The sequence below is a fragment of the Arvicola amphibius genome, chromosome 14 (assembly GCF_903992535.2).
Source record: "Arvicola amphibius chromosome 14, mArvAmp1.2, whole genome shotgun sequence".
Classification (NCBI taxonomy): Eukaryota; Metazoa; Chordata; class Mammalia; order Rodentia; family Cricetidae; genus Arvicola; species Arvicola amphibius.
Genome location: NC_052060.1, coordinates 36098790 through 36170878, shown reverse-complemented (window position 1 = coordinate 36170878; position 72089 = coordinate 36098790).

The following is a 72089-nucleotide window of genomic DNA, read 5'->3' as shown; positions in this document are numbered from 1 at the left end:
GTCAGCTGGGGTTGAAGCCAGCCCTCCGAGACCCCATCATCTACTTCAAGAAAAGCCTGCATTCATCCACTCTCGGAGTGGAATGCTGGGTTCGGCTCCCCCTCTCCTATTAGTTCCAGCTCAGGACCATTATAAATGATGTATTAAAACAGAAAGAGGGCCACAGAGCAATCTGAGGGAGGAGGCAGCTAGACGCCAATCCTCAATACTGACATGTGAGCTGAGTTCATTGTCTGTTCTAGGTATACCTCATGTCCTAAGTATTTAATTGTGCCTTTTCTTTACAGACATGCACACTGAAAAAATTGACTATAGGCTAACGTAGAAAGAAGAAAACCTTGGACCTGAATCTGGCTTCCAACTGGAGCTAACACTTAATAAAATTTCCCAAGCAGGAAATGTGTTGCTTGATAAAAGATATCATTATTTCCCTACCAATTATGAAACATTCAAATTAAGAATAGTTTCAGTTACTTCTCGATAGCCAACTTACCTTTGTTATTGATTTTAACCTCTTAACAACTATTAGAGTTTTTTTTTCTCACTTTCTAGCTGATGATTATCTTTCTAAACCAAGTTCAAAAGATGTGGTGGGCAGAAGTTAAAGATAGCTATAAGATTTCTGAAATATACATAGAATAAAACAAAAACTTGGTTTTTTGAACAAACAAATAAAACTTATAAATCCTTAGCAAAGTAGCCAAAAGGAAACCTTAAATTTAATAAACCTAGAGATGAAAAAGGGAGCTGTTATCACAGATTCCAATGAATTCTAGAGGTTTGTTGAAATCTTTGAAATTTACAAAAGGAGGATATAGAAGAAATGAATAAATTCCTAGACACATTGGATCTCCTGAAATTAAACCAAGGGTATGTAAACAATATTAACAAATTTATAGCAACCAAGATTGAAGCAGTAATAAAAAGTCCCTAACCAAAAAAAAAAAAAAAAAAAAAAAAAAAAAAAAAAAAAAAAAAGCCTGGAATTGGATGGATTCTCTTTGTGAGAACATTACATAGCTGGGGGTGGGCACCAGACTTACTCTCTAAAAGCCAATGTCATCCTGACATTATATAAGCGCACAGCAAAGAAAGAAAACCAGAGACCAATTTCTTTAGCAATAGACGCAAAAATTACAAAGACATTCCAGCAAAGAATATTCTGGAACACATAAAGATTATCATGCAACATTACCAAGTTGGTTTCATTTAGGGATGGAACATATGCAAATCAGTAAGTGTAATATGGAACACAGTAGCAATAAGGACAGAAATCTATTATCTCAATTGACACAGAAAAGGCCTCTGACAATGTCATTATCCTTCAAGATAAAAATACCTGAAGAATCTAAGTATAGAAAGAAAATACAACATCCCAAGGTCTTAGTTTGATTTTTATTGCTGTCATAGAATTCTGACCAAGACTAACTTTAGTGGAAAAGGGTTTATTTGGCTTACATATCCCAGCTCATAGTCCATTTCTGAAGGAAGTCAGGACAGGAACCTGAAGACGGGAACTGAAGCAGAAACATAGAGAAAAACTGCCTGCCAATTTGCTATCCACAGCTTGTTCAGTTTGCTTCTTATATCCCCAGGACCACCTGCCCGGTGGTAACACCCACAATGGACTGACCCCTCACAAATTAAACATTCATCACGAAAATATCTACTCCCCAGATTTGCCTACAGGCCAATATGATGGAGGCAATTTCTCAATCAAGGTTTCTACTTCCCAGATGACACAAGTTTACGTCAGTTTGACAAAAAATAAAAATGAAAACTACAGCACATCTATGTATGATTAACCTACAAACCAATAGCCAACACTATACCAAACAGCAAAAGGCTGAGAGCTTTTCCTCTAAAATCTAGAAGAAGACAAGACTGTAACCACTCTTGTTCAGTAGAGGGATGGAAGTCTTCTACCAGTGAGACACGAGAAGGAAGTAAAAGGGATGCAAACAGGAAAAAAAGTAGAATCATTCCTACTTGCAGATGACAGTATCCTATACTTAAAAAACACTAAAGACTTCACCGGAAAACTCTGGATTTCATAAGCACATCCAGTAAAGTATTAGGATACATATACAAAATTAATATACAAAAATAGCTTTTAATATGTCAATAATCAACTTTTTGAGGAAGTAATCAAAGTATCTAAAAAATATTCATAATAGCTTTACAAAAGTAAGTTGTTGACTCTCACTAAAAACAAATAAAGAAATAAACTAACCATAAGTGAATGACCTCTGCAATGGCAACCTTAAGACTCTGAGTAAAGAACATGGAGAAGCACCATGTGGGAAGACTTCCCACACTGTGAATTGACATAGTTAGTATTTAAGGCTTTGTTAGCAAAAGTAAACTACACATGCAACTCAATCCCTATCAATAACTCTCTTCAGGGAACTAGAAAAGCAACCCTAAAATTAATGTGGAAGTCTAACGATGCTTAATAGCTAAGGCAGTCTTTAGAAGAAAGAGCTCTACTGGGGTTATTACAATACAGGGTCTCCAATTATACTACAAGAGTGTTTTAAAATTAGACATGAAATCCAATGCAATAGAAAAGAAGATCCAGAAGTCAGCCAGTGGAGCTATAGTCACCCAACTGTTGACAAAAACAGATAGACAATTCTAAAAAAGAAGAAATAGAAATAGCCAAAAAAAAAAACCTTTAAAAAGTGCCCAACATTTTCAGTCATCCTGTAGTTGCAAATTAAAACTAATCTGATAGTCTGACTTAACCCCAGTCAAAACAGATACTATCAAAATATTAAAAGTGACCAATTCCAACCGGGATGTTATGATAACAAACCTTTACTCATTGTTCTTAGGAATGAAGACTTATGAAGCCACTGGAATTCCTTATGGTGGCGTCTCAAAAAACTAAGCACAAAACAACACTGCACAGCTATACCACTGTATATACCCCATGTCAGAGTTACCTTCAGCTGTCAACTTGACATAAACCTAGAGTCACCAGGGAAAAGGGAACCTCGATTAAAGAATTGCCTCCATTATATTGGCCTCTGAATATGTCTATGCTGATTTTTTTTTATTGTTAATTGTTGTAGGAAGGACAAGCGCACTAAGAAGGGGGGCCTGGACTGTATAAGAAATATAGTTGGACATAAACCTGAAAGGAAGCCAGGAAGCAGGGCACGTCTATGATTTCTGCTCCACGCTGTTGCCTTGAGTTCCTGTCTTGAATTCTCTCAGTAAAGGAACCTGTCAGTCAAATAAACCCTTCCCCCACCAGGTTGCTTTTGATCATGCTGTTTATCGCAGTAACAGCAATAACAAATTCAGAATAGGACATTCACAGAGCTCTAAGTCAATATACAGAGTAGATGTACACCCACTTATCTCCCTAATAGGATCGATCATATGTGAAAGGCTTTGTCTCCAGCTGATAGAACAATCACTGAAAAGGGATTGGGTCACAAGGACCCTGACCTCTGCTGTGGATTCAACCACTGTAGATTTCCAACGTGCTGGCATTGTTGGGAAGTGATGTCGTCCCCTTGGAGGAAGTGGGTCACTCAGTTGTAGGAGGCCACAACTTATTCCGGGTCCTTTTCCATTTTTCTCTCTTCCTGGCAGCTGCCATGAGGTAAGAAACTGAGGTTCACCTAATGCTTGACTTCACTGTAGTCCAGAGCCCTGAGGCCAAATGACCATGGAATATAACCTCTGAAATCAGGATTCAAAATAAATCCTTCCCTTTTTAATTGTGTGGGGTATTTTGTCATAGCAACGAGCAATGTCACCCATTCAATCACCTTGGCAGTCAGCTACGCCAAAAGATCAAGACTCAACTTATACTCAAGCAGGAGAAATAAATTCAAACTAAAAATCCAACATAGAACAATTAAGAACAGGACTGACTCTTTGAAACACTGAAAAGGGAGCCCAATAGTAAAACAGACATAAAACTTAACCAACAAATACAATACGTAACAGAAAGTTTTTTATGGAAAGGGGGATTGAACACTGGCGTGTTCCCCTCCTCAACTTCATATGCCACCCTTCCTAATTTGGTGTCTTCAAGACATCTTACACCAGTTTCTGCTAGTAAATACTCATCTGCACCCTTCAGGAAGACCATATCTGGCCCTACTGATCTAAAAACAGAAAATAGATTAGAAGAAAAAGAAAATGAAATTTTGCAAGGAATCTGCTTATGAGGTTGTTTCCTTGATACACTAGGAAACTTGTTCTCTATCAAGTAGAAGGCTCATAGAACCACCTGGGGTTCTCGAGAGCATCTATCCAAGCGCCTCCTTCCCGATCTTTTTACTTTAGTGTAGAAAATTAGTATAGCTATGGAGTCAGTTTCTTCTACAGTTCAGTTGGTCTTCTAATCAATTTCCAGGCCTAAGTTTCAGCCCAGTTGACCGTCTGTGATTTCTTTCCGTGCTGATCCCTAAGCTTTCTCGTTTTTTCACAGTGCATTCTAAATTGGTAGCTGATACCAGTCTATTTTTTTTATCCCTTGGAAGCTACAACGATGCATAACAAAAGGGAGCCACTCCATATCTGGTAAAGGGAAATTTGCTTCCCACACATTTCACACACTGGTTGCATAAACCAATGCTTCTTTTCTCTTGATTGGGCGCTCCTTACCATTCCATTATCAACAACATGAAAGTTCTGCTGTGTGCAGTAACACAAAGGGAATTTGCCAGTGCGTATAAATATCAGAGGCATACCACAGAAAACATTCAAAGCCTGAGTCTTTTCGTGACATCCCTGAGATCTCCCACAATCTGCTCATCTATTTTTTAAAATCTGCCATTGACCATTACTGACCCATTCCTCTACTTTGTCTCGCAGCCCTAGTCTCTTATGGGACCGATTCTATCGGTGAAACTTTCCACTGAGGCTTTCTTTGGCTTGAATCTTTACTTCCCAGCACCATTGGGTTTTCTTTCTTTCTTTTTTTAAAAAAATATTTATTTATTTATTTTGTATACAATACTCTGTCTGTGTATATGCTTGCAGGGCAGAAGAGGGCACCAGACTCCATTACAGATGGCTGTGAGCCACCATGTGGTTGGTTGCTGGGAATTGAACTCAGGACCTTTGGAAGAATAGACAGTGCTCTTAACCTCTGAGCCATATCTCCAGCCCCCAACCATTGGGTTTTCTTTGGCAATTCTTATCTCTAAGTTTTAACTTATCTAGTTTCCTATCCTGGGTTGACTTCCCTATTTCATTCGTGTTTTTGGTTTTGGTTTTTTGGAGTATATCCATGTCATCTTTGGGTTACTTAAACATGGTCAGAATCATTCTCTTGAAATCTTTTTATAGAAGTTCCTCCAGGTCATTACATTAAGTGTCATTATCATGGGACTAGTGGTTTGTGGAACAGACATGGTATCTTGCTTTATCCATGTTATTCCTATTCCGATGCTTCGGACTGTACATCTGGAGTAGTTTGTTTGTTTAACTTCTTTCTGTCTGTCTGTCTCCTTTTTTTTCGAATTTTACAGTGTTCAAATTTTACAGAGGGCAAAGTCTTCATTGATTGAGATGCCCATTTTCCATTGAGAAGCTCCAGAACAATGTAGCTGGCCCTAAGCAAGGTGAGGCTCCGGTTTGCCAAGGAAAGCACTACAGACTGAGCTCCTTCAGCAAAGCTCTCAGGGGCTATAGGTCCAGAATAATGGTAGAGAGTGTATAAATCATAGCTCCTGGCAGTGTAGTTGAGCCTAAGCCTGGGTCCCCTACTTGCTGGGGAGGTGAGGGTTGCTTCCTGGCAGAAATGCGAGGCTCTCCATTCAGTCCTCAGTCTGCAAAGGTGGGGATGAGGCTGATGTGCAGGACTCACAACTTGGGAATTATACTGTGGATGAACAGATTCAGTTGGCCCACTATTTTCAAATGCCATCCATGAAAATAAATTTAATTTAAAAAAGAAACCAGAAGTAAATTGGCAACTATTTGACTTATCTCGAAGCAGAAAAGAGCTGTATAGATATAGAGCAAATAGAGTATATGTGATCAGAAAATGTTAAAGTTACCTATGTGAAACGTGAAACCTGCAGGATGCAAAACTTCAGAATGCTGTACCCCAATTCAAAAAATGAAGCTGAGAATGCTGTGGTCACCAACATGCAGTCAACACTTACTTTATAAAAAAAACCCTCAAAATCATGAAAAGGACATAAAAACTTAGAAGTAAATTCTAATAGGCTGCTCACAGAAAACAGCTTACAACGGTTAATGGATTAGAAAGTAAACTATCAACACAAAATAGATATACTTATTAAGACAAAGAACAATGCATTGTCCAACTTGACCCTTTGTAAGGAATAATCCTGGAAGAGTGTATCAGGAAAACTCTCTCCATGTTCACAGTGGGAAACATAAACTGCTATAGAGGTCCCAGAAAACTCTGAGTGTGCTGCTTCACCTAAAGGAAATAGACATCAGAAGGAGGATTTATATTGGAAAACAATTGTCATAGGTAAAAGCAGATATTAAAAGCCGTCCTAACTCTGAATACTAGAAAAAAAATGGTCGTTTAAATACAATGTCTAAGATGTTTCAATAACAAAATAAATAAATAAAATAAATGTTTAAATAATGTTTCAGGAGAATGCAATGGCATGGTTATTGTTACAGTGCAAAATGAGATGGAAAAGTATCATATGTTTAATATGTATCAACTTCCAAAAATGTGCAATCACATAAAAAGAAAAAGGATCAAAACAATAAAATAAAATCATCTGTTATATTTAGGTAGTACAATCTTAAAAATTTCACTGTCTTTTAGAATGGTTTGGATATTTTTTAGATTTTATAATACATATGCCCAAATAATGCTTCCTAAAGTATTGTTTGTGCTTAACTGTATTTTGTTAACAGCTTGGAAATCTCTGTCTAATAAAAACACTCAAATTCTTGTTTTACATCTCAGAGTTCAACTCTTAAGCAGCTATTGCAAGTTGAACTATCAGAGATTGGCTATGAATCTTCTTGACCCCAAGAATTACCTAGGCTAGGGAATAGATAGGTATGAGCATTTGCTCTTCAAATACATGGTGCTAAATACCAAACCAGATAGTCAAGTACAAGGACAGTTGAAAGCCCGTGAATTCAGCCTCAAGGCAGATGACTAGAAAATCTTCCAAAGGGAAAGAAGTCTCGGGTTCCATTCATTCTTCCATTCTTCCTTATCTCGATGTATTTGTGATCAAGGAGGCACAGTAAATAATAAAGGGTTAAAAACAGCTAGTAAACGGGTTGTTTACTTTGACTCCCTATTCTAGGAACTCTGAAAATCTACTAGACCTAGCTCTGCTCCAGCTTTCCAGACATAGCCTTCCTCTTGGCAGCTGTGAAGAATATGAGAGAGGAGACATGTGCTTCCCTGTTCTAGTACCTACTTAGTCTTGCTCTTCAGACTGCAATTTCCAGAGACCATAGAACAGGCAATAGCTTGAGCACACGTGAGCTTCATTTAAGAGCCCTGCATTTTCAGCATGCTGTGTTCCCAGATGATACCAATTTCTGTGATATGGCTTTTCCCAAATCAAAACTTCCAGATGTCTCTGCAGCATAGGTAGCCATCTATTCAGAGATCCCTTCTTGCCTGTGATGTAAGTTTGCCTTTCAGACATGTCACAGTCATTTAACCACAACACACAATCACTTTGTGTGGACACCTTCACCAAATTGGTTTTATTTACCAAGTCTGGAAGCTAGGCTAGTTCCTCGTGGCCTTTGCTTCAGAGCTGTCTGCCACTTAATGGCAAGATAATTAAGTACACGAGTTAATTTTGTTTCTAGTGTCACAAGGACTAAAGTGCTCAAGTAGTTTACAACATGTCCTCCTAAATCAGTATTTACCAGTGAGATGCCCAGGCTGTCCTTGGTTGGTACTGCAGGTATAGATGCCTGTAAACATGGTAATGATTCAGTTGGATTTAGGCAGAGAACTGCTTGCTGGCAGAGTTTTGGTTTTTCTGCATCTCCCTGCAGTGTACAGAGGGAGACTTCCAACTTGCATCATGACGCTGCAGTCCGATCTTTTCTGAAAGCAGAATGCAATGCATTGCTTCAGTGAGTGGGCTCAGCTCAAGAAATGTAACTGAAAGGGAAAAACAGAACAAGACATCATTATTTGTATTAAAGTTCTTCCTGCAGTAAAGCGCCCAGGAATGTCTGTCCACCATCAGTGGGTTTCTCTCATCCAGGTTCACATGGATATTTCCAGGATCCTCAAATAATCAGATCCACCAATGACCCAGCAGCGACTTCACATATGACCAATGGCTGATCTGCAACTCCACAGTTCTTTCCTGGAGGTGATCAATTAACTTCTTTGACACTAGTGAAAGTTTTATGCCTGTATGTGTTTGTTACAAAATGACTTAAAATGCCAAGAATTAAGGTATATTTTCTACCTAAGAAGTTTTACAGCTTATTTTTTAGCTTCCACTAAGATTACCCAACTAAGAAGAATGAAAAAGAAGAATAAAAGAAGGAAGGAAAAATGCTTTAGAAAAGCTTAATAAAATGTCCAAAATGGGGTGGCTGAGATGGTTCATCAGGTGAAAGCACTTACTTCCAAGACTGCTGACCTGCTGTGGAGCCCCAAAACCCACACAGTAGGAGACAACTTAACTCCTGCAGGTTGTCCTCTGATCCCCCAAAACACACACACACACACACACACACACACACACACACACACACACACTGAAATACAAATTGTATTGATGAAAAAAAGTGGAAATGTGAACACCACACCGCTCTGCCTTCTCTTTTCCCCCCGTTCTCTGTTCTCGTCTGTCCTCAGGACACTGCACCGACTGATGTACCGGCACCTGATCTTGTTTCTGTGAACATGATTTTTTAATTATCCTGCTACAAATGTACCTTCAGTGTTTATCCGTGGCCTCAACTGATCTGGAGGTGCAAATATTTTTAAAACAATAATAATTTCATCAAAACACGCAAACAAATAAGGGAAGAGCCTAACTATCTGGGGAAGTCACAACACTGGTAGATTATTCAATGTGTTCCCTAGCAACATGATAGCTGGCTGGACACCTGTGTGCTGTCACTGAGCAAAATCAGAAGGAAATTGAAGTGGGCGGGCTAATAGTCAAAGTTTATATAAAATTATCCTCATTAAGTTAAGAATAGATGAGCATTCTGAGATAATTTGGTTTTCCTTTCTCATTTTCTCAACTCCAGAACAAGCAAGAGAGCAAGAAGGGCACAGAAGGCAGAAGCCACAGCCTTTTGGTAACCTACCCTCAAACATTCCTCCTGCTATGATGTTGAACTGACTCACTACTTGCAGCCATGCCCGAGAACAAGGATATATAAGAGTATAAAACAGCATCCCCTTCCCCCACTGTTTTATGCTCCATTGCTAGCAGTCAGTGGAGGTCCGAAAATATTTACTGGGAAGTTCCAAGAAAACAATAATGCAATCTCAGGGTTCACAGTGTGATCAAATATCCTGCAACATCTCAGACTTCAAAATATTGTGTACACAGTGCAGGATAAATGCTCAATCCTTCCCCTCACTTCATCTCAGCACACAGGCCTTACGTCTCTCATCACGGTGAGAAGAAAGGGGTTTATTGTAGTATAGATTTTTCACACACACACAGAAAGAGAGAAAAACAGTTACTGATTTTTTCTTATAGTATGTCATTCTTTTCTATAATTATTATTATTCTCTTATTATACCTAAATTTTAAAAGATGGCATATACAAGATGTAGTACTGCCTGCAGTTTCTGACCTCCATGGAATGGCCTGTCATGTGTCCTCACAGGTAAAGGGAGACTTCTGTGCTAGAAACTTGAGAGCAGTGGCTGTGTGTCACGTGATTTGTGTCAAATGTCAAATGAATCAGCTTGAACGACCTCTGACTGAATGAGTCACTTAAGACAATCTGACCACCAATACGAATAACAAAGTTTTTAACATCTTTAGAACTTCTGTATGTATATATGCATTCACGTGCCTATCTGCCACCTGCATGTGGCTACCTGTGGAGGTCAGAAAGAGGCCATCAAACCTCCTAGAGCTGTAGTTATAGGTGGTTGTGAGCCATCTGATGTGGTTACTGAGAATGCAAATGAAGCCCTCTGGAAGTGCTCTTAACCACTGAGTTGCCTCTCTAGCCCCAACTTTCGAAGCCAATCCATACTGCTAAAATAACTGAGAATACAGAGTGATTTTAGTCTTATTTATAACAGACTTCATGGCAACAAATATAAAAAAGACAACTGAATTGAAAATTTCATTTTTTTCTAAGTCCCTAAACCAGTAAATGTTTGAAGGGAATACTAACCTCTAAGAGCCTGGCCAGTGCTCCAGTACAGAAGACCCTTCTTTGTTGATAGGAGTTTATGAAATTGCAAGGCATAAACGGGACAAGAATGCTGTACTCAGCTAAGAAGGGAAACTAAGAAGACGTCCCCAGGCTGAGGAAAGAGTTCCTTGAGAAACAGGAAACTGTGAGGACTCCCTGGCTGCCAATGACCTTCTAGTCAATGGAGCCAACGTAGACTCACTGAGAAATTCTTTGCTCTAATATTGGCAAGAGCTGCCAACACCATTAGCTGGAGAAACTGCAGATGAATTAGTTGGCACAGTGTTGATTTACTGTACATTTCTTGAAGGTGTGAACATGGTTTTGTGAATGTACGACAGAAAGCCTTCCTCTTCTTGAATAGAAACTCCTGAAGCATCCAGTGTTGATTGACATGACTGTCCAGGGGATGTGGAGAAACAAACAGAGATAGAGAAGAAACTGTGGCAAATGTTAGCAGGTCCAGGATCTGGGTGCAGGGCAGGTGGAAACATTGGGCTCTTATTTAAATTTCTTTGCAGTTTTGAATTTAACAAAATAAATAGTTAGAGAAGATGAGGTCCGTACTGATTAGTTTTGTGCCAACTTGACACAATCCAGACTCATTTAGAAAGACAGAACTTCACCTGAGGAAATGCCTGCCCAGGTTTGCCTTTGCACCAGCCTGTGGTATGTTTTCTTGATGAGAAGCTGACCGGGAGGATCCAGTAAGCTTTGCAGATCCTGGGCTAGTCATCCTGGTTGCTGTAAGAAAGTAGTTTAAGCAAGTCATTGAGATAAAGACTATAATCAGACTTCCTCTTAGCCTCTGCATCAGTTCCTGCTTCCAACTTCCTGCCTGGAGTTCCTGCCCTGAATTCCCTGGATCATCAATGGACTGGCTGTAAGCTATAAAAAGAAGTAAACGCTCTCTTCCTTGACTTGTTTTTGGTATTTTATTGCAGCAATAAAATCCCTAACAACTAGTTAAAAATATACTTTGTACTTCTTTCTATTTTTTTAATAAAAAAACAAAACAAAACAAACAAAAAAAAAAACGTCGTACTTTGGACTCTCTGAGAGTGAGCTGCAAAAAGTTGACCTTGGAAAGTCAAATGAAATTCTGGAGGACAAGTTTGTTCCTGGAACACTAATGGAGGATCTGAGCTGCAACAGGGTCATGGGAAGAGACTGTGCAGGTTGATTTGCACCTGTCCTTGTGTCTAACTGAAGGCTTATATGTTCTTCATACTGAACATTTTATTCCTCTGTCAGTCAATCTGACCCAGCAAAATTTCAAGCAAACACTGCCACCGCTTGAAAACAGCTCCCTTAATTATAATAATGTGTGTTGCTTGATAAAGTGTCCCTTGCTCCTCTGCAAACCGTTGTTCATTAAGCTAAACCTTCTTGTTGAATATCATTAGGAAAAGGAAAGATGCTTTCCTTGCTGGATGCATTCTGGCTTCCTCTCAGCTTCTCAGTTATCTGTGATTAAGAAAGAATTTATTGTTTTCCTTAGCTTCTCTACCCTGTCCACCTTCTCACTTTTATCCTTGAAATATTTGCTTAAGTTGAATATTTGAGCTGAAGAAGAAGTTAAGCATTTTGTTCCTCTTATTCTCTCTCCAGTGTTCACAAGCGATTCCCAGCTAGCTCTAAGTCAATAGATAACACTCAACCCTGAAACCAGACAAAAAAGGCTCATTAGAACCAAATATAGCCATGCTTGGTGCATGGAAAGGTACATTAGATACCCAAGGAAGATACCTCCATTTATTTCTTGTCTGTGAGAACTTCAAACACCCGAAAAGACTGAGTGGAAAGTGAAATCTGAAACTTCAGGTCAATGCAGTGTGATAGGCAGAGAGCCACACGGCAAAAGCTGACGTGCACAGAATATGAATGTGAACTACTCTCCCACATCACTCTCAATCCAGCACAGAACTTAAATTGTGTTAATACGCATCAACGTCAACCTTTAGATTAAATGGTATGAAGATAAAATAAGAACCGTTTTCTGAAATTAAGAGAATAAATGTTGGTATCAGGTCCCTTTTGATATTAATAGTGTGAGCTGAAGTTCACATTAATGAATGCATGCCTACATTAGCCTTTCCAATCTCTAAATTGTCTACGAATGCCATTGTATTATTGTGGGAAAAAATTAAATCATGAAGTGCTTGATACATCACAAACGTTAACAAATTACAATTTTCGTCCAATTTATTTCTTCAACATAATCCACCAATGAAATATCTTTATTTACAAAAAAATCTTTGTTTTTTTTAATAACTGTGAAAATTTGCCAACCACTTCTGTAATTCATTTGGCTAAGTGCGAAATCAAATATTCTCTGTCTAACTGTTTTGAATCCAGAAAGATAAAGAGGTTTAATTGAGATCATCTTTTAGGTTTTCAAATTTTAATTCTATTAATTTTTGAAAGTTTATTTTTCTAAATATCGTATGCATTAATGTAGAGTTAATCTAAAGTTTATACAGCATGAATATAATTAGAACACCAGAATTTATTATCCTTCACAGACATCAAGAGCATACAACTTAAGAGCATACAACTGAATCGGGAAGGAAGCAAAATTACAAACTCCAAACTTCGTAGTGGGAAAGTAAGATACTCGAAGAGTCTAATCAAATGATAACTATTCCTCACTATGAGTCCCCAGACTGCCTAAGGAGCCCCCGGTCTTTGGTGTTTGCATTGTGTCAATTAAAGTCTGACGTCATTGGGTTCACAACCACTCAAATCTTGTATCCAGCATCTCTTAGTATAAATGACCCCATCCCATAGGCAAAGACCCTTAGAGGGAATCACAGACCCTTGGGGGAAATGCCTTTCCTTGTGTGATTTCATCACTGCTCTGTTGGCACCACTGGGCTCAAACAACACATGCACAACACAGACACCTCAGCTGATGTGGCTACCCATGGCTGCGTATTGATTTCTACTGCTCATCTTTCTACTTCCCTTACGACCAATAATCTGTGAGCTTTGGGATTCAAGGTTGTTCTTAGAGAATGGAGCTAAAAGTAAGTCCAATTTGGAGACTCCCAGGAGATGAAAAATAAAAAGAAGTTTAAAATATGCTATTTAGTGCTGTCTGTCTTGTCTTCCTGGAGAAGTTAAGAGCTCTCCAACTACAGCATAAGTCCCAAATACAAAAGACACACGAATTTCGGGTTTTAACCATCTTGCAGATCTCATTTTCAGAGGTTCATGCGAAAGGAAGAAAGGCAAGCTGGACTGTGAAAGCCTGCACGCCTCCTTCAAACACAGTGCCCTTTGCAACATTTTTTTGCACCCTCTAAAGACAGATACAGAGAAAGTCAAAGAAAATGATTCTCTCAAATTTAAATCCAAGAACTTGCCAACTTGAATTGCTGTTTTCCATCTGAGAGCATTTAGCAATTTTCTTTTCGTATTGGCCAGAGCTAGGTATGACCTCAGCTTCCTTAAAGGGCACACTGCTCAGACTGGCAAGCATGGTTATGTGGCTCCCCTCAGTGGCCGTCGAGAACATCAGCACCATTCAGAAAAGGTTTGGCCATATAAAGCAGTAGGCAGCTGCAAAGCTCACTGACCCCTTGGCCTCACCTCCAGCTAACAGCTGGGGTACACATAAAGATGAGATGAAAAATGGATACAGGTAGAATCTGGGGAGACTTTCATTGTGAAGAAAATATTTCAAGTAATAGAAGTGCCTAGAGAGTTTCCAAAAACTTTCAGAGCTATAGAGAGGTAAAGAAGCAGTAACCACAAGGGAGCCAGAAGCCGAGCCTCATCTGCAGGCCAGTTTGTTGGTAGCTACAGGTGTAGAAAAGTGGGGTAAATATCATAACACTCAGGAAAAACTAATTCCAGAACATTCCAAACCTGACAAGTAATTTGCAATGGGAGTTGACATGATATAAAATGTTAATGTACAGGATATATTCCAGTTGATGGTTTCTTTCAGCATAGGTAACCCTTGAAGGTTCCCAGCAGGTCCTGGGGCATTTCATAGCACCAGGATTTCTGGGCCTTAGCCCAGGTTTCAGCCATGTTTCCCCAACAATGCTTCCATTTTCTGAGACTGAGTCTTTCATGGAGGCTTCTAATTTGAAAAACAAGTTATAAGAATGGAAAATGCTTTACCCATTCAAAAAAATATTGGAAGATCTATCTGCTTCTGAATTTATAGCCTTCTGCATTTATCAATACCAGAAAGAACCCAAGACTCCAGACAATAACACACAAGCATTCGTGTCCACTTGAGTAAGAGCTGGGAGGGAGGTAATGGCCAGCCTCACTCAACCCAAGGCTAACTCGCCAATTCTGATAACCCACCCAGCTCACAAATGTGTCTTCCTGATAGGCATGGTGGCTTGTGCCTCTCCTCCAAACACTCAGGAGCTGAAGGCAAGAGGACTGTTTTGAGTTCAAGGTCAGCCTAGGCTATATATTGAGTTCAAATCAACCTCAACTACAGAGTGTGACCCTGTCTCCCAAACCAAAACAAAGTAGAAGAGGTCTAGGCACGACCTCTTCCTTCCCTCTGCTCTTGTTTGTGTTGCCTTCTTCCTCCACCTTTAATCTTCTTCTGGTCTCTTCCTAGTATGGCTGCCTCTTCCAATCGATAGTTTCCTACTTCCAGATACTGCATCTTTCTAGGGTAAGAACTTGACTCCATTAGCTGGAGAGCTGGCTCAGGGATTAAGAGCACTTGTTACCCTTGCAAATGACCTGAATTCGATCACAGCTCCCACAGCTCACAACCGCCTGTCCCTCCTGTTCCAGGGAATCTGATGCCCCCTTCTACCTCCACTGGTGCCAGGCACGCACTTGGCACATACTTGGCACCAACACATACATTCACACAGACCAAACACCCACATACAAAAATAATAAAATAAATAAATCTGGAGAGAAAAAAAAGGACTTGACTTCACTCTCCTCACGTACTCCGATAATCTCCTAATGGGCTTTCCTTGGCTTCCCGTTGTTACGACCATATTAAGCAGAGTGTGTTAAAGGATAAGTTACTAAAGTCGTTCCACGACCATACATAATGGAGTTGCAGAGCTTCAAGTCCCAGAGGGTCTCAACACACAGCAGAGCATTCAGCTGGCAGTCGGCGGAGTCTCCGGCTCCCTCAGATAGTGGAATTGAGTCTTAGAGCAGGTAGGCGTCTTGCTCACTTAAAATTGCCTGCCATTTGAAGCTTTTCGGGGACTGAGTGTTCACTGCTGCGAGCATGGTCCCTTACAGAAAACATTTTGAGAGCAAAGGTAAGATCTGGCGTGCGCTGAGGACCACAACTTAAAGAGGCCACCTGACAACAGTGTCTTTGAATTCCTGTGTTAGAAACAATCTACTTTCTAATTACGACTATTTTGTCTTTCGCGTTCTTTCTTCTTTTCTCTTCACCTCAGTATGGATAATTAGCCCCCTTTCCGATAAATATCTCTTTCCTGGTTATTGTGTAGTAACACAAGTATGTTCTCATTTCTAAGGGGATCCTTTTTCATCTGCCAACTGTCATTAAAAATCACATGTGTTGTTCCAGTAGGGTTTTTTTTTTTTATGTTTTGTTTGGCAAGGGGAGGCTAATTGTAGCTCTCTCCCATGGCCTTCTCACTGTTGTTAAGTTAACCATGGGTTTGCTATGCTGGGAAAGGTTTAGCTAAGGCTTGGAATCCAAAATAAGGGCAATAATAAATACCAATTATTCCCAGGCCCTTTGCTCCTGCCGTGTTCCTAAAGTCAGCAGGCCTGGCTGTTGATTTCCACAGGCCAGGATCCTCCTAATGCTCTTGACACAGTTGCCTTTGGGATGCTATTTTAGGTCACATGCTGTCCTTACCAAGAGCAGTGGTTGCGTGGTGGGGCTGGTGAGCAGGCTCCCTCCTCCCTGCCTTTGGAAGCATCTTCTCTTAAGCATCCGCAGCCATGAGAGACAGCATGAGTGGCATGTTCATCTGAACCCTGGAGCTTGTCTTGTCACAGCCTAACCTCAGAATTTAATTGTAGGACAAAGATGCAGAGCAGAGAGAAACCATGTGTGCTATTCAGTATCAGCAGAAACACGGAATGTGTCTTTCTCGTTTGTACAGTTCCTTATTAAGATGGGAAGTAGAGCTATCGGCAAGCCGTATGCTGTGAATTTGTCTACCAGGACAGGAAGACCAGGTTCCCTATAAAACACGCAGGTATTGAAGTAAACAGAAAACTGTGGCAATCTCACTAAATGAGGGAAATAGTGCCATAGATCTATAGCACTGTAGAGATACTACATAGTACTGTAGAAGAACACAGTGGCGCAGATGCTGGTTACAGTGACCTCTGGTGTTCTCTACGGTTCCAAGAGCAAATGCTTTTCCTTTTCACTGTGTTTGGCAAACACCAAGTGTAAGTGTGATGTTTGGAAAGGGGCTCTGAGGATCATCATGACACATAAGCAGAGTCAAAGAGTCTGCCATCGTTACCATCTCGCCATCCTTGCGAAATCCCTCTCTAGCCACTTTCTAGCCACTGCTCACAGAATTGCACAGTAGCATAACCTCCATCACGGATATCTGTCCCATACAGTACGGCCACCACTTCCCCATGATTTTAGGCAAAGGCCTTATTTTCTTGCCTTTCCCCTGGGAAATCACAAATTATAATCAGAGGCACTGTAGGGTCATTGCTGGAAAAGGGTTGGACACTGACGTACAGGCTCCTTTGTGGAATAAATTCTGCTCTAGTTTCAAATTTAAATCCCACCATTCTCAAAGAAGATGAGTAAGAATAGGAAACAGTTGATTGGTCATATTAAAGACAAAAACAGCTAATGGAAGTTTTTCTGTTCGTTAAGTTGACCTAACCTGCAGCATCTCCAGCCTCTCTGCCTGCAGAAGTGAAGACCTATATAACACAGACTGTGCTGCGCCCTGAGGTAAACCTGGGCTGGAGAGGAGGAATGGACCCTGCTGCATTCCAAGCTGAACCTGGGCTGGGGAGCAGGAATGGACCCTGCTGCATCCCAAGCTGAACCTGGGCTGGGGAGCAGGAATGGGTTAACCTAGAGAGTACTGTTGTTGACATCACACAGGTCTGTTTTACAAAGCAGAACCAATCAAGCAAAATCTCTGGCTTCTAAAATCTATTTATTTTTAAACAACAAAACCAATTTTGTTTAAAAGAAAATGTTTGGTACTGTCAGGTTCTACCTACAAAATTAATAAGTAAAAGCTTAGACTACAGGACATGAGGTTAGTGTTTCTCATCTCTTATCCTGCACAAAGAACCAGTTATTGAAAACAAATATTTCTAGGATGTTTTATTTGCTCTTGTCTCTCCTATCCATTTTCTCCACTGAGCACATCCCAGTGCTTTCAGGGCAGGTAAGTAAGTGAAAAGGCTCTTGCCAAAGGAGGCAGTGCTATACATAGCTCATCGTTTCAGAAGAATTCCAAAATTATCAGTTATCAGCCTATGGTTTTATACAATTATTTCAGTGTTTCTTGACTCTGTGTTTTCAACCTCGTTCAACTACTATGAAGGTAGACTTATACCCAAGAAAGATAAAAAGATTAGAAATTACTGACCTTTAAACTAAAATGGGGACAAGTCTTTACACGCAATTATTTACAATTGTCTCTCAATTAGCAATGGAGTCATCGAATCAAATTTGACTTTTATGATTGACATTTGAAGGAAGTAATATAAAGGAACAAAGGGGGAGGAATTTGTGTTTTCTAGGAAGAGAGCTTTTAAAATAACCACAAGTTGAAGGTGAATTGACTACTCTAGTAAAAGAGCATACAAGTGGAAACACTGGTTACATACCACCAAATATTAAAATGTGGAGGAAAGATTAGATGCCATCTATTTGTTTACATAAGTAAAGGCAAAGTAAGTAAATTAGAGAGTAATGTGGTACCAAGCAAAATAACTGTGGGTAGTTTCAGAAGAACATTCTTATGAGGGATTCCTCATAGGGAACTCACGGACCTATGAGCGGAGCCCAGAGAAGCAGAACACCCATCTCGTGAGGGCACCAGAAATGCCAGACAGGAAGCTGGACCAATGATGGTCCCCAGATTCTCCGCTCCCTGGAGTGGAGGGGAGGGGGGCAATCAAGCATTGTAATGCAGAAGCCTCTGTTATCTCATACCTTGATGCTTATTTCATGAAACTTCCTTCAAAAAAATGATAACAATAACTGAAGAAATATAAAGGTTAGAAAAATATATACCATTTCAGCAGTTTCTCTCTAGAATACAGCTCAGTAAAATCTGTACTAATGCAATTTCTGAGTTGAAAAATCTAAGTCCTTTGTAAGTTTTGTGAAGAATAACAATTTTATGCAGTTCTGTCTTTTTTTGCAAAAGGTATGAAATCCTCAAGATATTTTAAATTAACTTGCAATTATATTTGTAAGCTTCATATTCCATTTATGTATACCCGGCCATTTAAATTAACATGTAAAAATACAACAAGTGTTCTACATTCTATCCTGGAAAATATTAGTCAAACTAAGTAAAAAAAATTATTTAAATACTTTACAATAGTATTACTCTAATAATTAGATATGGATTTAATTAAGAATATAAATGACTTGTTCTACCTGTATCATCAACCTTACTCCTATTGACTGGAAAAAATGGAATAATGTTCTATATATTATCAGACCTTACATGCTATAAATATAGATTATGTCTTAAAGGTTCTCCACAGAAATAATCGTCTTATCTTTGAAATGTATTGTCCTTTAACTTTTTTTTGTATGGGGTTACGAAGATGGCTCAGCAGTTAGGAGTCCTAGTGCTGTTGTCGGGGACCCAAGTTCAGTTCTTAGCACCCATGGCAGAGAGTTCACAACAGCATTTAACTCCAGTTCCAGAGGATAATGTGCCTCTGGTCTCCATGGACACACACATATGCTTAGTTGATTGGTTGGTTGATTGGGTGGTTGGTTGACTGGTTGGTTGGTTGTTTGGGTGGGTGGGTGGGTGGTTGGTTGGTTGATTGGTTGGTTGGTTGGTTGGGTGGGTGGGTGGGTGGGTGGTTGACTGGTTGGTTGGTTGGTTGGGTGGGTGGTTGGTTGGTTGGTTGGTTGGCTGGTTGGTCGGTTGACTATGGTTGGCTGGTTGGTTTTGAGGGAGGATCTTGGTGTAATAATCAGTGTGGCCTCAAACTCACATCTCTTGCCTCAGTATCTTAACTAGCAGGTATTCCAGGAATGCACCACTATATCCAACTTGAAACATATAATTAAATCAAAGTTAATATTCTCTTCACAGAGTTATTTTGGTTGTTATTTGAGTTGATCATTGTTACTATTGTCAATACTACAAATTGAGCCTAGGGCCTCAAACAATTAAGGCAAACACGTTTTACTAAGTTACAACCTCAGCCCTGTAAGAGAATACTCACATACACTTTGCATAATTTCTAACACACGATAAGCATATAATGAAAGACATTTGCCTATTTTCTTGGACATTCAGGAATGAACATAGCTGTTTGTTTGTAAACATTCGTGTGGCATCTATTGAAACCAGAGTTTCTTAAGTGTAATTTCATTGTATAATCTCACTGTTGCTTTGATTTTGTATTTTCCTAGTGACAAATATGTGTTAAGCATCTTTCATGTGTATGTTATCTGCTCATATATCCTCTTTTGAAATGCCTATTTTAAATCTTTTGTCAAAAATTTAAAGCCTTACTTCAGGTTTTAAAATTATCTAATTCCCTAATAGCTGGGGCAAAGCCTGTGTAAGCATCGGCTTTGATGCTGATTTCAGGATGAGAAGCAACGTTGTCAACTATGGCTAACATACCTGAGGTAACTGGTGTGGCACCATGGAGTGGAGTGCAGAAGAGTAAAGCAATAGGAGAGAATCGGCACTGAAGAGTAACGAGAACTGAGCTTTGAACCACAGTCGTGGAGACTATGTCAGAACAGAGACTGGACCGCAATTCAGGTTGTTTTTCCATGATACACCAACTGGTTTTAATGCAAGTCAAAGAAAGAAGCAGGACACTACCACCCTTACAGCCTTCCATGTCCTTCTTATTCTGAGGTTAGCCCCTAGTGTCATTGACTTCTTATCCCAACCAAGAAAGCAGTCTCTGGAAATGTGGTCATCACTTTTCCTGTTTTGTTGTTCACCAAGAGCTCCAGCTCGGTGGGAGACTCTGTCTTAAGGGAATAAGGTACCCAAGGACCTTCTCTAACCTGCACACACACACACACACACACACATACAAACACACATACACACTTGCAGACACACGTTCGCATGCATACATGAGCCCCACACATACATGCATACTCACAATATCTGAGAGAAACAATGTGAAGAAAGAACACTGTATTTGGCTCCTAATAGCAGAGGTTTGAATCCATGGCCAACTATCTACCTGCATGATGTGTGTTTGTCTTAATTCAGAGCGTCATGGTAAGAAGTCTGTTGTAAAGGGGGCAATCACCTCATTGCCAATAGGAAGCCAAGAGAAAGGGGAGAAAGGTTCAGAGGACAAGACGTCCTTCAAAAACATCCCCAGTGATCCACTTTTTCAATCAGGCTCCACCACTTAATGGTCCATTCAGCTACGAATTTATCAATGGGTTCACCCATTGATAACATTTAATCCTATGTGATGGAATCAGGTATAAGCTGGAAGCACATGAGCCCCTTTTGTCACCCTCAAACCACAGCCTTGTTTTTATGTTGCTTGTGTTTTACCTAAGGAACTTAAATGGAAAAGAAACAAATGGCTTAGACCCCTCACGCAACAGATGCTCGTGAAATGAAAAAAAAAGCAAAGCATGGAAGAAAGATCAAATGCTCGTAGAGAGGGAAGAACAGGACTTAGTGCTCTAAATCAGATAAATAAAGACTCTTCGGTAAAGTGCCATCTCATAGAGGCATAAAGGAGCAAAGAAAGCTTCGTATTATCTGATGAAGGAAAGAGCTAGACATAAAATTGTAGTTGGAGCAAACATCCAGAGAGACAGCTTAGCAGGCTGATGGAACAGGAAGTGGTTGTCAGTATAGAGCTCACCAGTGGATGTTGAGCAAAGGAATGGACATAGTCTCATTTGCATTTTGAAAGGAGAGACGTTCACAATAACCTTAGCTTGAGATGGCACTCTCACGATAACCTTAGCTTGAGATGGCAGTCTCACAGGCAAGAACATGACACCATGGTCTGAAGTAGCACAACAGGCCATGTGAGCGAAACCAGAATATTACGTGAGGATTGACCTACTACAGCAGGAGCATCAGCTGCGTAGGCCTAGAAGAGGAGTGGTCAGGAACACACTCTCCATCTTAGGGCATGCGTAGGACGCTTCCATGTTGATGTGTTAGGGTGCAGTTTCTTAAGTAGACATCATCATTAAGAGCTGGCTTTCAACACAAGATGTGTGGAAATGACGACCAGATGAAGAAGCTATATCTTGCCATCAGCTTAGTTTAGGTAAGGAGTGGGAATGGAGAGGAGGAGTTTCCCTTCACAGCCCTAGCCCAAATCTCCTTGCTTCCCTAGATTCAGATTGTCTGGGTGAATTCCTATCCCCGAAATTAACCACTGCAGCTTGGGAATCACTGTGTGCTAGTGATTTCTGGGTCTTGAGTTGTAGTCTCTATCCAGAACCCAAGAAGAAAACCCAAGGATTGTGAGGAAAGCATGCCCCAGAGGAAGAAACAGACTAAGTTGGTATACAAAGAGACGCTCAACAAATGTTTTCATGCAAGGATGTAGAGCAGAAGAGCATTATGGGGGATTAAGACCTTTTCTCACTTCTGTGCAAGGGGTCTGTCGTAACCGTGTTGGCGTCTTTCCCAGATTCACTCAGATGTTCAAGCTCTCGCACTCCGTGTAATGGGGTGCTTTGATGACGTCATGAGGTTTCCCTCCCTTCTCGTGCAGCATGAAGGCAACCGTCTACAAGACAGAATGCTCTCACTGGGAACTGAATCTGCCACTACCTTGTTTTCAGACTTTTCAACCTCCAGAACTGTGGGAAATAAATTTCTGTTTAATATACCCAAGAAAACGTGAGGCATAATAGAAAGGATGAACTTACACAGAACTGAGTTGAACCTGAAGAAGCCATTTACCTCTTAGAATCAGTGCTGGAGAAGGTGGTCCATTTCTCTCTCTCAAAGTGGTACAGGGTTACACGTGTCAGTATATTCATTCATCTGGGAATAAAGCTTTTGAGCTTTAACTGTGTTTAGGTATTGTTTGCCGAAACTGATTTGAGTTTTGTGTGTGTGTGTGTGTGTGTGTGTGTGTGTGTGTGTGTGTGTGTGTGTGTGTAAAATCTGTTTCCTCAGGAATAGAGATGCTGGGTAAATGGCCTTCAGCAACCAGGAAGCCAGCACTTGCAGGCTTTTATTCCGTGTAGGCTGCCTCTACTTTAGAGCACCCCCACATTTTTTTTTTTTTTTTTTTGGTTTTTCGAGACAGGGTTTCTCTGTGGCTTTGGAGCCTGTCCTGGAACTAGCTCTTGTAGACCAGGCTGGTCTCGAACTCACAGAGATCCGCCTGCCTCTGCCTCCCGAGTGCTGGGATTAAAGGCATGCGCCACATTAGTTTTGTCTCTAGTCCAGCGCATTAGAGCCACATTCCATAAAGGGAACCTACAGAAATTTAAAACTCAAAAGAGATTTGTGTTCACTAATCTAAATTAGAACCCCGAAACAGACAGATTAAAAACACAGAGGAAGCCATGAAGCTTCCGCAAGGACTCCACCCTCCGGTACGTCCCACCTCCTGTCCTGTCCCTGGCGGCTCCCCCTCCCCGGAAAGGGGCTTACCAATCACCAATCAGTAGTGATGCAGACCTGGAGTACATTAGCCTTCTAGTAACTTCAGAACTGTCTGAAACTCGGGGGGTGGGGGAAACGCAGAAGAGGATTACCTTGTCTTCCTTTTGTTGTTGTTGTTGTGTTTTGCGTTGTTCATTTGGGGTTTTTTGAAAACCAAAGGAAGAATAGGCGACTGGACAGACAGACAGAAAATTGCCTGGAGCCAGATTATTAGCAGCTTAAGGAATAATCTTTTAAGTGTATTGCCAAACATACCACAAAGAGATCTGAAATAGCTCTCCAGCCAAAAAGCTGAGGCGGTATGGTAACCGCACACCTCAAACTGCTTTTCTGACCGCGGAGACTTTAAAATGCTACTTTCATCTTGTTAAAAGGTGCGTAAGTCTAGAAGGGTTGAAACTTGTGCTACTGAACCTGCTCTCAATTTTTTTTCAACTGAAACTTGAAATTTTAGAATTTTTTTTATATATTAATGGGAAAATATCTCTGCAATTCTCTAGAATTTCAATAAATAAAGCTACTTTGGCTAGATTTTTCTTTTGCTTGCATTTTTATTTTGAAAGATGGAAGAAAATAAAGATAGTGACATGTTGTGTTCTCTGCCTCTTTCATTCTGTTTCTGGAGCAGGTGGGAGAAGATCAGGCAAAATTGAAACTGGAGTGGTTCTGAATTAATATTTACATTTATTATAATAAATTCAGACAATACAAGGGTGTCCATTAGAAAATGAAGAAAGACCTCACTTTTCCCTTATGCCATTTCCTCAGGATCATATAATTTTATACTGTTTTCTATTCTTACATTATATAGAATTATAAAATGTCCCGCAATTAAATACGTAGTCATTCTAACTTTCCACTCTCCTTAAACTTAATCAAGAAGTTATAAAATGGCCACAACAAACAGAAAGGTTAAATATCTTTGATTAAAAGTCAATAAACATTTGGTACCTACAGCCCAAAGTATATAGAAGCCAAAAAGTTGTCTACAGTCTTCCAGGTATAATGTTTATGAGAAATGAAATTAGCATAATGCCCAGGTAAACGTAGTTGTAGTCTGAGTCTGACAACTTGGAGAATAGTCCCAGAAGTAGAGCCACGTTAGCCTGGGATGTCAATGGCAGCCAGCAAAGACTCAGATCCATACACAGAGAAACGTTCTCAGGGAGATTGACGGAACTATTCTTCCTGGCAACTTGTTCCAAGAGGGGCCACTGTAAATTCTAGCACCGTTTGCTGTCTTTTTCTTCCGTCATTCTGAGACACTGTTTCCCCTTTTGCCAACCGCACCTCACTTTAAGAGATGTTTGGCTGCTGGGCCTGGCCCACACAATGAGATGCATTGTTTAACACCGCAAGTTCCGAGCTGTGTGTGGTTTTGCTCTCCTCAGGCTAACGACCGGAGAGTGACGCAGATCTACAATTGCCATGTTCCTTGTGCCTGGGTCATCACCCAGCAACTGCAGTGCCCGAGCTTCCTGGCGACTAAACAGTTTAGGCTGGATTTTCAGTCTCTGAGCCACCGAGCGCTAAGGGCTGAAACCGTCATAGTGTGGTTGCCTGGATCAGGTGATTCACGGAGATACTAAATCTCTCACAGCCAGTGGTATGGTGGGAAGTGGTTCACACCCATTTCTCCAGAGCAGGGAGCAGCGTAGCTCTGGTCTGTGTCATCTACCAGTTTCCTTTGGAGAATGTATGTCTGTCCTGGTCCATTTGAAGGTCTCCACACAAAGCCTTCAGACACAGTGTCTTCAGACATAGGAGGGGAAGAAAACACCCTCATCCTGAGATCATCCGCAAGCCGCTGCCAGCATCTCCCTTCACGGAGACCTTAAAAACACAGATGGAAGTTAGAGACACCCAAACTTGTCACCCCCCCCCACATACCTCAATGATTAATGGGGACCCGGAAATAGGAAATACTTACCCACTGCCCATTGCATCCTTCTCCCCTCTAGTAAACTGAGGTCAATTGCTAATTATGCTTTTGGTCTTGGGCCTCTTAATCTGAACTCAAGATATTAAAGACTCTTGTCCTGTTGCCATATTGCATATTTGGTATTCTTGTTACCTGTGGGGGAAATGAAAAAACTGGAAATAAAAGCACCTCCATGAATGTTTTTCATACCAGAAAAAGCAGTGGGAGCTTATTTCCTACCACAAAGATAAAGTCAAAAGGAAGGCTAAGAAGCTGTAATTATTCCTGAAAGCACAGTTTCAACAAACAGTGCAATGATCAGCGCCTTCTGTCTTGACTTCTAGATTCACAAGTTGGTCCACATGGTCAGTGCACAGCTAGGTCTCAGCAAAGAGGCAGATACATGTTTACTGAATAACTAAATGAAGATTCACCTTCCCTCTGCAACTCCTTACCAGGAGAAAATGCCCATCATTACCCCCGGCTATTTTAATATGTAGTGACATGAAAGTCATTGATAGAAAAAGACATGATCAGGTGATTTCTCAATTTAGCAGGGAAAGAATTAGCTTGCTAAATTATTAAGAGAAGCCAGGCGGTGGTGGCGCACGCTTTTAATCCCAGCACTCGGGAGGCAGAGGCAGGCAGATCTCTGTGAGTTGGAGGCCAGCCTGGTCTACAAGAGCTAGTTCCAGGACAGGCTCTAAAAAAAAAAAAAAAAAAAAAAAAAAAAAAACTGCAGAGAAACCCTGTCTCAAAAAACCAAAAAAAAAAGAAATTATTAAGAGAAAATACATATTTCTAAAATTCCCCAAAATATTTGCTATTTGTACTGTTGTTGTGTCTCCAAATTTTCAAGTCTAATACCCTAGCCGTTAGCCTCTATGCATCAACAGGCCAATAGAGCAAATGAAAAATGATATTCAGTGGGGCCTGGAGAGATGGGTCAGCAGTTAAGAGCACTTGCTGCCCTCCCAGAAAACCGAGATTGGATTCCCAGAACCCACACTTCAGCTCACAACCATCTAGTCACTCAGTCCAGGGCTTTCAGTGCCCTCGCCTGGCATCTGTGGGCACCAGGAATGCCCATGGTGCACAGACATACCTGCAGGCAAAAACCTTGTTGAAAAGTGGCCGTTAATAAATGTGCCTGGCTCAGAACTGCACAGCAAATACCATTACTTAATTTTCTGTTCACCTACTATGTCTTCTGCAGGTTTTCTCTTTAAGAATAGATAATACGTGTTACCTTTGATATAATCTCCACAGCCTTGCTCCAACTAGAAAACCAGGAAGCAACCAAGCTAGCTTTTTCAAGTGTTCTGATGAATGAAGTTGAGGAAGTGACAACTCACTAACTTCATTTCCTTAACAGCATGCATGGCTCCCAAGGTTCTTCCTTCTATTTTCCAATCCCCTAAGCTCTTAATGTTTTCCATAATTCTCATAGGAAATATCCTTCTTGAAGCTATAAATTGCTGTCTGGTTGGCTAATCTATGCTCTGGTTTAGGGATCTATGCAGCGGGGATGTTCACCAGATGAACGAATGGATGGTGTAAGAGCAAACTCTTAGTGTTCCAGAATGCAAATGTATGTATATGTCTAATTGAATGGAAAATGCTCACTTAGAACACATCTCATGGCCAGCATGGACCCTGCCTATATTTATATCCAATTATGGGTCATATTAGGGACCAGAAAATAAAACGTGGTTATTTATCCTTTCATAACCAGGTTAAATCTCCATGACTCGTGGATATAGTTGCTATAACATAATCCCCACCACCTTCCTTTTTCCTCAACCAACTTTCTCCAATCCATTTTCTGCTTATTTGTTTGTTTTCGTTTGTTTGTCAAGACAGGGTTTATCTATGTAGCTTTGGAGCCTGTCCTGGAACTCACTCTGTAGACCAGGCTAACCTAGAACTCACAGAGATCCACCTGCCTCTGCCTCCCGAGTGCTGGAATTAAAGACGTGCGCCATCACCACCCGGCTTCTCCAATCAGTTTTAAAGGTCTTAGCCTGTTTTCTTACTACTGATGTCTTTTGAAAGCCAGGTGACTCCTTTCAGAGTTAAAAGATTTCAAAATAGTACAAGCGAAGACAACTCACCAGCTAGCGACTCTTGCCTTTTCTATTTAGCTAAATATCCAAGTGACCAGTCCAAGTTCTCCCCAGCTTCCTGCTCTATACCTACATAAGAAAGATACAATCTTTATAAAGAAGTAGTCGAATCCAGCAGTTTACAGGGAAGGAGAAAACTATAGCCCTTCTGGAGAGCAGGAGCTATTCCTGTTATTGTCCACTTCCTGTTATTTGCAGAAATTAGTCTTTTCAGTATAAGAAGTTAACTCCAGCTACAGTTAGTTGACTTTTCTGTGCTTAGTCGTAAATTGTAGTTAATTGACTCCAGCACACAGGCTTTCAGGACTCTCTTTCTGTTTTGTTTGTTTTCTTTAGAAGACATTTCACTCAACATTTGCCCTATTGAAAACCAATAGCTTGGGTAGAAAACAAAATGCTACTGATTATTAATACGACTTTCCGGTGTTCGGAGTGTAACACTAAGATGAGTTAGCATCTGCTTTAGCGAACACTTTCGCAGTACTGCTCACTGCTGAGTTTCCTCCTGGGTTTTCTCTTCAGCTGCAGGTTGACTTTGGTGGCCCTGGTTCACTCAAGAAACCCCGGGGCTTGTGATTCAGCCTGTCTGCCAAATCCCCATTGTGGCAGAAGCAGAGATTAAATCCGTCAACCCAACTTTGCCAGTGATAGCAGGGCGGGGCAAGCTGACAGATTAATGCAAGTTTTAATCGTAAACTTCCCTCAGCACTGATATAATGCAGCAGTTTCTGTTACACAGGGTGCAGTTAATAACCATTTCTCATTCAGAGCCGAGGTACAACACCGCCATTAGGCTGTGCCTTTGCAAAAGCTGAGTCACTCCTTCCATTTGGTGTCAATTAGGCTAATTAGTGGTTAGCAGATCCGGCTGCCCTTCAGTCATTTGGAAACGGCTCTCTGCGCATGTCAGGCCCCAACACTGAGGTCTTCTCACACACTGACATGAACGTCGCCACTGCTCAGGCAGAAGCTGTTTAGAAAGACAGCACTTGATTGGCCGTATCACTTACCCAGCCAATGTCACAAGCTCCAGTTTTTGATGGCCACCCACTGATTCTATGGCCTCTTGCCGGCCACCAGCTGTTGCAGTACAATTTGTTGGCCACTGATACAACTCAATCCTATTATCTTTTCATCTCACCAGCTAGGTGGTCGGGGTGTGCTTCCCCCTGAGGGTGCATGTACCTGTTAAAACACTATTTCTTTTGGCTCTCGTTCTAAACTCAGGCAGAGGGGATTAGGAGCCTGGCTTTTAATTGTGCTTGCCTTTTTCTTTTGTGAATGCCAATCGTTCTGCAGTACCTTTTGTGATATGAAAATGAACACAGGATTAAAGCATAGTTTTGATTTCTCACCAACCGTTCGAGTCTTTCAGGCACCTTCCTTAAGCCAGTGGGTGTGCTTATCACCAAGGTAGCTCAAGCCTTGGCAGGAGGCAAGCACCAAGCAGACGTGGCTTCCAATGCTAAAGAAATCACTGAGAGTTTATGGATATCACTCAAAGAACCATTTAACATTGTCCATTTAGTTATTGGATGCAAATCTCGAAAGTGTAGACAGATGATCTTCTCCATGATATTGAAATATTTCTAATACATACATATGACGCTCATATAAGTTGTAGAAAATCACTGGTTGTTCTACAAATGGAATTACTCTTAAAAACTAGCTCTTCAAAGTATACTGTTACTTATGCCTCAGAATTTCAGTTTAAATAATCTTACTATATGACTCAATAGTTTAGGCATTTAAGAAAAGTCATCTTGTTCTAGTGCATTGTTTATATTATCAAGCTTTTTCAGTCTAAGAAATTAGGTCTTCTTAGAGTATACATCAGATTACTTTTTCCATCATTAATTCAAAAACATTACAAGAAGGCAATACGGAATGCTTGAGTTTCTTAATCACATATTTAAAAATGTATAATACACACACACACACACACACACACACACACATATATATATATATATAAAAGCATTGAATTCCATATCAGATTTTATGTTTAGAAAAATCCTCAAAACACATGACTGACATAAAAATATATGTGGACTACTTTACAAGTTAAATAAAAGCTATAGTTTCACTTTATAAATAATACTTTATTTTTAGTCTGTGTAATATATCTAATGTATTTACATGCCATATAGGTTAAGACACATACAATAATTTCAAGCATACCATTGAATTTACATATATAAACAATTTAAAAATAATATTTTAAAAGCTTGGGTGTTCTCATAAAAACAAGACAGTATTTATAGCCTTAGGGAATTGTTGCCAGCAACAAAAAAAATTAATAAATGAAAGGATCCATTTTGATTAACACCAGCTCTGCAGATTAAATAATACAGTCCTTTGAGCCAACCTACAAATTTACTAACGTGTTTTAAAGCATATCCCAACAGTCTCTTTGTTTTTAGCCATATCATTAGATTTGTTTTGCTTTAACAATTTACAGTCTTGAAAATGTGCGCCTATTTGTAGTCTGTACACTCAATCCACACAGAGTAGGTTGAAATTAGATAGCTACAACCAGATAGGCATATCTCTGTATCTACTGCAGGTTATGGGTGGGAAACTTTCAAGTTGACTTTTACTTGCCTAACTGTCGACAACCAGTAAGACTCAATCTTAGCTCTTTTCCCCTAAATAGAACATGGCTCTTTGGAGGAATTTTTCTTAAATAGAATTACAAAAATCTTCAGAGCTACAGAGAATGTGTGGAACATGTTTTTTTTTTTTAAATATGTTATACATAGAAAGTTCATTGACTTCTAAAAGTTGAGACATGGAGCAGAAAATGAAAGCTGCAGTTCTCTGCTGTCTATGGAACCAATATTTCCAGCATCAAAGCCTTAACGTTTTTCCTTGACAAGATTCCCCGCACAGGCAGGGCAGGCCTTTAAACTGCAGCTTTCAAGCAGAAACAAATTCATTTCCTTTCTCTACTTGAAAGTTAACTCTCTGCATAACTCTTTTTCATTCACTTTTGGGTCAGTCTCACACAAATAACACCGCTTGCCGTCCCAGACATCCATGTGAAATTTGCATTCTGTATTATGCACAGCACTCATACAATTCTCACGAGAGAACATGAGAGAGATCGGTAAAATGACATCAAAGTCTAAGACAGTGAAGGAGAAAAAAAGATACACGAAATGTCAGTCCCCAAAAGGCTGATGCTAAGAAAGGGTCTATGCAGTAGGAATGAGGATTACATGGGTTAGTTTACAATTTGCGCCATAGTTATCTGTTAGCCATTTAGTTCTTACATGTGTATGAAAAAGGATAATCTTACTGTCCAAACTGGTAGCCACTGGCCATGAGGGGTTACTCATTTCAGAAGGAGCTGGCCCATGTTGAGGCCTGCTTTAAATACAAGATATACACTGAACTTCAAAGATTTATACATATATATAGCATATACTATATATATAGTATATGTGTATATAGATTTTTAATAACTTCTTAATATTAATTAAAGTAATATTTTATACATATGCTATTAATATATATTAGTAAGATATACTTCATGTTCTTGATGGCCTTGTAGAAATAAAATACTTGTAAATTGTTAACAATTATAACATTTAATTATTCCAAGATACAAACTCAATTTCCTCTAATAAATAAAAATATAAGTCAAACATATGCCTTCACCGGAAATTGTTAAGATCATATTTCTTGAATTATGATTTGATGGAAAGGCTATTCTGGATTTGCTTACACCGTGTTAGGTAGCTAATCACTTCAATCACAATGGTGATTTGCTGAATTCTAACAGGAGTGTCAAAGAGACGATCTAACAAGTGAAGGGACTTTGCCTGTTTTCAACGATTGACAAAATAAACCAAAGCTATGAAACAAAAAGATTCAAAAGCAAAGTAAATCTTAACTAGTTAAAAATACAAAAACAAATAAACTGAGCAGTTCTCCACTGGTCCAGACATTCAAACACACGAATGATTTGTGATAAATGATTTAATTCAATATTGTATCTAAGACAATTGCATGTTTTCTAGTAGGCAATATTTTGCATTCCTGCTGGTCATCCACATATATTCATCAGGAATGATTCTAAGCCAATGGCAGACCAGTAAACTGAAAGACATAGAGCAACACCCTACACTAGACTTGCATGTAAAAAGGAGCTACTAAAAAAACCTGGAGCTTCAACTGCTAAATATTTTTTTAAAGAATGCGTTAATTCCACCAGTAATCAGCCTGCCTCTTTGGTTGTTGAGCATAATCATCTGGAGTCAATGACTGAAACCTAAAATGTTTATCAACCAGCTGTTAAGGGCTGTGCAGTTATAATAAACAGAGTGAACGTGTCCAGTGAATTGATTGAAATCAACTCAGTGTTAAAGAACATGGGGAAGAAACGCCAAACTGATGCAGAAAATCTCAAAGCTATGGTGGGAAGAAGCAAGCTAATACTAGCACTCCCGTGCTTCTAGTTCACAGCAAACCTCTCTCCTGCAAACACAGCTTCCCGGAGATCTGTCACTTACTTAAGTTCTGCTCACATGGAATTCGACGAAATCCCCAGCAGACCACAAGATGGGTAAACCTGTTCTAACTGCTCCTACGATATCAGGGAGCAGAGCTTGAATTACCAATCCACCAGAGAATGCTAATGCAATTATGAGTGTTTACTTACACCATGTGTTTCTCGCGGAGCCTCCCCCGCTGTGTCAGGAGAAACCAAAGGGAGCTAATGTTTTATAGATGGTAAGACTCTGTTTGTTTTCAGTGGGGCTAAGTCTCCCAAAGCACTCAGACACACTAATTAAAGTAAACTGCAGAGGCCCATAATAAAATATATGTGTTTGGAGACTGGGAGATGAACCCTACTGGCTTATTAAAAGTCAAAAGAAAAATATACATTATTTATGACTTCAAAGGGACACATTCTACGCTCCAGTTTATTTAAAGGATTAACTAAGCAGTGGTTATTGGTGACCATCTGAACGGTTCTTCTTTCACGGTTCATTAGTTCTGCCATAGATGTGAGAAGTCATCATTTGGGTTCAGATCAAATATTATTAATCAAATAAATTACAGCGGCTACACCAACGTTATTAAACAGAATCTTTGTGAAAATAGCTGCTAATAAATCTGTGTTACTTCGAAACAGTTGCCTGGTTGCAACAAGGCAATGTGGGCTTTCAAAAATGCTTATAGATATTAAATACCAGATTCTTCATAACTTTGGCCACTCTGGAAATAGGAAATGGGAGAAATAACACCAAACAAAACGCTTTTGGGCCACCTATTTCCAAAAGATTGTTCCTTCACCTAAAAAGTCAGGACACTTTACACAGCCCAGTTTCCCTACTTTCAAGACAAGACAAGAAAGGGTAATTGTATGTGAAAGCTTTTCTAAATCTAAAATGTTTCTTTTATTAATTGTTTTAAATCAAAGCACATAATTCAATCAAGAACATTATTGGCATTTGGCTGAAAGAAGCCTGAACTAAGAATGAGACAAGAGAACACTACTTCATTTCTGCCTTGGTACTTGGATATTTACAAAGTTACTCCTAATGATCATTTCTGTCAATGAAAATATTATGTTACTTAATTAAATATTAGCATGCATTCAAAGATGTAGTAGAATTTTTGTAATTTGCAAATATAGCACAGTATAGTACTGAGGACTAGATTTTTTTATTTTGTTAGTTCACCTTGAAATTTACCTGAATTTGTACTTTGTTCCCTCAGATAAGAAACTGGACATAAGATATTTTTTCTATGCTGTCTGAGAAACAGACATTTAGAAGTTTCTTCATGGTGGATGATCGCAGACTGTAGATCTGACCCTGCCTGCCTCCTGGTGGCTCCTGCTTCTTTCTCTTCTTTCCCCTTCTCTTCTTCATTGTTCCATACCTCTGGTTGGCATTTGTCCGCATAAGACGTTTTCCCACAGTCATTTATCACCACAAGCGGCGGGAAGCACACACAAAACCCTGGAAGCACACACGGCTTTTTGAAGATTACAGGTTACCTTTCTTGCAAGTGAATAGAAACTACTGAGCCAAGCACTAATGATAGGCAACTTTTTCTTAATACATTGTTTTAATGCGTCTATATTATGCCTTCATTAAATAAAAAAAAACTTAAACTAAACCCAAAACAATACTTATCCAAAATTCATTTCATTTTCTTGATTTGTGTAGCTTTACCTCAGCAAGATTGAGATGGTGAATGTCCATATTACATTAACTACTGACTGCAAAATTATAATTTCAATATTTCACAAAGCATTGGCTGTAGAAAGTGTATATTATTGTATATTATTCCCTTTTGGCTGTACGGTGTTTGCCTAAGTGCATATTACAAATAAAGTATCAAGCGCATGGGTCTGAGAGCTAGTCTTCTCTTTCGCTTTCTTGTTTTATGTCGCCTTCTTGTTTGGTCTGACGGGGTTGCTTCATCTGCTCTTTCTGTTATGCTAAACTTTCTAGCTGCTTTTCCCTTCCTGGCTCTTGGATCGATTCAAAACTCAGGACCCGGGTGCTTTCTGCTTCTTTTCTATTGTTGATGGAGATACATCTTTTAGTCTTCCTGTATCCTTTAAAAAGCATCACATAGCAATCCTGCACTGAAATAGTAAAGAAATAAAACAACTGTCATCAAAAAAAGCACACATCTTTGAAAATCTCTGCTCCTTTGATCAGTAAAGAGTAGCCTGGTTTGCCCACGGTCACGAGCGTATTAGTTCATTTTCCCTTCCTTGAACTAAATCGTAACGCCTAGCCCAGCCCATTTAAATTCTCTCTACCAAACCCAGAGTACCCTTATTTTAATATCAGATTTTAAGTATTGTACAAAGATGACAAAAATTCTCAATTTTCAAAGTATATTTTGATTAAAAAGATGATAGGATGCAAACTGGCCATCAGACATCAAGGAAATATAAAATATATAAAAATATACTCCTCAAAACTTTGAGAGTCAAAATTAGCTATCACATGTTTATTCTGGCACTTAGCATAATCTCACTCCTTGCTTACTGGCCTCTGAAAATAATAGGAAGTGGAGGAAAGTGTCCAAATATTCTCTAACCTAGCACGACCTTGGAGACCAATTTAAATTGTAACCCAAATCCAAAACTTCAGGCACCTGTTCAAATCGTGTTTGTGTAAAACTGAATTAGCAAGGTTAAAAAAAAAAACAACAAAACTTTGCTTTTAGAAGTTCCTGATTCATTTGCAGGGCCTGAGCTACGGTGAATAAGGTGAATTGGGATTTCTTCTTTCATCTTCTTATCCTCGTTTGTATAGTAGCATTAACATCTGTCTCATCCATAAGACAAGAATGTTCTTCAGCACAGAGTCCTGCATGCCCAAGAAACACCCGTGTTGAATGGTTGTGATGGGGCTGCATCTAGGTCAGCTCTGCAGGATCTTAGGGGGAAGCGGAGTGATTCTGATTGGAGTTAGCTTTAGAAACCAGTAGAACAGAGACGTCTTTTGAGTAGATCTTGAATAACAAGCTCAAAGTCCATTGGTGGGGAGAAAAGTGTGTGTTTGTGTGTTTTGGGGGAAGGACTGAGAAAGTTAGGGTATTGGGCAATTACCATAGCACAAGTAAATCCCAGGATAAGACACAAATATATCTAATTATAGCAAGTAAAATGACTCCCATGTGGAATTTGGGGCAAGAGATTGTGTAGCAAATTAGAGAAAACAAAGATAAAAGATAAGGAAACATGTAGGAAGCCTGGAAATTCAAACTACATGTGAAAGATTTTTTTGAACAATGAATGGTATAGGCTACAGAACAATGACTTCATCAGAACAACCAAAACAAGAAAACCGGGTAAGAAAGAATAGCAAGACCCTGGGTTAGGAAGATACTAGGTTAGCTCAATGGCTAAGAGTGTTGTTAGCAGCTTGTTGAGCAGTGCTCACATGAAAGTGTGCCTGCCACCCCAGCTTCGGGAAGTAGAGACATCAGGGGCGGGGCGACTCACTGGCCAGCCAGTCTAGTCCTAACAGCAAACTACAGCTTCACTGACTTTGTCTCCACAAATAGGGTATCAAGCAAGAGAAGACACGAACCCCATCTTCTGGCCTCTGCACAGACACACATACCTACACATACATGCGCACATACAAAATACACACAGCCTCCACAAGGAGGAGGAAAAACAAAACTCCAAGTGGGAAATAAGGAAAAACTCAAAACGAATTAGACAAATGAGTTTTTCATTTAACTTGGGAAATTATTTAGTTTCAACAACGTGGTTTTAAAGACCATTTTGTCCCGACCATCTCAATGAGCTGCCCAAGGTTGCAAAGCCAAGATTGGGAGTGGTTTGCCTCGTTCTTGTCCAGTTCTTCATTCCATGTGAAGTATGTGCTCTGCCTCAAGTTGGCTTTTTAAATTAAAGGGAATTAACAAAGCGGCAAACACAGAATTAGCTCTTTATTGCGATTTCACTAACTGAACAGTAACTTTATTTAATAGATCTTCCCTGCCACACAGACATCCCGCTGAAGCACTGTAATAAATGTAATAAAAGGGGAGATTAGGGCAAACATTGGTGGGAAGACATTAATTAGAGGAGGACCTCACCAATTCTCAGTTGACTAATCCTCAAACCCTGTAATTCTCATAAGGAAACTGACAATCTTGCTTTACTCCTTATCAAAGAGAGTTTCCAGCCAGAGAGTGGCAGGCTCAAGTAATCAGAATCTCATTAATTTTATTAAATAGACCATAAAGTCCCATAACAAATAATTAAGCCCTGTTAAACAGATATCCGATAGTCCATCTTATCCCTTCTTATTTATAGACAGAAATAAAAAGGCGTTGCTTCCAAAAACAATGCAGGGTGCTTGTTGTTATTGATGATAATAATTCCTTGGGTTTGTTTCAAAGATGTCAGAGCTTTTCAAAGCATGGCTGTCACAGTACAGCTGGCCTACTAAGTATTACTCTCTACTCTATGTAGATAAAGCTTTGATCTGCCTTCTATTACCCTAAACGTGGGATGTTTAGACAGAATATCACCAAATTTGACATGTTTATGGTGACCCGTCTTAAGGTAAAAAATAATGGTGGCTCAACAAACCCAAAGGGGGGACACAGGAGTCTGAAAGACAAAAAGCCATCATTGAGAAACTGCTATTGGACTGAGAACAGTGCCTGTTTCTGTGATCTGGAGTGTGTAGGTGCTTTCTAAGGAAAGTCTGAATTTCATTGCCACACCTGAGAAAGGCTTGGAGATTTGCTTTTGTGTTTTTTGAGCAGTTCCACTCAACTCTGCCTACACAGATGGGCATTTGGGCTACAAATACAAAACTATTGTGCTGTTATTTTCTTTTATTTCTTGGTTTTGTGTAGAAATAGGAGCGGCAGGCCGCTTCCCGCCACCTGGCTAGCTTTACCCAAAATAATTACATGGAAACTGTATTCATTTAAACACTGCCTGGCTCATTAGTTTCAGCCTCTTATTGGTTGATTTTCACATCTTGCTTTAACCCATATTTAGTAATCTGTGTAGCACCATGAGATGGTGGCTTACCAGGAAAGATATTAACCTGCATCAGTCTCGGAGAGGAGAGGCATGGCGACTGCCTGAGACGTCTGGCTGACTCTGCTTTCTTTCTTTCACAATTCTGTTCTCTCTACTCCACCTACCTAATTTTCTGTCCTATTAAAGGGCCAAGGCAGTTTCTTTATTAACCAATGAAAGTAACACATAGACAGATGACCCTCCTCCATCATTTCCCCTTTTTCTGTTTAAACAAAAAAAGGCTTTCATTTTAACATAGTAAAATTACATATAACAAAACACATGAAAGCAGGTTTATTAGTAGGCATGTGTGTTAGCAAGCATGTGTGTTAGCAAGCATGTGTGTTAGCAAGCATGTGTGTTAGCAAGCATGTGTGTTAGCAAGCATGTGTATTAGCAAACATGTGTGTAGTAAGTATGTGTGTTAGCAAGCATGTGTGTTAAGAAGCATGTGTTACTAACACGTGTGTGTTAGTAATTCTATGAGGTAAATAAAAAGACTGTATGGACACCAGGAAAGCACAGTAGTGTCCATCCAGGTCTATTTTTCTTATGTGCAGGGCAATGATTCTTAAAATACAGCAGACCTGCAAATTTCAGGTCTTAAACATTCTGCTTCACTTAAACCTCTGATGGACAGGGAGACATGGCTTGAACAGATTGCAAGATGGTGCCAATGCTGTGGGTTCTAGAGTCGCACTTTCAGAACCACTGTACTAATGGAAAGGAAAGTGGATGTAAAATATGTAAGGTTTGCTATGAAGCTCAAGACTTGCTCAAGAGCTAAAATGGTGGTTTGAAAAGATTAATGGCAGCCAAAATTATTCAGGAAAGATTTGGAGGCTGGAAGAAATCTAAAGCAAGAAGTAAAATAATAAAAGAAAGAAAGCATTGCAATGGGATAAATATGAGGAATTAGCAGACTAGAAGGACAGAGAAATAGCTCAGCAGTTAAGAGCACTGTGGTCTGTAACTCCAGTTCCAGGAGATCCAACGCCCTCTTCTGGCCTCTGTGGACAATGCATGCAAGGAGTACACAGACATGTACACAGACAGGCAGAACACACACATATACAAAGAAATAAATAAAAATTTTAAATAATAAAAAGAAAAAAGAAGCAAATGCTGAGATTAGCAAAAGGCTATGAAATATGAAAAATTAATAAATAAGTAGAGAGATGTGGCATGCTATATCAAAGGTAAAGGGTTAAGATGAATTATTTTGAATTTTATTTTTCATTCTCCAAATTTTCCTTTTAGAAGTTATCATTTTATTCAAATTACCAAAATCATTACTATAAATTTGGTTCACAGCACTCATTCATTACCTTTCAAACTCTTTACCATCTGAATAGCATTGGCCTTTTCATTACTTATATTTTTTTAAAATTATTTTATGTGTATCAGTGTGTTGCCAGCATGCATGTCTGTGTACCATATGCATGTCTAGAACCTTCTAGAGACTAGAACGTGGTGTGAAATCACCTTGAACTGTAGTTACAAAAGTATGGAACAGTCACCTCTCCAGTCCAAATGAAGAATCAGAAGTCAACAGAAATGTTGCTTTGCAGCCCTACAGTGGTGGTGCACACCTTAAATCCCAGCACTTGGGAAGCAGAGGCAGACAGATCTTGGTGAGCTCAAGGTAGGCCTAGTCTACAGAGCTACTTCCAGGATAGCTAGGGCTGTTATGCAGAGAAACTCTGTCAGAAGAAGGAGGAGGAGGAGAAGGTGGAGGAGGAGGAGGAGGAAGCTTTGTGCTGGCTGGCCTTGAACTCATAGAGATTCAGTTGCCTCTGTATTCCAAGGATTAGGATTACCACCCTGCCTGGCTACAATCATTGTTTCTGGTGTTAGGATTGAACTTGAAGCCCTGTGCATGCTAGGTGATTGCTCTGCCCCTGAGCTATATTCACAGCCCTTTATTGTTGACCTTGATAGTTCATATTTTCACTTGCCCACTCTTCCAAGTTTTTAGTTTGTTTTTGTTTGTTTGTTTGTTTTGTTTTGGGTTTTTTGTTTGTTTGTTTGGTTGGTTGGTTTTGGTTTTTTGAGTCAGGGTTTCTCTGTAGTTTTGGAGCCTAACCTGGAACTAGCTCTAGTAGACCAGACTGGTCTTGAACTCACAGAGATCCACCTGCCCCTGCCTCCTGAGTCCTGAGATTAAAAGCGTGCCATCACCTTCCTTAAGAAGTCTTTAAGTCTATAAATAGTCTACAAATAATTAAAATTCCTAAAGCTCTTATTCTATAACTGCTAATAACATTTCCTAATCTACTACATTTCTTTTTATAACTCTCTTATCTTTTCTAAGATCATTCCCTATTCCTTTGGAATTCCCCTTAATATTTATTCTAGTTAATGTCTGTTTATGATAAGTTTGTCTGCTCTTTATAGCACTCTTGGTTTCAGGAGGGTATTTTCTCAGGGTGTAGCGTCTAGGCAGACACTTATTGTCTTATCTGTCGCAGGTCTTTGCCTATTTTATGTCTCCTGCTGTAAAGCAAAAAGTTACCTTTTTACAGTTACACTCTCCCCCTACATCTTCAAAGTTTCCCTTTGTCATCATCATCATCATCATCATCATCATTATTATTAATTATTACAGTGGCATGGTCATAATGATGTGTCTACAACTGTTACTCCATACATTTCCACATGGATGTGGGTTGTTTTTTAAAATGTATCTGTTCTTCAGGTTTGATGAGATCTTCTTTTTCTTTTTTCTTTTTTATTGATTTTATTGTCTTCTATCCATTTAGAATGCACACAGCCATCATCTCCCTCAACAAGTTCCTTCCTGATTTCTTCCCCCTCTTTCTGTCATTCAAATTACACCTAAGATCCTAAGGAAGGTGTCTTCACTGTGTGCCACATTGTGTAGGCTGAATTCCCCATTTTCCACATGTTGTGTTTTCATTTGGACATTTTTTTTGGCCCTGTCTTCTGATGCCCCAACTGCCTCTACATTCGTGCATCACACTCTAATTTTAAACATCACATTTTAAATTTCTACTATAAGGAAACAGACTGCCTAGAAATTGAACCAACAAGAAGGGCATGCAGAGACTTCGAAGATAGAAAACGCAGTGATGACCACGATTCCCTGGGCTCAGTGACATCAGGATCTACAGCCATCCTTGCTGTGTTTAATTATATGAGTCTATAAATCTATTTTTTAGTTCAAATTCAGCTTACAGTTGCTTGAAACTTAATCCTGAATAATATAATCCCCAAATGACATTTACTCTATGCCCAGTTTCTCTCTGTTGGCCCTGTTATTAATTTATTTTTGCTCAATTACATTTTTTGTCTCTTGACAGTTTTGATAAAGCCATGTTTGCATATGCTCAGCAGGCCCAGAAAAAAATATGAAGATCTCAGAGACTTCTGGATGGAGAAAGGAGAAAGATTTCTAAAAGGGAAAAAAAAGCAGGCATGAGGTTGGTCCAGAAAGAAGCCTTCAGGGTTGTAAAGAAGGAAAAATGGGCTTTGGGAAAGTAGAGATCATAGGGGAATTCTCAGAAGTAGCCAAGATTTTCAGGTTGCCTAACAGACTTTCTAACGCAGGAAAAAGAGCCCATGATGCAAAGATGACTGTAATGACATCATTTTAAACATAAAATTAAATTCTGGGGGCAGGTCTTAACTTGCTACATGTCTCTCCTATTAATCTCTGCTCCGTAAGTGTGAACTAACCACTTCTCAGCCTTCGAATCTGATGTACTTTATCAGTAACAGGCGAGATGTGCTTCTGGCTAGTGCGTGTTTGGGGAAAGTCATCCATGTAAAGTGGAAAAGGCGTTAGTATGGGAATGAGAAGTTGACTTAGGTCTCCCAGGAAAGTGTTATAACTCAGGCAATATGTGCTGTCCTGGGAAGAAACTCTGAAACAATCAAGTGAAAAGCAGTAGGGCAAGTCACTCTGAAAATTATGTTGCTCTGCAGTGTGAAGGGCTAAGAGCACCGATGCTCATAATATGGAAATCCACCTATAATGGAGTGTCAGAAAGCTGACCAAAGCTACATATGAACTCAGATGTCAAAACTTTATTCAGATTACTGCTAAGAACCCACAAGCATAAGTAGGATTTATGGGGTCACATCTTTTCATTGTGGAGTTTACTATGAGCTTACTGCGTATTGAGTCAAAAGCTTCGCCAAAGTCCTCGCTCTGATAACTCTTGAAGGCTAGAAAGATATTCTGCAGTTTAAAGAACTTTATTTTTTAACAGCTTATATTTAAAAATCTGTGACTTTTCCTTGACTCCTCCCCCACTAAAATTCATCAAGTGACAATTATTAAAACAATTTACAGCCTAGAGAGTGTGTGTAAAATGCTGTCCCTTTAAGGGATGCTTCTGGATTTGTCTAAGTTCCTAACTTTCTGACCTTGTTATTACATAATGGTTATGACAAAGAAAAAATGTGGGTATAACTAGTTAGAATACAGTTATAAGTAATCCTGGTTTAGTGACATTGGTCTGTCATCCCCTAGGGTCCATGACCTCACCAGCCACTAGTAATTGGCTAGGTTTGCAGTACCAGGCATGAATTTCCTCCTATTGAGTGATCCTTAAGTCCTTAAGTCCAATTAAGCAGCTGTTGATTGCCCCATTGTTATCAGGACCGCTATTGTACCCTTAGGGATACCTTGCTAGGCTGGTCATTGCTAAGATTTGCAGGATTTTCAGCTGGATAGGACTTTGAATTGCTCCCCTCCCCAACACCGGTGGGCACTCTAATGAGTCCTTCAGATACTAAGGGAGCTGGTGATTATATATATATATATAAACTCTGACACGCAGTGCTGCCTTCTGAATGCATGTGAGTGGAATTGCACAAATCATTGATTGTAGTGTGACTCAAATAGGCAAGGAGACAGAAAACTAAATACCACAGGAACCATCATCCATAGGTGTTTCTATATGGCCAAATGATCTGGGCCTAAACGTCTCACTAAGCTCACCTTTGCTTTGTTACAAGAGTCCAGATAAAATGCAGGCACAGATAGTGACAGAAAAACAGAGCCCAGCAGGCAGTGCATCCAGTTGTCTGAAGCCTTCGTCTGTTGAGAATGTTTGTTTTAGTGTTTTGTTTTGTTTTGTTTTGTCTTTTGAGATATGGATTCATAGCCCAGGCTAAGATGGCACTTTGTATATAGACAAGGATAGCCTCCACCTCAAGGTCTTCCCTCATAATAAGAAATGCATAGGATCCCAAACCCAGGGAATGGTGCTGCCCACATTTTGGTTCCTACATCTATTTACACAATCAAATTAATCCTTCACGGACAGGTCTACAGGCCAACCTGCTCAGGACCGGCCATTAAGACTCTCTTCTTTGTTGATTCTAGATTGTGTCAAGGCACCAATTAGAGCTAGTTTTCACATTTGGAAAATGTATAAGTAAATGCTTAGGTATATCTAGATAATGCAGGACATTATTCTGTGCTCAATAAATGAAAATAAATAAATAAGCCAGGAAGATGTTGAAAGACAAGGAGAAAACTCAACTTAACATACTAAGTGGTGGAAAAACCCTGAAGAGGCTGCATACTGGATAAATCCAATTACAGGACATTCTAAAAAGGCAAGACTATGGGACAGTATGACAGAGAGGTTCATGTGTATTATGCAAGTCACTTAAATCCTATGAAGTCTATCTTTTTCCAGGAAAGTTTATGCATCTAATGTCTCTCTACAGGGGGATAGCTGGTAAGGGGTAAGGATGTGGTACCATTACAGTATACATGAACAGCAGTTTTGGGTTAGATTCAAAGTTTAATAAATGGCACCTAGTTTTAAAAAATTAAATAAGCTTCTCCTTCTCTTGTCCTATAATCTGCCTATTGCCATGTCCCTAAGGATTTTATATTCTGTAAGTTCTCTGCTTCCCCAACTTCCACCCATGCAAAACAGTGACAGTTACTTTCTCCTAAAGTCTATGATTCTCACCATAGTTCTATGGCAGCTGTACCGTTAAGGTGTTTCAGAACCTCAATGGCAGAAAATATGCTTCCATATATTCAAAATGACCTTGGGTTTTCACTCTGAGTTCTAGGAAACATTCACAAGGGAGTGAGCAAGAAGATCCAAGCCTCTTTTTGTCAGCGTGAACACATTACTACAAGCTAGCTTTTCTGTTTGTTTTTGTGAGTGTTTTTGAGACAAGGTCTCTCCATGTAGCCTTGTCTGACCTGGAACTCCATATGTAGACCAGGCTGACCTTGAAGTCATAGAGATCTTCCTGCCTCTACCTCCCCAGTGCTGGAATTAAAGGCATGAACCACCAGGCCAGGCTTACTTTTAGGATAAGATTTATGGAAAGAGAGTGAGTGCTTTTGTGTTTACATTGTTTTTCGGGATCATGTCACATAAAGTTCTTCTTTGTAAACAACTATTTATCCCGAACTGCACAAGAGGCTTGGTTGGTCACTTTCTGTGAGCATCTAGTGGTACAAGACAGCATTTGAATTCCATTTAAGCATATAACACATACAGTGTTGCAGCACTCTAGGTTGGCAAAATCCATACTGAGGTATCTAAGACATAAGTGAGAAGCCATTAGGCTCAGATGCCTGCATTTATCCTAGCAGTTTTAATCCAATGCTTCCATTCAGCGTAGTGTTTCCTAGTGAAACGATATTCCTCACTGCTTGTTATATTCCCTGCAAATAAACCCAAGGACACCACAATCACAATAAACCTGCACATTTAATTGATTCACTTAAAAGCCCATGCTGAAAACATTCTGACTCTGTTGCTCTTGCTAGAAAAAAAAAATAAAGCTTTGAAAATGATGTGAAGAACTGTGTCTTCTCACAAGAGTGGCACTGTTTATAAATACTGCAAAAACGTACCAACAACACTGAGCCAAACATGAATGCTGCGAGCACAGTTGATGGATTCTCCTAGGCTGAGCACATGCTATTCTGTGGCTGGGCTCTGTACTGTCAATCAAACACATCATTCCAAGCTTCCTTCCAGTGATGATGCAAATTCTTCGGAAAACCTTGCAGTTCATTTATTTGGATTTTACTCATCTTAAATGTTTCACAAAAGTCTAAAGCAGAGATATTTCACCCAGGTGAGGATGTATAAAAATAAAATGCCCCATCTCTGGTTTTATTTCTTCCTACTTCCCCTCACCCCTCCTAGACAGAAGAGCCTATTTCTGAAGTAATTCGTATAACTGCGACAAATCCGCTTCAGCCTTGGTAATGCCTTTCGTTTTGACTTCAAAACATTCACTGGCTCTCGCGGATTTGTACTATTTAACACCCAGATAAAGGTAAGCTGCCTTTTTTAATAACGATGGATTACTTTTTCTCGTTACATGCTCTTATTCAATTGGATTTTTTTTTTCAATTTAAGCACATCAATTCTCGAAGAAAAATGTAACGTGAGTCTGAGAATAATTGTAGTTATTAGAAGAGTAAACACCAGGACACACAAGCAACATAAACCGAAATTGTCTGATTAAATTCCTGACAAAGTCTGACGTCTCTATAGGAAAGGGTTGCTGCTGTGTGCACCATCCAACTTTCTGCTTTCCATCCTGGGAAAGGTCTGTAGCATGCACTATCCTGTAAAGAAATACACATTGATAATATGAACAATATGAGCACATCTTAGTAGAAATATGCAGGGGCCATGTTTGATTAAAGAGCTCCTGTGGTATTTTGTGGACAGACTTCTTCAGTGGTTCCTAGACCCACTGACAGGCTAGTATTCTTACAATACTAAACCTTGTGTATTACATTACATATAAAGAACTGCAGGGGGAAAACTGAGGCTTTCCAGACACAAAGAAATAATACACCTTCAAGGAGGAATGGCCGAATGCTCTGATTTGATTACGACACACATATGCCCACATCAGACTATCATAGGTGAACACAGAGTATGCATTGTTAGAAATTCCTGGAAGTTTTTGTTTGCCTCTTACTTTTGGCTTGGATTGGCTTTTGCAATACTGAAGATTTAACCTAGAGGCTGGCACACACTACACATACGCTCCACTCCTGAACTGTATTCCTCAGGCCCTAAAACTTTTTAATTATAAAGGCCTTTTTAGCTGCGAAGATGGCTCAGTGGATAAACTGATCGCTAAGCAAGCAAGAGGACCTGAGTTCAAATCCACAGCAGCGTGTCTGATGATGAAGGGTGGAGGCAGAAAGATCCCCAGAGCCCATGGTCACCTAACAAAGCTCATCAATGAACTCCAGGTTCAGTGAAGGACTCTGTCTCAAAAAAATAGAGCAGACACCAGTAGAGGAGGATAGAAGTTACCAGCTCTGGCCAACAACACACACCTGTATCCTTCCCCATCTACACATAGCTAAACATGGCAAGGTTTAACATACCCTGGTAACTGGGTTTCTGAGAGGATTGCCTAATCTATTAAACTTGTTTTGGTGTGTATAGTCAATGTGAATGTAAACAGAAGCTTAACTGACTCCCAAATCCGCTTGACAACACATGACAAGTTTCAAATGTTCGTTTAAAAATCATTAGATTATTTGCTTGTCTCAAACTAAAATTATTAGTTTCAGCCATAATATGAAAACAATGATATTTTCATAGTCAACGTAGCAGACATAGTGATTGTGTGGTCTGTTGTTTGACTGCACGGGCATTCTGTGAGGGAAGCACATGACCTTTTTGCCATATGGGGGCCACGAATGCTCCGAAATAAAAGTGCCTTGCCCTGAACTACTCACCAAACTAATTTTTAAAAGAAGTGTCTGACCCCGAGCAAATCTCAGTCGAGTTTTAAGTCAGTATGCCAATGTAAACCACATTTCTGGTTCCAAATGCTGAGACTTGAACTAAATCATTACTCATTGGAACCCAGCACAGTATTAGCCTCGAACTGGTGTTTAGTAAAAGCACACAGAATGAATCAAAGTTTAGTTTCATGTGTTTACAAAACAATGAACTTTAAGCTCAGTAGACTTGTTTATGCTCCTCATAAGAGCATATACCTATTTGAAATGCTGATGTCAGTTACTCGGGTCTTACTATGCCTGTACTTGTGTTTCTGGGAAATCAGATGCAGTGAGGTCTTCCAGTGCTATCACTCAAGTTCAGATTTTATTGTTTCATTATCAGAACACTTCCTTTTGCTCTGTCAAAATTAAGACCAATATTCCACATGCACTCCCTTTTCAGTGAAGCCAGAGCGTAGTTCTGGTACTCGGTGTTTATATCATGTTCTCTATATTCAGCGTCTCCAAACATGCTCCTGCCCAGTGTATCCTGCTTCAGTGAGCCTGAAGGATGGGCAAGATGGAAAAGTGTGAGGTAAGGGACAAAAGCCAAGCTAACAAGACAGGCAAGTAGAGGAGGAGGAGAGAAAGAGAATACGTGTTTGCTTTACTGCCTTGTAACGCCATTGAGAATGGTATAATCCGGTTTTGTAGGACCATTTGTTGAAATAAGAATATTGTATTTTTCTGCTTTAAGACATTTCATAACAGCAAACCCAAAAAAAACTCTCTGTTCCATTTCCTGCCTCCGCAGTGCTGTGCAGCTAAGATGTTTTTATTGCAGCAGAACCTGAGGCTGTATACGATGTTTGCTTGAGGATTATTTTTAGTCCCTTTAAGCTGAACTTCTGTAATGAAATCTATTTAGAGACATTCCACAGTGCCCTATGGTTACTAGCTTATGCAAATGAAGTATGACCCTGGGAATAAACCTCTTGCCCCCTCATCATCTTCCCCAGCTTCAAAGGTCTCTAGGTAATCACTTTTTTAAGTGAAAAGATTGTTAAGCTGAACTAAAATAGAAAGAGTGGGGGCACAACTTGATAGCCAATACTCATATAACCCAACCATTTACTGTCTACTATTTTCCTATAAATATTTAGATACTAATCTGTAAATCCATCTGGAATAAATGCGCCAGTATATATGATTACTTTTCAGCTTCTCCTTCGAGTTTGAATCCTAATAACCGCAGGCCAATATCAATCAATAGTCATTTACTCTCACTTCATTTCTTACTTCTTATCTAAAGTAAGACGTGCTAAATTGAGACCGAATTGGTCTCCTAACAATAAGATCTTCTCTGCTGATTATATTCTCACTGAAAACATATTCCTGCTGAGCACCAGAATAACCAAAGTGATGGTGAAAATGGGCAGCGCCCTGAGGACATCATTAGCTAGGGGTCCAGTTTGTTACTTGAATATATACATTAGGAATATAATGACATTTATAAGCAAGTAGGATGAAAATTAGAGTCTAAGTTTATAGGAGGATAATGAAATTGAATAATTGACTTCATCTTCAGAAGTATTAGCGAGAAGAAAGAGCTGTCAACAACTTCTTGAATTTTAATCATCAGACTAAATTCTATCATTTTAGACCTTGCGTTCCAATCAAGGAATAACACAAAAAGTATCCATCCTTGTTGTCTGTTTACTTATTTTGGGTGACAAGTTGGGCCAAGGTGGATCGGTTTCAGTTTGGTCAGGTGACTAAAATCACTTCCTTGTGGCCTCAGGTTTCTTCAGGTCAAAGTGTCTACTCAGGATACAGTTAAAATAATCCAGTATGACTCTGGGATTAATAAATCAAAGGTTTGTTATGCAACCTTCCTAAGGATGGCAAACCACAGTGTTGACTTTCTAACTTGACCAAATGGTCTGATGAGGTTCAAGTGGCTGGAGACAAAGGCAGTTCCTTCAAATACCTATTGAAAAGATCTCTAGTTAAGTCTGCTGAGGCTACAATGTTTATGAAAATATAAAGCTAAATTAAAAATATGTTTAATTTTAAACTGACATGCACGCGTTCTCTTCTTTGTGATTTGTGTCGCAGGGCTTTGCGTTAGATAGCTTACGTTGGGTAGACAGTATTTTACATATGTGGCTGATAAGCTTTGAAATAGGTAGGACTGCAAATCCCTTGTTTTATGGACTAGGGCCTCCAGACCACAGCTATCTGCCTGAAAAAATAAATAAATTGACTCAAGAACTGAGTAAAATGTCCTGAATGCCTGGCTAGCAACCACTGAGCAACAGTCAGGGAGCTAATAAACAACTTGGCCAAAACACAAGCCAAAGGAATTTGCTAGAACTTGGCAGGTTAGCGCAAGTAATGACATAAGTTTGTTGTATTTATGAATACCTCTGAATGGAAGAGGAGGTAATTGTGAAACCAGAAAAGAATGGGACTGGGGATGTATAATTCTGTAGAAAATACAATACAGAGAACATATTAGAGCCAAAATGCACTAAAAAAAAACTGTAACAATTAACAAAAACAAAAGAAACAAACAAAAAACCCAAGGAGCCATGTATGTGAAATGGAGGACCCAGTACAAATGAAGAACAGTCCATAATTAGAGAAAACTCCCCACCCCTGAAACTATTTATTGTGTTTTGTCAATGGAAACTAAAGAAGAAATCTTTCTGAAAGCGTTCCTCCAAGATGGTATTTACCTGTCCAATTTGAAAACTTCAAGGGCTAGGAATATTTGAGGATAACCTGGATTGTGAATGCTGCCCCTCAGCTAAGAAAGGAATGGCAGAAATCCAGACTGAAAGAGCTGCACAGTTCATGTGGGCCCTCAACAATCAGATGGTGACTGCCCATTTCTCATCCTAACACTTGCCACTTGGCCTTGGTTCTCTAGAAAGCACTGCACTTGTGTGTGGCACAGGAGATGGCAAAAACACAAACCTCTTTCTTGCTCTTTGTGGTGCAACAATGTCAAGCATTGGAAACGCAACGCTGAAAGCAAACACATGAAGAAGACAATGGCCAACATTTCAAAGGCACTGGCCTGCGTGCTGCAGTGGCAGAGCAGGATGGGTGAGAATTGAGATGTCAGCTCACAGATGACCTTTTGAGAAATGTCCCCTAGAAAACCCGAGATCCAGAGAATAAGTAAAAAGTAGTTGTGTATGTGTGTGTGGGGGGGGTCTTTTAGACCGAAAGATAGACTTTGAAAGATGAGGGAAAAGTGGACTGGACACTCCTGAGGAACTAACAGAGCCTAGAGAAGGATGATAACACATAGGGACCACACAGCTGTGGGAAGACATTTAAATTATACTTTATTTGCATTGGAGGATATTAAAGGGTTTTACACAGGTTACTCGCATCTCAATGGCAGATTAGCTAAGAATCTAGTGGAGCTTAAACTTCAGGACCACTGGGGGCTTTCCAAACTCCCAGCAGAGCCTCCAGCAGTATACATGAGGTCATAGGTTTCTGCAATGCTATGCAGTTTGTACAGTACTGTATGCTGCAAAATCCCTCTATCCATCTCAAATATGTGCCCCACGAGAGGAGACAAATACACTTTTCCACTACAAGAATCTCCAAAGGCTAAATTTCTGGCATATGACACATGGGTGGTAATCAAGTAATATGTTTATAATGAATGAATGGTCGATGGGGCTCATTTTACCTTTTATTGACAACAGTATCGGCCTTCACATTGAAGCTCTACTCTCTGGTACTAATATACCTTACACTTAATATGAATCATATTCAAACCTTATTTCTACCAGTACTCTCTCAGTCTAAATTCTTTCAGGGCCTCCACACTGACAACAAAATAGATTCTTAGCACCTTAGAACACAATAAGGTCATGTAGATAATTTACCTAAGAACTCAGGCAAGCCAGATATGATACCTCATGCCTGCAAGTAATTCTGGTGCTTGGGAGGCAAAAGAGGGAAGATTATTACAAGTTTGAAGTCAGTCTGTGATACAGGGTAGAAGCTATATCAAAAGAACAGAAATCAGCAAAACAGCCCAGATGTATCATCTTCTCCAAGAATTTCAGTGTGTAGTAAATGAGAGCCTTCGATAGTTCTTACAAATACAGCGTAAGCCCCATGAAGTAACACATGCTATCTGCTCAATGAATTAGATAAGCACAGAACGCCGCAACTTTGAGTTTTCTTCCTCCATTTCCTCTACTTTTGACTTTCTTGACCTGACTTTGTGTGACAGCTCTTCATCACTCCCCTGACACGAGTGCCGCACCTTTCAAATAAACGCTGCTCAGTCAGACCTTGAAGAAAATAGAAAACAGAACAAGAAATGCAAATGTCTTTGGCAAGGACAGAAAGACAAAATTCCAGTCCTCTGGTGATCATTATCTTAAGCCTAACGAATAAAGACACCAAGTTTAGAAATCTGGAGGACCAGGTTAGCCTGGGCTTGGGCTGGTGAGGAACCCATGAAAAATCCTCACTTATTTTTGAGAGAAGATGGGATATTCCAGATTGTTTGAAATTAATTACCCATATCTTCTATCTGCTTATAGAATATCTTTTTACAAATGTTTACTTGATGCTCTTTATGTGCCACTTACAGAATTTGTTTACACCTGCACTAAAGAACATCGTCACGGATCTCCACTTCCTTGACCTAGATAAGACTCACACGCCTTGTCTTGACTTCACTCTTCCATGGACCAACAACTGCATCACCCTATCCCTGACCCCTGGCATCCTCCCCCTCAGAGCATGTGTGTCTCCATCCTTAAGTTTCATATCAAGACCAGACTTGCCAATGACCTATGAAGTAACCTTACCTGCTGAGGAGAGACAGCACATGACTGGGTGTCCTCAACATGCTGCCTAGTCATCTGACATCATAGATATCTTCCCAAGCTCATTTCAACATTCAACCAATTCTTCCCATTGAGACATGCTGAAACAAAATACACTATCTCAATAATTACTATGTTCAATAACCTAGAATTAAACGTATTAGCACAAGTCTATAGCACAATGAGAACGAAACTCACTCTCCTTTAAAAAAAGAAAAGAAAAGCGATGCTAGTATTTAAAAACGTAGTACACACACAAAAAATCTTTAAAAAATTCTTTTGTGTGTGACTTGCTTCCATAGTGCCTCACGGTTCACAACTTCTGCCTTATGCTTGTCCGAAAGAGATAAAAACAAAACTAAGCTCATTTTAAGCAAGAACATTAAAAGTTCTCTTTCGATCTTAATTTCTGCTCCTTTTAAAAAATCCATCCCAGGTGAAAACACAGCACTTTCCCCACAAATAATTTTCACAATAGACAGCTTCTTATAATTAGCTAGCATTGTTTTATAAGCCGAAAACCTTTTAGCAAGTTTACATAAAAACTCTGTAAGGTCCCGAAAGACCTGTGACGAAGCTCACACAATGCAGAAGTATCCAAGAAGAACTGTTGGCAGTAGCTTCTCACAGGCTGCCGAAGCCCATGACTCCCACTTGAGATTATGGAAGGCCATTCATTTTTGTTTTTGGGAACTTAAAGTCGACTTAACCAAATCCCCTAACAGTAGCTAATGGCTCGTAATTATATGATGAGATAAAGTAGAAGAAAGTCATATTCACTGAAAGGTAGAATTATTACTAAAATTGTCTAATTTTATATGACACCAAAATTAAAGATGACACAGCAAAGAAAGCAAAATGCCCCCACACAGTGGTTAAACAAAACCCGAGCTTTTACTAGGTTGTGCCAAGAGTTACTTCCGGGAATATGTCTCAGTTGCATAAAATTTCAAGGAAAGATAAAGTTAAGTTTCTGAAGCAGATTTCAACAAATCTTTTTTTTATTAATGTATGAACGAATTTTGCATTGTGAATCCAGTAGCATTCCAATGGTTAAAATTTTTTCTTCAACACTGAACAAGAACACAGTCTTACCTTGGGGCATTATCGTTGTTATCCACTATTGTCTTGAATAAGGATCATAACCAGACATCTGACTTTAAGGGGGCTAAGAGAGTTGGAAGACAAGTCAACTAGAATGCCTCGTGTTGCTATACTACTTTCTGTGTGGGTCAGAATCCTCTCTCCCATAAACGCGTGTAAATAAATGCACCAATTATGGCAGACGTTGCCATCCTTCTCTGTCTTGGGTTTTGTATCACAGACAGTCTCTCCTTAATGTTCCCATACAATGCTCCTGCTACATTGATGCTGTAACCCTCACATAAGATATGAAGGGGTTGAGGCCTGGAGAGTTTAAACTCTTCACTAAAACATACAGATGGAAAAGACTAAAAACCAAAATTCAGACCCCTTATCATTTTTTTTGAGGGATTTGAGTTCAAATCCATCTAACTCTGGAGCTTGGCCTCCACCGCTGCCTTATGCTGCTGTTTTCCTTAGCCCCAACTCTCCATGCGACTGTTCCTCTTTGCTAAGTTGACCATGAATTCCACACAACCTTCCTGTAGCTAAGTCTTCAGTAGTTCATCCTTGCTTCTCAAAATTGTCTCATCCAGGTAAACTTGAAACAATCAGCCTGCCTTTAATTCAATACGTATAGAACTGAATTTGTCTCCTTTTTATTAAGTCTGAAGCAGTCCCAAATGTGCTATTCTGCACTACTGTGGATGACACCACCCCTAATCAACTGCAAACTCTAGGAAATAGAGAGACAGTCTTAATTCCTCCTTCTTCCTCATTTCTCAAACCCAGTAAGCCATCCTCTTTGACTGTCCCTCCTACATTAGGTCCTGCAGGCCTTTCCCATAGCCTTTCCTTACTTGCATAGCTTCATTCCTAGACTGCTTGAAATGTTCTCAGAAGATATTTGCCTCTCCAAACTGCAATCGCCTGAGTTTTCAAAGGGGCCATCTGGGTATGGGATTATTGTGGTTCAAAACACCAAAAGAGTTCCTTAGAGCCTTCAGAATGAAGTCCAAAGTCCTCTCAAGACCTTTGCATGGCTTTGCTGCCCTCTGATTAACTCTCCACTCCAACAGCCCACTACCTGCCACAGATAACCATTTGCCTCACAGGAAGGGCTCCAGCGGCCATCATCTCCACAGCTGTCCTCAGTCTTCATACCTTGGCCCTGACTGTCTTCCAATTTCTAAGGAAATTCATCTTTTTACTTCCCTCTCTTTTTCAACTTCAGGTTTTCATCAGAAAGCAGTTTCAATTTCCTTTCCTCTATTTCTTATTAAGGTTTTGCTTGGCACAGCCCCAGGCTCAGACCCCTTAACAGATGTACAGTCATTACCCAGAGGATTAATGGCTTTATCTTCCCTCAAAATTCTGCCCATCATAATCTCCCAAGTGTTGTCTGCTTGAGTGGACCATGTTGTGGTGGGAAGCTCCACTTTCTTCTCTCAGTTTAGTTTAGATGTTTTTCTTTGAAGGTTTATAACATCCAGTGCATAAGGTCTGATCACAGTTTATCTCATTCATCTTTTAATTGCAACATCAGAAGCAGACAAAGCTCATTTGGCATAGGTTGATGGTGCTTATAATAACAGGGCATTTGTGCGTTGAGTAAGACAAAATGAAAGATGAAGATGGAAAGACTGAAGAAAGGTGATGTATAAAGCTTACTGTAATTAAGAATTCTTGCATGTATATGAAATATCTGATAACTACATACATCCTATATAATACTATAAGCTTCCAAGTGTAGTTGTTGAGATAAGGTCTCACTGTGTCATCAGGCTGGCCTGGAACTTGCTACGATCTTGATCCAGTCATTGGAGTTCTAGGGCAACAGATATGTAGCAAGACTGGCTTTGGTTTCTTTTCTTTTTTAAAGCTATATGTCATAGCAACCTTAGTTTAGTTAAACAAAGGAGGCAGGATTCCAGAGCAAGAAAAAATCCTAGAAGCCAGTCTAGGAATTTTTCTATTCCCTATTTAGCATTGGACCATAATCATCCTCAGATACACAGTCTGAAAAACACTTTCCTCTCCAGCTATCTCTGGAAGATTAGGAGTGGGAATACCAGGACAAGAAGAGCCTGGCCCTTGTGCTTCTATGTGTTGCTTGGACCTCTGATTCATTTAGAGTAGCTAAGAGCAAAACAACCAACCCAGTCTAAACATGGAACCAACACAGAAAGAAAACAGAGGCTCCAGGAAGACTGTGACACTTTGCCAAGAGCACCAAACAACAAAAGGTGGGGCCCTTTTTAATCCCAGTACTTGGGAGGCAGAGGCAGGTGGATCTCTGTGACTTCGAGGCCAACATGGTCTACAAGAGCTAGTTCCAGGACAGACTCCAAAGCTACAGAGAAAAAACAAACAAAAAAACAAAAAGAAAAAGAAAGAAAGAAAAATAGTCCCACTCCTAGATAAAGTTGGTCAAACAAACAAACAAAATCCAAGCTTGCAATACCAAAGAAGTGTTAGGATGAATTATAAAGAATAAGTGTTTGCATATGACCTTGAGATGTGACAGTCTCTGCAGGTGTAGCCTGTCTGAATATGTTTTGGCTCTAAGTTTGACAGTAGTCTCTGGAGGAAAAAGACTGAAGAAATAATATAGGGTGCCGCATACCGCACCCCCGTGTCTGAGCTCTGGGCGCTATTACCCAGTTACCGAGCTTCGGGCAAGGGGCTGGAGGTTAAAATACACAGACACACACAGACAGAGAGAGAGTGACAAGGGTCATCCCTTGAATTCCCCAAGAATGCCCCCTTTATTGTGTTCAGGGGCAGATTATATAGAGATAGCCACACTCCAGCCAAACCCACCAGAAGCCACTCTCCTGCCATCAGGAACTCCTGAAAGTCTCGTGCTCAGAGCAGCTGTAGGCACTCAGATCAGGGGATTACAAGAAATTCAGGATCTGGGGTCTCACTGCTCCCAACAATAGGGAGATATTACCTATGAAATCACTAAACTAGAATACCCCCATTGGCATGCCTAGATTGTGAAGTTTTAGGTAAGGCTTCTTTTGGGTTCCATTTTTAATATGAAATTAAAATTAGGAATGTGTAAAGAAGAGTGTGAGAATCAGAGAATAACAAAGAAATCATCTGGAGAATTCCTTATGTATTTGTGTATAAAAACAGAATCTTTTAAACTCTTATTTATTTATTTGAGGCAGGGTTTCTCTGTGTAGCCCTGACTATACTGGAACTAGCTTTGTAGACCAGGCTGTCCTAGAATTCAGAGATCTGCCTGTCTCTGGCTCCTGAGTGCTGTGTTTAAAGGCGTGTGCTACCACCACCTGGTCCGAATTTATTTCTTAATGCAATTTTCTATTGAATCTTTGGGAATTTCCCATTATGCACCCCAACCCCACTCCATATCTGCCCATACTGCCCAAAGAAAAATTTCAAAAGATATAAAAAAGAATAAAAAATAAAAATTATAAACAAGAATATTAATTTAAAAAGCACTTAACGCCTCCATCTTTCTTGACTCTCTATCTCCCTTTCATTTATCTTAGTGGCCCTGGGAGTTGACGTGTCATTGGTCATGGTCAAGGCCTCTGGCTTCATCACCACTGGACCCTCACCAAGTCTCTTCTCTGATGAATTCTGCTGTTGCCCCAAATCATGGAGAAACTGTGGCTGCAGTTCTGGAAGAGCAGTCACTGCACGCTCTAGCAGGACGTAGACGGGGTAGATGTTGGGGAGGGTCAACTCAAAGCCCTGGATATGGGCCTGCGTGGTAGCTGAGTTGGTCTCTCTGGGCCACTGGGACTACCCGCCTGAGGTGAGGGGCGGAGCCAGCTCCCCCAGTCCCGTGGTGTAGGGTGGTTCTACTGCAGTTGAAGTCTGTGTTGATATTCATGGCTTGTATTACCACCACAGGCCACAAGGACGCCTGGGATCTGGGCCGCCACCTATGGCCATTTGGGGACCCAAGAGACAGGAGGCTGTTGGGCTATGTTGATATGGGTGCACTGCTCCCCAGAGCCACAGTGTCACCTGGCCTGCGCTACTGCTGAGCGCCATATCTGGGTCTCTGAGCCTACTGCTGCCAGGTTCTATATAGGCCACGACTCCTATTATTACTGAAAGCCGTGCAGATGCTCAGGGCATGGATTAACACCCGCAGGCACGTTGGAGTCCAGCAACCACACTGCTCCTGAACCCATGATAACCTGAGACATCTGCACTATCACCCATGGCCATGGTGACACCTGGGCCCAAGCTGCTGTTGACGGCCATGTCTAGATCTGCGGTCCTACTGCAGGTGGGGTCTGCGTTAATGTCCGCTACCCCTGTTACCACAAGGGTCCTTGTGCGCCATGGACTGAATAAATCATGCATTGAACCACGTGTCGAAGTATACAGGCCCTGAGCACTGGCCCCGCCCCTCACTGGTCCCAGGGAGAGTCAGCCCCGCCCCCACTGGAGAGCTGCTGAAGCCAGCTGGGAAGTATCCTGAGATATGGCTCTTAGTGTCTTGGCTTGTGACACACAGCAGTTTTTTCACACAGCATTCTATAGTACATTTATCCCCAATTTCCCCTCTTTTATAAGGACATTGGTGCATCTTTCAAGAGGCCCATCCTACATCATAAGAACTCATCTAGCCAACTGCATCTGCAGCTGCCTTATTTTCGAGTCTAATAATAGCCTCAAGTTCTAGAGGCTGGGGCTTCAGTATTTGAATGTTTGAACGACTCAACACCAAAACTAATGGAAATGACAAAAAGTGAGAGCAATAGAGAAGTATGGTCACGGTCCGACCTCTCTGAAGCATACACGAGAGGCAGCTTTTATGAGGACCAGGCTGGGGAGGAGACATTGCACACAGAGAGACACTGATCTGGGATGCTAGTGATCAAGACATCTATCTGTAACTACAAGGAACATTGTGCCCCTTCCTGGTCTGTCACCAGGATGCCTAGAAAGCATGATGCTGGGAGCAACATCCCTCTAAACTGAGCCAATCAACAAAGGACAGAAACTGAGCGGAAGACCGTGTGCAGGAGGCAACTGGAGGCAAGTGAGTGATCCCTTGAGGAAGACCAGGGTGGTAAATCACACATTCATCATATTCTAGCTCAGTATTATGATACCTAAATTTCCACTAACAAATGGTAGGAAGAGATATTGGAAAGTCGGAGAAAACAGAAACAAGTAAAAGTTACAAATCAAGATTTTGGGACCAAAGGGATCATTTGGCAGATTAAGGCACAGAACCCACGCCTGAAAGTTGACCCTTGACCTTCACACTAACAACATGGTATGTCCACATGTGCATGCACACACAAGTGCACACAGACAAATAAATGTAACACATTTTTTTAAAAAAAAAAATTAGTGTCTACTTTTCTGGGAGCCAGTTTACCAGTGGGGAGCTTACTATTTTCCTTCTTGTGTCTATAAACCTAGATTTTAACCATGACGAACAAAAGCATCTGGCTAGAAAGCACTCAATACCCTACTGGAAAGAGAGGAAGAATGGAGAATAAGCCCTGTCTCTTTATTCCGAGAGAAGTAAGGATTGTGCCCTTCTAATCATTAAACTGTTCATCAGTGTCTTGGCAGTGACATTATGTGGCAAAGTAAAGTCTCAAACACTAGTTCAGTTCCTGCACCTGTTGCTTCTGCATGTGTTAGGGAAGATGCATGAATGCCTCACGTGTGGTAGCAATCAAATTTAATTCCTGATCTTAGAATTCATGACTAAGCGGAAGATATACATATTACTTAGATAAAACTTTAAGGTTTACAATCACAAATGGCAATAAGTATTAGGAAGAAAAGATAAAAGAAAATAGAAGACAAATAATTACACTAAATGTCTATATCGCCTACAATAATATAAAATGACACACTGATGTTTTTATACACTATGTATTAAAGTATGTGATAATATCCAATTTCATAGACAGTCTCTTATAAACATTTTCAAGATATTCTTTCATCAATTGCCATAAGAAAGTCCAGTTGACTATAGACTTACTTGTTTGTGTGTAAATATATGTGTGTGGCATGTTTGTGTTGTACATGTGCACATGTTCATGCAGATGCACACCCAGAGACCAGGAAAGAACACTGGACACTCTACCACTCTCTGCTTTATTCCTTTGAATCAGGGTCTCTCGCTGCAGCAGGAAGTAGGCTGGCAGCCAGCAAGCCCCATAATCCTCCTGGCTCCTCTTCTTCACCTCCCCAGAGCTGAGGTTACAGTCATGCATGGCTGCACCTGGCTTTTTGTAAGGGTGAAGGAGATTTGAACTCGGTGTTTACACCTGAACTGCTGTTACTCACTGAGCCGTCACCTCAGTCAAATTACTAGCATAGATTTATTTTTATGAAAAGCATCTATCTGCATAACATGTTGGCACCTAGCTTCATTTGCAGTGTGATGACTGTATCGTTTCCTATTTCAATTCGTGACCTGCCATACCATTACAGAAGCCAAACTCTGATTTCCAACTCCTGAAATATATCTGTGTTTAAGATAGCTTTTACACATACAAGTAACATTACTAGCTGAGCAGGTTATACTTAGAATATTTTTTGTGTATATGTATGTATGTATATGCATGTACACACACACATATATATACATATGTGTGTGTTCATGTATATATGTGTATATGCATATAAACCAATTCATAAAAAAGGGACCATGAATTTGAAAGAGTAAGGAGAGGTGTGCAGGAGGGCTTAGAAGGTGGTAACAGAATGAAGAAATGATGTGATTATAATCTCAAAAAATAAAAGGGAAAAATACTTTGGCTATGACTGACTTCAAACTGAATTGTAAAGTCAGGGGAGCTGTGTGTATTCAGTTCTGTTCAACAACATAGACACAGACTCACTATTCTGAATGTGGTTTTGAAGCCATAGGCTTCCAGCTTCTTTCCCTACCATTCTGGAAAAGGATGTGTAGAGGCCAATAATCTTGACTAGGAAAATATAAAGGGTATCAACAACCTTGATTTTTTTCTTCAGCCCCCTATTCTTGACAGTGTGAAGAATTTTATACAAAACCATGAAATTGTATTAAAATAGACTTTTGGCAATGACGTTCATTATCTTCTAAGTAAAGTCTTGAAAAGTATAACCTGACATCATCTGGTTAAGACAAAATACATGTCAAAGAAAATGTGGCCTCTCACCTTCAAATTCCTGGTCTGACTATGAGAAGAAAAGTAAGACTTTATTTAATGGTATTTATTTTGGAAAGAAAAAATTGTCTTTAGGAAGGCTGAGAGCTATGCCTGGTCTATAAAACTAAGTGAGAGGGGAATCTTTGATGACATAACACATCCTAGAGCAATTAATGAACACGCTGTCAGCACCTACCTGCTGTGCAGTCAGCCCTGGTTTAAAGAAGTTGGAAAGTAACACTTTCTGTGACAACACAATGGTGGGTTTGTAAATTCTGATCAGATCACAACTAATTAGTCCAGGGCAATTGGCCCCATTTTTTATGGACAAGTATTTGAATGAATGAGATGGTGCTACTTTTAATGTCTAAAATCAGCCCCACAAACCATAACAAAGCAGGTCACTAGAAATGTGTGAATATATATATATATATATATAGAGAGAGAGAGAGAGAGAGAGAGAGAGAGAGAGAGAGAGAGGGAGAGAGAGAAATACACACACACACACACACACACACACACACACACACATGAGTGTTTCCCACTTGGATCACGCAAAGAGTTAAAAGGCTTCGGCATATTATACATGTATTCATACATAGGGCCCAAAGGATGGCTTCTCATTTTCCATCATCAAGGCATTTATACCAACTTCTATCTTCTTTTGCTTTTGTGACCTCTAGCCAGAAAGGCCAAAGTAAATAAAGGCCAAGATAGATGTCAAATCAAGCAATTACTAAACAGGGGCCTGGGCTGTGACCCTCAGATTAGAAATGGTGACCTGTCACAGCAACAGGGGAAAACCTTCCTACAAGGAGTTGCCCGATTCCTGAAATGCAATTGAGATTTGCAACCTGGACCGGGGAAAAATGGTATTTTTCATTTGCCTTTTAATCTTTTCTCGCATTCGTATCGAGGCTCTCTTCCCATTTTCTCTTTGGCTGTAGGTTGCAGACATTTGAGAGGGAAAATTAGTGTATGGAAGGCACACCTACCATGAAAAATGAGAATGAGCCAGCACCGTACAAAATGCTGCAGAATCATTTTCTTCATTACCTCTGGTAAAACAGTGTGAAAATTAGATTGTGTAAGAATGGGGAACTCAGTCCCCAGAACTGGGGGAGCAGCTGAGGGGGTTTGTTGTAATTCACCACATGCAGGTACAAATTTTGAAGAATTATTTTTGACAGCAACTAAATTTTGCAAATACATTGCGCAGTTCATCCTTGGGCCTGTTCTTAGGGATTTCTACAACCTTCTTTTTTCTGCTTGGTATAAGACAATTGTTCTTTTCTCTCCTTGTTCTATCCAAAGTACTGAGGTTTTAGCCATGTCTAATACCAAAACCCACATTTACTTTGAACAGTTGGCCTCTTTAAACCTCTCATCCTTCAAAAGACCTGCATTCGTTCATTTATTATTCAAAAGGAAGGGACAAAGGTAGAAAGGACAGAAGGAGGGAGAGAAGAAGAGAAGGAGGGAGGAAAAGCCGTCAACTTTTTCGAGTTCTCTTTTCCATTCAAATATGTAAATTTTGAATTGAAGGAGAACCAGTGCAAAGAATCATGAGTCACACAAATATTTTGGTAGTGGAGTATTACAAAGCTGTATTTAGCTATTTTCTTCCCTGCTTGTAACAATTCATAGGGGATTCTTACCACTCAGTAAAATTCTCAGCCACCTTCCCTAGTAAATGTAAATGCAATTAAATGAATAAAATTTTAAGGTGTAATATAATTGTTTCCAATGAATTAATTTAAGTCAAAGAATTGTATCTGATTTTGAAATTTGTTGAGAGAAAATCAGTGAAGGAAAAAAATTAATTACCTGAGGCCAGCGCAGCATCTGCTTGTGATGCAAACTCAGGCCTAGAACTCAAATGAGGGGGAAGTGGCCAGAAGAAATGGAATTTAGGAAAAGGAAGTGTTTTCAATATATTAGTTGGTTGTGGCAGCATTTAATTTCAGCCCTTGGGAGATAGAGGCCACACTGGTTTGTATAGCAAGTTCCAGGCCAGTCAGGGTTACATAGATCCTGCATAGTGAGACCCTGTGCCAAATAAATAAATAAATAAATAAATAAATAAATAAATAAATAAATGTAAATCTTATATTGAAAATGTTAACTATTGACCATAAAATTCAAATTCCACTCAAATACAAGTCTTCATTGAAAAGAAAAGAAAATCTGGAAACATTCTTAGCTCTTCACTTTGGGGGCTGGGGATGGAGACACGTTTCCTAAGCAAAATTATAGCCAGAAAGCTTTGCCATCTATGTCAGCCATGTCCTTGAGTGCCACTGTTTTCACTGACACCTCTTTGTCTGAGACTGCTGGCCAGAGATCCTAGAGGGGGGTGGAATCTTCCATTATTGTTATGATTGATTCTTCTAGCTGCTGAAGGACTTGGGTTTTAAGGGGCAAATCTGGGAATCTTCAGTCCCTCTGGCTCCTCCTCAAAGCCATTCACTTTGGAGCATCACTTCTCCCCGAGCATCCAAGCAGAGGATGCTGCTGGTGTGATCTCTTGGAAGTGGTCTATTTGAGGGAAGGAAATCACCTCAATCTGTATTGCGTGCAGTCTTATTTACAATATTGCCAGAGCGGAGACTAAACAGAAGGGCTCAGCTAACAACCACCTTGAGCAACTAGGTCTTATGTCTTCATTGTGTCTGCGGCTTCCAAACCTGTGAATGAATAAGGCTGAAGGTGTGACCTGTGATGGCTTGGTGTGTTTTTTTGTTTTCTCAAAGGTGTGTCTCGATTTTTTACAAAATGTTTACCGAAATATAATTGTCTTGAGGTGAGAACCTGTCATTTAAGTAGGAGTGGGTTCCCCCTAAGTTTGGCCCTGGTGGCTTCAATACATGAGTCACAGAAACGTGGAAACTCCCTGTGGTCATCATTCCTCCTTCCCATATTCAGTAATGCCCATTATCTTGGGTGGGGCCCCTTGGGGTCATCTCCCAAGCAGTCATTTTAGTTTAGCTTGGCCTTTGTCCCTTTCTTTTCTTTTTGTCTCTTATTCCTCCTGTCCTTCTTCTTATGACATAGGGTATCACTTTGGTTGTTCAGCCTCATCTAGAATTTACTCCTTTAGCCCCATGATGGCCTCACAGTCACAACAATCCTCCTGCATTAGTCTCCTAAATGATGGAATTTTTAGGCGTGAATCACCACACACAGCTAAGTGTTCCCTTTAGGCAAGGGTCTTTGGGCTTAAACAGCTAAAGGATGAGAAATGTTTTCAAATTAGAAAATGACTCAAGCTTTACCAATAGCAGCTGCTCCTAATTTGACATTGTTCTTCACTGGAGAACTCTAGATAACTCAGTAAGGCGTGAGGAGTTTCTCCAGAATATTGCTATGTTTTGAGAAGCCAAAACTTTATTAACATCTTTGTTTCTAGATCATTATATCATTATACTTTCTGAAAGTATGATCCTTTTACAGTAGACCAAAAAAGGTTTTTACATATGCTAATGAACCTACAATATTGAATTTATATAATCAATAAGTTCAATGTTGTCTAAACAAGCACATCTGCTAGATGACCTACAACAATTATGTTTGTACCATATTATTTCCAAAAATCTTTACACATGCTACAAATCAATGGGTAACTATTACCAAAATACCTGAGCGATCTATAGATTCATAGTGAGTATGTAACTAAATACACAACAGAAATCTACTGTAAAAATTTTCTGAGGTAAACTCATTTGGTCCTCCAATAATTTATGAACTGAAAACATTGGTAATTATACTATTCCAAAAAAATAAGAACACTGGGATTCAGGATAATTATGTCTGCGGTCTTAATCATTGAAGGAGTAGGTTATGACACATACCCTCGGATTCCTACATATCACTCCATATTCACCCTCTGAACTTGCAATTAAGACCCACAATTGTTTAATACATATTTGTACAGTAGAAATTAAGAATGCAACTTAATTAAGGCTTCAAAGAAGAAGTTAAGCCAAAAAGTGGAAACCAGTGCTAGAGGAAATGGGCTACACCAGCATTTAATAAGTACTAACACCATCAGATATGGTACAGCCAATTATATTATCTCGTTCCCCACAATACAGGATGGATTAAGACCTTCTCATTGAAAGACTGAGGTTTACTGTGCCAAGTAATTTGTCCTAGGTCAAAGAGAAGAAGACATAAGCAGAAGTTGAGGTCCAGCCTTGGTCTATTGGACCCCTAGGCAGAGCCCTTAGCCTTTATTTTCCACCATTTTTATAGCAAAGACGTATAATAGCCCAGGGCATATGTTAAAAACAGCTTGGTTAGAAACAAGTTCATGGGAAAAAATGAAGGAAAATTAAATTGAATGGGGAAATCAGGACCAAAGTATAGAGCATTTAGAAACTCAAGAAAAGCAGATCATTGTATAAAAAATGGAAGACATTTTCGTCGATATTTTATAAGAAGGAAGATAATAAAAGGAAGAATTCAAGGCATGTTGACTTACGGTAGGAACTAGGAGGGAGCAAGGGATGACCAGTTAGGAAGCTGCTGTAACGGTTCAGGTATGAAATGACGAAGGCCTAATTGAGTGTGGTCAATGTGACCATGAGTCAGGAGAAGGAACGATAGAAAACAACTAGAAGGAAGAAACAATATAATTTCATGAGTAATCAGATGCAAGGGCTCAAGATGAAGATGAGTCAAAGGTGACGGGGTGTTTTCAAGTCTAAGGAACTAGCAGGCTGGCGCCAGCGAGTTAAAGTCAGGGAGAAGCGGGGTGGGTAGGAGGAAGTATAGATGTATTTAGTCACACGAAGAGCAGGGATGGGAACATGATGACCCAATTTCAGCTATCGGGAGACAGTATGTACCCAGTTTCTGAACAGGGCATTGTACATTGATGGACGTCGCAGATATAAGTTGGCTAATGAAGAGTATGAGAAGACAGAGAGTAGAGCTGAAAGTGTGGCCTAGAGGATGTGTCCATAAAAGGAATGCATTCAAATAACAAGGAGGCATTCAACACTCAAAGACCACCACCAGGCACCTTCCTCCCTCTGCAGCAAATAGAATTTGGGGAGAAAGGCATGAGCAGTGCTCACCTCTACTGGAAGAAAAGCCCTCTGTGGGCAGAAACTTCTGCCTAAATCAGGGATTGATGTATTGAGGAATCGAATCTGTATTTGTTAAACAAATAAATCTATCACTATACTGCTTGTCCCTACAGCAAGCAAGATGTCTAGAAACATCTGCTATGCTGTGCAGCGTGTGCAACAGAAGGAAACCAGTATTCTGTTTCCATCCCTAGGACCATCTCATTCCAAACAAGTTCGTAAATAATCAAAGATAAACATATTTTTACTACATCCTTCTGTTTCCATGGGACATCAAAAAGGAATCAGGGAAAGCAACAGTTGCTATGGCCCCAAGGCAAACATGAACTGGATATTTGTACATTGTTTAGCTTTTTTTTAATGCACATAAAGAGTGTGAATTAGAGAAACTCTTTACTCTGGATGAGTGTCCTCCCAGTGGCCCTTAGGGTGCCATATTGGGCAGTACTATGGACCTTTAGGATCTGGGGGAAGGTGCCCTTCATGGGAAATGGGGATCGCAGTCTCCCCATTCCTTCACTTTTGTTTCTTGACTACTGTGGTGAGCCATCTACTTTGCCATACACCATGCACTCCCACCTAGCCATCAGCTGCCTTGCCAGAAGCCTAAGACCAGAATCTCTATGCAAGGGAGCAAACTAAACCCTCTCTTTTTATATGTTAATTGTCTCTGGTATACCGCTATGGTGATGGAAAGTTAAGTACTATAGGAAACATGAAAAATATTACTTAGTGATGCTTAGTCAACGAGAATATACCACATAAGTTCATAAATGGCTGTAGATAATAATAGTCAGGACTGAGTTGATGACCAGGACTGGGCTTGTGGCCTGAGTGTGACTGCAGGAACAACGGCAGCCCGAGCTCAAATACAATTTTTAAAAAGGTGCTAATTTTAAACACTTATACATCAAAGTTTTACCTAGAAGTCATTTTCATGAAATTCATCAAAACCTGTTTGAAAGAAGTTCAGACATACTTCAGATTTCAACTGAGCTTAAGTTTCATATAATATGAACTTCCCCCAAAAAATAAATATTGAGAAGTGGAAGAGAAAGAAAGAAAATAATGAAGGGCAAAAGGAAGGAGAGGGTGGGAGGAAGGAAGGAAGGAAGGAAAAGAAATAGCTTGTTAAATAACGAATTGTTATCTATCAAGAACCACCTCATTGTATTTCTGTTTTCCATCAGCTTTTGGAAATGCTGAGTTAGGTGCCAGAGGACTACATATGGTTCCCCACACCCATATCAAGTAGCATGCAAGTAGCTGTAACTCCTGCAACACATCTGACCTCCTCAGGCACCACACTCACCCACTGTGCACACACTCGCTGTGCACACACTCGCATGCAGGCACACACCTACAGGTAGTTAAAAATAGTAGAAAGAAATCCTTAAAATAAGTAAAAGTCTAGAATTAGCACTAATATCTTTGCGTTCCACTTGAAGCACCAGTAACTGTTCCACGAAACATATATCAATTCTGAATCAGAGTGCTACCAACACAGGTGGGCAACTCACAATCCAGGAGGAGACACACTTAAAGCACAGGTTCGATTGGGATGAAGCTGGCAAACAGCGTGCTTGCCTGTTTACCTTTATACATACAACACAGATTTTTAAGCAGACCTATCCACTTTAGAAGGTTAAAAAAAAGAGAAAAGAATAATGTTTACCCTTGCTTGCACAATACACAGTGCTACATGGATTAGGAGTAGGTTGCAATCTCTCCAAATTCAATAGGTGAGCAAATGTCTATAAGCGTCCTAAGTAGACGGAGCCAGGCAGCCCATTCTTGATGGGATTCCACAGCTCCAGGAAAGAGGCGAGGCCTCCACCCACACAAGAATTCTCTCCCTCATGCGCCAGTTGTCTGAAATCATTTACCAGAATTTTATCCCCTGGATTGACAACTTTGATCATTATGTTTCGATCATAATAACTCTCCCTGCCCCTGGAGACAAATTGTGGCTTCTTAATTTTCCCAGGTTGAGTTTCACTCATGAGCTAAATCTTTTGCACATGACCCATCCAGACCCAGATAAAAGATACTTCCAGATTTTAAAAAGAAACTGCTGATCTACAATCGTCTTTTTGAAGTTTATGGCTATAGCACTAAGATTAAGTGAGGTAGAAAAATTAATTTTATTAACCAACAAAATGAAATAGTCTATTGATATTTTTCCATAATTTGTGCTATGTGGATCACTGAACCCAAATTTCAAACTAAAAGAAAACAGAAAAGTTCTCTTGAAAAGACATGTAAAAATGTCTTCCCATAGAAGCTAGGTGACTCAACAAAGGCCCTTGTTCCTCCTTCCCACGGGCAGCAGCCCTTCTTTCATGCTTCCATTGCGTGTAATAACTTAGAAGAAAGAATGGCAAAAGTCACACCAGTGCTCTGTAAACATGGAGAAAAGAAAGGAAAATTAGGAGCAGTGGGTTTATCATTACCCACATCCTACTGCAGGCAATACCGCTATATCAGTATATCAGTATGTACCGTAAGTATCCCCATGTGAGACCTGCTTTGCTACCTCAAAACTGTCCCCCAAGTATACATGTTGTCAAACCTATTCCTCTGGTCATTTCTCTTGTCCTCTTCTTTACCACTTGGCAACTTAAAGAGCCCAACTCCAAAGGTTAAAAGTATTCCCAAGGACTGCATTTTTGTGGTTTAACTCTTTTAGAATAAAAAATTTCATCTCATTTCAACAATAAGCCATATAGGCATGTGTTCCATTTCTATAGGGATACGTATGCGAATTTGCATCATGACTAATAAACACGGCCTTGATGTAAGAGAGAGTCAAGTGTGAACACAGAAATTAACTTTCCATCTCCCACCAACATTCAGAGTCCCCTGAGAGTTTCAAGGGACCTTCTTATTCAAGGTAAAACTCTCAGTTATGGAATCCGAAATTGTTTGAATTACAGAAGATCCTTGAACACAGCAGCTGCACAATGAAACTGTTTTGGTTTGATAGATTCGCTCTGCTTTCAATAAGCATTTAACTGTGTAGGATAGCAGAGCCTATGTTTTCTAGTTCATAAGCATAACTAGCAAAATCATAACGGCCTCAAAGTTGAGAGTTGCTGAACCTCAGGTGTCACACACTTTCTCTGACCTTTACTTTCTTCATATTCTCACTGGGAAGATAAATCGCAGTATCTTTGCTGTGGCATGAATTAAACTGGCTGTTAAATAGTTGGACCCATAGTTGCTCAGCGAAGGTCCGCCTCTACCACGGTAGTAAGGCACAGCAGTTTGGAGGACTAGCAAGCAGCATGGGAGCTGCTCTCCGCTCCAGATGCTCAAGACACAGATGTTCTTGACCCGTCTTGTTTCTCCTCCCTCTGGATCACGTAGGCTTTCTTGAAAATCTGTTCCACCTGTGTTACGTTGCCATAAGCTTGGGCATGGAGCAGGGGATGAGAGACTTTAGCATCTTGTTTTCATAATCAGTTCTCCCGACAGCACACTAGAGTGTGTCGGGAACACACTGTGGACTTTGCTTCATTCAGCTTACAGAGTGTAACCCCCAGAGGAATTAGCTGAGCTAAGCTATCAAACCTTGGATGGAGTGATTGTTTACTTCTGACTCTTAAGGTTGCCGAGCAGATCCAATCCTACTTCAGTGCCAGATCCCTGCTTCTTTCCTGTTTATATGAAATTCATATTTCTTTCTGGTTCCTTCTCTTTTCATCCTTTCTAGTATAGTGTTTGATGTAACCACTCCTCTACTTCTAACACTGTAATCCTGGCATTTGTGAACACCTTAATGAAGAAGAAAAAAATATGAGAGAAAGAGAGACCATGATTGACTTTAATAGTCTAAAAACAAGGCATAAAATTTATTTATAACATGAGAAGGATCTTAATGATAAAAGTCAAATAAATTGAAACTGGTATAATTTACCGCTGAATGTTTTACTCCCTGTTATTTTATACTATTTCCAAGCTTCTATAGAAAGTATTTTCAACTGTATGGATTAATCAAGCTCTGAAGAAATAAAGGAAACACTAGGCCCCACTTACCACCCCCCAAGATCTACTTACCATCAGTAGGGTTTTCCTAGGCCACAGCATTAACCTAATTAACGCATCTTTCATGAGCCTGGAGAAGCAGGGCCTACCCAACCCTGTCTGCAGAAGCCCCAGTGCCCGGACATGCCTGCATTTGTGGCTGAAACTCAAATGCTTCCTCCCACACAGTGAAACAGGAAAAGCTTTCGTTTCCTTGAAGAGGTGAAGTATTTGCAAAATTTTATCTTCACTTTTCACACCTTTCCATGTTATAAGGATCTACATCTGTCTATTTAAAGGGTTCCTTTTTCTATCATAATCAGAAGCTTATACTATTTGAATCCCTTCTCTAAGTTTACAGCATATTTATGACCTATTATTCAAAGTCATTCAGAAACATGGACTCCTCCAGTTTTGTCTAAATTCCCTAAATAGTTTTTAGGGAAAAAAAAAATTGATACTCTGTGATTTACAGACTGGGCTTGGCATCTGCTTTGGAAAATACGTCAACTTTGTGAGAGTGTTTATGCTTCTGTTTTCATATGGCAGAGAAAAGGGTAACATTTGTTTATATCAATCCTCAGTATAAAAAAAGTTTCAGCAGATCATAGATGTGAATAATACAGTTTAACAGACACAAACACACATTATGATCAGGGGTCTAAGAATCTCACGTGAATCATTTCATTTAATTCACATAGTAACATTACACAGGCCATTAATTTTGTCCTCAGATCAGGAACTAACACTAAGAAAGGCTAACTTGTTGAAATCCTAAATTGAGACACAGTTGTGATAGGTTTGAATTTTGGTGGTCTGATCCAAAAATATACCCTCGTGTTGGTAAGAAAGAAGAAAAATAAAAGAAGCCTACGGTAAGTTATACCAAGAAATGTGAACTGAAAATTATGTGTCATGACATAAAGCAAACAAACAAAAAGGCTTAAAACTTTGTTCTCATTTCTGGGGAAACCAAAGGAAGGAAACAAAACAATCAGACTCACATTGCCCATAAAATTAAAAGCATGACAAGAACCCAGAAGATGTGCAGTTTCTCCAAGCTCTGAAGTCTTCTAGACATGAGGAAAAAAGGAAGGCATGTTTAGGATATAAACAAAACAACACAGAAAACAAACAAGTTGCTCTTCCTACTGCCATAGATAAATACAGGGCCTAACACCAGAGTCAAGCTCAAAATCAGCACATGTTTTATGTTCCTGAGCAATCTCATTCTCGTACACATGCTCAGTTGTGCAGACTACATCAACCGCCAGGTGCTCTCTCCTCATGCAACAATATAATACCTGAGTTATTTTGTGGCATTTAAGAAGCAAGTGCTGATACGTACCCTGAAAGAACTGACTTTGAGCATAGAATTTAATTCTTCAGCAATGGTAAACAAGACACAAACCGTTGAACCTCTCTGAGCCACAGCCTTTTCTGCTGTTAAACAGAAATAATAACAGTACTTCCCGCCTCGTACCACTGTACGGATTAATCAGCATATGAAAACTCTTAGACAAGAGTCTGGTGCGCTGATTCAAATATCAGCCAACAGTAGGACCACTCCTAAACCCATGCGTGAAGACGCTCAGAGAACACTTCAGAGTCTTGCAAAATTTTATAAATTGAAGCCGGGCGGTGGTGGCGCACGCCTTTAATCCCAGCACTCGGGAGGCAGAGGCAGGCGGATCTCTGTGAGTTCGAGGCCAGCCTGGTCTACAAGAGCTAGTTCCAGGACAGGCTCTAGAAACTACAGGGAAACCCTGTCTCGAAAAACCAAAAAAAAAAAAAAAAAAAAAAAAAAAAAAAAAAAAAAAAAAAAAAAAAAAAAAATTTTATAAATTGAAACTGAATGTTGTGACGTAAAGAATTAAGAGTGAAATCTTTATATTGTTTCAAGACCCAGTTATTAAACAGGCCAGAAAACAATTCCAAAAGATACATGCATACTCTGTGATCGTTCCTAATTTCTCAAATTGCTTTAACTTCATTTTATCTTATTATTTGTTTGCTTGTTTGTTTTGGTAAATAATGAGTTCTTACTGCGGTGGACTAGACAATTCCAAACCTTCGGCTCTGTCAGCCAAGGGAAGATGATTTCTGGCCAAAGTGCAGCACTGATGAAAGTGAAAAGTGCTGAGATAATTAGTGAGAATTAACTGACAAGAAAATGAGGTCTTCCAGCAAATCTGGGCTCATCTTACCTATGTATTCTCCTAAAATGCCAGTGATCAAGAACTAACGGCTAGGCGTTATCCCGAAAAGGCCAACTAAGCCAGTACATTTTTGCAAAGTCATAGTTGCATTTAATTTCAATATATTAATTTCCAAAACAAACCAAGTTTTACCAGTTGTACTTAGATGCAAGTGCCTTTCAATGCAGTATGCAAGAGAAGGGAATTTATAGTAAACTCCCAATGATTAGAGTGATGTTTAATCATAGCTTTATCTCATTGCATTTTGGAGTATGTTTTTCACCTTCAGGATTTATGAGCTACTGTGTCCTCAGAATTTTATACAGGGCCTGATGCGAAAGAGGCACTCAAGCTCCATAGATGGATTGGTGAAAACAAAACCAATTATTTAGCTTCCACAATTCAGAACTTAAAGCTTAAGATAGGAATAACCAATTAAAAAATAATCCTAAATCTTAAATCCACAATAAGGTTGATAAAGTGTGAGGTAGTTTCAAAGTCTAATGCAATCTTTTCTTCTGGGGGTACAGACAAGGTCAGTTGGTGTGACTAGTATTCCTACTGTGTTCTTGACAAAGAGAGCCCAGTGAGGAGAAAGGGATTGATAGTGCTAAGCTTGGGGAAGAGCCAAAGCACCACCAAATGTGTTATGAAAAGGTAAAATGAAGCAGGAACACATTTGTTTAAAATGGTATGAACACATTTTTTAAAAAGAAATGTTTTTGTAAGAATTGCATCTTGGCTGGCAGATGAGTTCCCATTATTCCCAACAGATATATATTTGTTGTATATATATGTTGTATATATATGTGTGCATATATAATTGCTACTTTTCATTTAATATATTCTGATCATAGTTCCCCCTCCTTCATCTCCTCCTAGATCCTCCCCCATCTCCCCACCCACCCAAATCCACATCTTTTCTTTTCTCTCTCTCTCATTAGAAAAGAAACAGGCAACTAAAACAAAAACTAGAGACCAAGCCAGACTAGGACAAAGCAAATGAACAGAACACGTTTCAAATATTAACAGCAGTGTCTGGAAGAAGAATTGAGTACTTCCGAGTAACCAAGAGCATATCAGCTATGATACGGTAAACTATAACTCAGTTTGAAAAGAGCCAGAGCTGAGAATGAACGGAACGGGTCATATCCCTGACCTGAGCTCTGGTATCGACTGACTGCTGGCCAGAACTGCTCAAGAAAAACACATGGTGCGACACAAATCCATAGACCCTCATTGTATTTCATCACCTACCAAAGATGCAAAGCAGTGTGTTGGTTGCGGTGCTGTCTACAGGAGGCTCTTTGAGCCAGCAAGTTGGGCTGGGTGTGTCCAGGTGCTCCATGCCAAGCTTGATGACCTGGGTTTGACTCCTAAAGCCCAAATAGTGGGAGGAGGAAAAACCAATCCCCACAGTTGTCCTCCAACTTCCACACATGTTCCCTCCATAACTCCCTACCCTATATGCAAAACAAATTAATATGTATAAAAAAAGAAGGCTCCATAATATCATATATACACTACTGCTTAGATAATTAACAATTTTTTCATATTGTTCCTACTGTAACTACAAAGATATGTTTCAAACCTTTAAGTTCAAAAGACCGAGGTAATTGTTCCTGCCTTAAGATGTCTCTAGTTTTAGAGTGCTCTAGACTTGATAAAGTTAGCAGCTAACCTGAAGTTGCTAAGTCTATAAACAGTGGATAATCAATCTGTGCAAACGCACTATCCCTGAAGCACTACACCGAACTCTGTAGTGCCATGGAGGAGGCCAGTTACATAGGCCTCTGGGTGTTGGTTCTCCTCATCTCCTGTCATGGAGACGAGGGAGCTTTACAAAAGAAGTTGACATTTATCAGTGTAGAGCTGAAAAGCTTTGAACAAATATGCATTTGAATAAACGGCCCATTAAGCAGCCGAATATTAACCGCATTGCACACTGCCTTCTCGTCCAGTTCTCAATTCCTACCAGGGACCATGACGTCCATGGCTCACTCGTTTTCCCTTCCATTTTTCTCCCCTCTGCCTCTCTCAGATGAGACCCTCCTGGAGGTGCTGATTCAGAAGGGAACAGAGGAACCAGAGCTCTGTTCTAGCATTGCGGCCTTTGACGAGGACATTCGGAGAACGGCTGCCTTGGGTTCCCTACTCTCCTTGATCAGTTTCTATCTCCTGCTCTCGTCAGATTCATGCAATTGTCTTTCGTTACT